Source organism: Talpa europaea (genome assembly GCF_964194135.1).
Source record: "Talpa europaea genome assembly, chromosome: 7".
Lineage (NCBI taxonomy): Eukaryota > Metazoa > Chordata > Mammalia > Eulipotyphla > Talpidae > Talpa > Talpa europaea.
In genome coordinates, this window is record NC_140074.1 from 3,543,218 (window position 1) to 3,604,012 (window position 60,795).

Genomic DNA, 60,795 nt, shown 5'->3' on the forward strand with positions numbered 1-60,795 from the left:
GGGGCCGCGGCAGGATTTGCTCTAAGGCCTTTCGTGCCAGAGCTGGGTGGTTGGGCTGTGGTGCTGGGGCGGGGGGCGGGTGTAGGCCTGCAGGTCGGGTCTGGTTCCGGATCCTGGACCCCTAACCCGGGCCTCCCCACCTTGCCGCTGCTTCCTGCTCTGGTGTGCGTGCGTGCGTGAGGCCTTCTTGCATCCTCCCTCCAGACCCCGCCTGAGCCGGCCCCTGGGCCCAGGGCCGTTTGCTTGGCCCTGGAGGGTCGGCACCATCTTTGCGCCTCCCTGCTCAGTGCTGCCTCTGCCCAGGGGGGCCAGGCTGACCTCCAGCTTCCTCTCGCAGGTGGGGGTGGGCCGCCAAGTCCCCTCCCACAGTGGGCTCTGAAGCGCCCCCTGGGTAGGCAGGCGGCGCTTCCTTCTAACCGCAGCTGCTTCTAATGTCAAAGCTGTTAACCTGCACCTCTTGCTCGGGCAGGAGCCTTTGGCCTAGAGCAGTAACGAGTTTCGTTTCTAACCACAGTTACTCTGGGCGCGTCACCCCCACTCACTGCTCCGAACTGTTTCTTCGTCAAGCTCGGGAGAGCTTCTGGTCACCCCTCCCCAAACACCCAGATCCTGAGCAGTACTTGGCTGGATAGGGAGGGGACCCCACGACACCCCTCCACGCGGCAAGCGACAAACGACAAACCTGGCGTCGTCGGTGCCTGCGTCCCGGTGCAGAAGTCGCGTCCAGGCGAAGGAACGACGGGCCGGGCCCTGGGCACTGGGAAGCAGCACCCAGCAGGCCGCCTGCAGTGCGGACAGCTCCCCGGGCCTCAAGGCGCGGCCCCAGACCAGCCGCAGGCTTGACCCCGGAAACCTTAGAAATGCTGACCCTTGGCCCCGCCCAGACCTCACCGCCCAGAGACCCAGGAGGGCGCTGGCAGGCCCGGGTTCAGCCAGCCTCCAGGCCGCTCCACACGGCAATTGGCTCGGCTGTCTAGCCCAATCCTTGCCACACCTTCCCACCCCTTAAAGACCCCCAAGGGACCCCGGAGATGGGCGGGGCAGGGGTGGCGATGCCCGGTGGCACAGGGTGAGGCGCCCCCTCCGAGAGCTGGCCTCCCAGACACACTCCTTGGAATGTTCTAGCTTAGTCACTGCTCCCAGGTTCTCACCTGGCACCTCCTTTCTCTCTGGGGAACCCAGCAGACAACACCCAAAGCAGGAGAGAGGGCGTCACAGGAGGAAGAAAAAACCTAAAATGGAAGGAAAACGAAGGAGACAAAGCAACAGGTCCACACGGGGAGACAGACAAGTCAGGAAGCGATTTTAATCGGGTGACACAGACGACATACAGGAGGGGCAGGGGCCGGGCATGCGACGGGGGCCCCCCACACCGGCGGCAGGGTCTGCCGCTGCCGAGACGCACACCAGCCCACGAGACAGGACGCACCCCAAGAGGCCCGCAGGGGCAGGAAAGGCAGATCAGGCGCCTCCCCAGCAGACACTGCCTTCTTTTTCCTTTTGGGTTAAGAGTTGCCCTAATTTCTTCCCAAAGCTGCGCGTGCCGCGTGGGGGCGTCACATGCAGACGGCCGTGCGGGTCCCTCACTCTGCTGTTACGCCCTTGCCTGCTCCCCAAGACGCCCTGGAGGGGGCAGGCTGAGCGAACCTGGCTCCCGCCTGCCCGGAGGAGAAACTGAGTCCCAACACACAGAAGTGACCCGCCCCGAGCCGGGGAGAAGCTGGCCAGTCAGATGGGCCCGGGGTCTCCCTGGCGTTAGAGGGCCCAGGAGAGCGGGCACGGGCAGGCAGGGGTGGGGGGGTGGGCGGTGGGGACCTACTTGTACCCCCGGGAGTGGACAGTCTGAGCCTAGATCCAAGACAGAAGATGGGACCAGCTGTTTATTCAACAAAAGCCTTTTATTCATTCAAAAATCAACCATTGGGTTTATTCCGCAGATATTAAAAAAGGGGTGAGGGGCAAGACTTCCTATCACAGTGCCCTTATGCTAATTAACTTGCTAGCCCTGGGGGAGACCTAGAAGAGGGGCACCCGGGAGACATACTGACATTAATGTGGGGCAGAGGCCTGGGTGAAATCGGGGCGCCCTCCTCCGGGGCCCACCTGCACCCCGCTTCCCCCAAGTGCACTGTGACCTCTTCCACCCCAGAATGCCTTTGCAGCTCACCACCACCAGGGGGCGCGCTGTGCTGCCGTGGCGCCCAGGCTCTCCGCTGGGAACCAGGTAGCTTTCCACTTGGGGCAGTGAGGCGCTCTCCAGGGAGAGGCTGCTCCCCTAGGGGCCTGGGCACCCAACCTCCTCCCGCCCCCCAGAGAAGAGAGGATGTCCCTGCAAGCCCAGACGCGTGTATAATATAAGAAGTTGGCTGTCAAACCGCAAAGCCTTCCAGGAGAAGAGGTCACGCCTGCGTCACTCTGAATGGTGTCTGGTTAAATACTGGAGACTCCTGACATTCTCCTAGGTCCCGTCAACACAGAGTGGAGAGCACGGGAAGAGGCCAGCGCCACTGCAGATGGCCCGAAGCTGGACCTCCTCCTGGGCCCAGGCAGCGAGAATGTGCAGAGGGGCTAAGGCCTGGCTTCTGGGGGGTCTGCAAGCCCTCAAGAGAGCCGATCTGATCGGCAGGGTTCCAGGGGGCACAGGGCTGGGGAGCAAGGCCCACGCCGCTCAGACCCCGAGGCTGCGCAGCAAGAGACCCAGGGACAGCAGGAGACAGAGCTGCCCCTGCCCGGCAACCTCGGGCACACGCAGCCAGTGTCCAGCACCCTGCCAGGAAGAAGGGCCCCTGCTGGCAGCCTTGGGTGACCCAGGCACTGGTCAAAGGTGTGTCTGAGGCTTGGGCCAGTGTGTCAGCTGCTAAGGCCAAAGGCCACAGCCCTGGATCCAAACCGAAAGGCGGAAGGGCAAGGAGGCAGGGGGAAGGCGCTGCACACAGACCTCCGCAGGCGTTGGAATGGCTGCGCCCGCATGCTTAGCCCTGGGCACTCCTCAGCCGCAAGTCCCCTCCCTGTCCCCGCAGGCCTGTGTGGCTCCAAGTCCCCAGAAGTAAAATCTGCACAGGCAGAGGCTAGAGAAGTGACTGGGGAGGCCCCACCTGCTCCCCGCTACCCAAAGTGGTCAAGTTCATCTCCCTCCTGGGGGTCCTGGGTCAGGGCCAGGCGGAGGAGCCACAGGATCTGGTGGGCAGCAGCCTGAGCAGGAAGCTGTCAGAGCCCACCCTTCTGAGTCACCTATGAAAATGGGCCTGCTCCCCGTCCACAGAATCCGGCGGGTGGAGGGGGGGCTTGCAGCAGAGGCAGAGCGCAGCCAAAGTCTCTGCAGTGCAAGAAGAGGGAGCCGGATGGGGGTGGCCGAGCACTGCAGCCCGCAGGAATGACACGAGCCCTGGGGCAGAGCTGCTCTCTGGCGGAAGGTCTGTGGGGTGGGGGCTCGTTAACAGGCACCCCTGCCTCCTGGGGAAGTGCAAAGTGGAGGTCAAGGGCAATACAAGCGGGACCCAGGGCCAGCTCTCCTCTCCTAGGGACCAGGGGGAGATGCCAGGCTGCTGAATTTACAAAGAGAAAGCAGGGATTCTAGACACAGGTGTGACCCTGGACAACCTGGGGGGCTGCTCCCCATCACAGAAGCCTTCCCAAGGGTGGACTAGTGCTGGGCCAAAAAGACAGTCCAGGAGGGACCAGGGGGCACCGCAGGGAGGGCCAAGGTGTCATCTACATACCACCAGCTGGGGTTCAGTGTCCCTGAAGGCCCGTGCGGGGGAAGAGGGGTGACTTGGGCCCCTTGGCAGTGAGGGTCTGGCAGACTTGGTCACAGAAGCACAAGCTGCAGCAGACCCAGCATGTTAGAGGCCTTCTGATACAGCCAGCGGGTCCCGGCCCAGCCTCAAGGGTAGCTGGGCCTGGAAGGCAGGGGGTGCCCACACCCCAAAGCAAAGCCTGGGCCTTCCTGGTGGAGGTTCTGTCTCAGGCAGGCAGAGCTAGAAGCCTGGGGGTGGGGACTGCCCCAGAAGCTGCCTCTACCAGCAGCTAAGACAGAGATGGGGCAGAAGGTGGCTGTGTTGTCCACGGGACGGGCGGACAGAAGGCAGGAGTGCAGAGGGCAGGAGACCCAGCGGCTGTTTTCAAAACCCACCCAGGAGAGAAGTGGCCTGGCCCTCTGCTCACGTGCTTGCAGAGACACCCCTTCCCTTGCCCTTTGCTGCTGTAACCAGCCCCCCGTCCTGGCTCCTGGTCACAGGACAAGCCTCTGCAAACTTCATGCTGTGGAAAACACCAAAGCCAGCGCCGAGGGACAGAAAGAGGTGCCCTGTCTGTCCTCGGGGAAGATGCTGTGGGCGCGGGGGCGGGCACAGGGCGGGAGCAGAGAGAAGGGGTTCAAGGTGGAGGCATTCGGGCTGGAGGGAACAGTGCATCAGCCATTTAAGAAACCCACCTTCCCCTCTCCGACATCAAGCATGGCATCTGGAAAGAAAACAAAAAACACAAAAAAAGAAGTTTTTTGGCTTCTTGGCCACTGCAGGCCACCATCCTCCCAAGCGCGGGCAGGTGGGTGAAGGCGTGCACATGTAAACGGTGGGCCCCGCATCCCTGGGAGCTGAGGACACACGAGGCAGCAGCAATAGTTAACAACCAATAAATAAGATATCAATTACATATGTATAAAAAAAAACCTCACTTTCCCCACAAAAAGCACAATACTGTTATCACAAAAAAAAATCATCCATCAGAATTAATCATCCTAGCCAGGCAGGTGGTTTTGCTGCTAAGACGACGAATAGTGTTGATCATTATTTGGGGCTCCCCGGACACCCCAGCCCACCCGCACCTGAGGCCGTGACTTCCCGTGGCCTCTCTGGCTACCGAAGGATGAGGCAGAGTTCTCGGGACCCGGACCCGAGGCCTTCTCCCCATCTGTCAGTCCATATCTTTAGGACAGAAGGTAGTTGGTTTTTTTTTTCCATTTACAATGTCTGTTTGAAATAAAAAAACAAAAGCACGCGCGCGAGAGCGGGAGGAACGCCTGCCGGGGCAGCAAGTCCTTGGCTGTGCAGGGCTGGAGCCGCTCCCTTCCCAGTGGCGCTTTCCGCGCAAGCAGAGGTGGTTGGCGATTGGAGCCGGTGGCTTCAGGCGGCAGGGGGTGCAGGGCAGGGGCGAGGAGGGCCAGACCGCACAGCTGGAGGGCTGCCCGGCGGGGTGTGGAGGGTGAGGGAGGCCGTGGACACAGGAGGGCGGTGTCCCTTGAGGAGGTGGTCTCAAGGCAGGGAGGAGGTGAGAGGTTCCCAGGTATCTGGAAGACACAGGGATGGGCCGGTTAGGAGCTGGCGGGGCACAGGGCCAGGGGGCTCTGTGAGCAGAACTCCTGGACAGGCACTCAGACTCTCATGCACCCACTTAGCACTTTAGTATTTAATTTTAAGGGAGACTTGCTACTCGGAAAATAAGAAGGGAGGGGGCAACTTTGGTGTCCAGGATTGGGGGACTGGTTGAATAAATTAGGATGGATTCAGAGGATTAAAAAGCTGGAGGCCATCAAAAGCAATGCAAGGAATGGCCCATAAGCACGCGGGCCCAGGCTCCACAGCACCAGCCGCTAGGGAAATGCACATCAGGCCCACGATGCATGTTGGATCCACGCGTCACACCTGCTCGGATGGCCACAGTAAATATCCGGAAGATAGTAAGTGTTGGTGAGGGGATGGAGAACCTGGAGCCCTTTCCACAGCCCACAAGAAGGTCAAAGGGGGGCCTCCCCTGGTGGTGTAGCGGTTGAGCGCTGGACTATGAGGCTGCCCGCAGCCTCTGCAGCGCTGGTTTGATCCTTGGCCGCCGGCAGGGGTCCCACATGGTGCCGGCAGACCTCTCCTGCCAAGCCCGCTGCTCCCCTCAGCAGTGTATTCTGTCAGTCTGCCTGCTCTGCTCCCCGCTCTGGCTCTGGTGGGTTCTCTCACCCTCCCACGCTTCTGACTTTACCCAGTGCTTGTATGAATAAATTAATAAATCTTTAAAAAAAAAAAGGTCAAAGGGTACAGCTGCCGTGGAAAACAGGTAGCTCCTCAAAAAGTCACACGTACAGTTACGCCATGACCCAGCAAGACTCCCTCAGCGACGTTCAGGGCCATGAGGGACCTCTGTGCCAGGTGGTCCCAACAAGTTGTGGCACGGAGCCCAGGAGAGGTGGGGGGGGGTGTAGCACCTGGTAATTACACTCAGTGACCATCACACAGCGAGGAAATGACCTGACAGTTCTCAGATTGGATCCTGTCATCACTGCTTCAGTGTATTTTGATTAATGGGTGTATAAAGGGATCAGATGTCTTGAATTTGCTTCACAATAACTTGGTGAGGTGGCTGTGGGGGAGGGAACAGATGGTACAAGATCGGCTGTGAATTGCTGGCTCTGAACCTGGGAAAGGGGCCTGGAGCTAATACTAGTCTCTCTACCAGAGCCTGTGAATAGGAAGATTTCCTTTTTACAACCCGCTCCAAAATTTCCAGCAACCTAAGTGTCTCCTGGTTAAGTTCTGGCCCAGCCCTATGACGGAATACTATGCAGTTGATAAAAAGGATGGCCTCAAACAACATTTACCGCTCAATCTCAGTTCCCCGAATGATTCCATGAATTACAGAACGGTAGTTTACCTAAGATAAATAATGCATCAGGAATCTGAAAAGGCAAGCACATCACAAAGATGATGGAATAGAAACTGGATGTGGACACTATCAAGTGCCTGCCAGGAAAAGTCTGGGGAAAGGAAGGCGATGGTCAGAAGAGCTACGGAAAGATGGATCTGGTCACTCTGAAAAGCTGATCAGGAAATAAGGCCACACTTTCCCAGCTGCCGTGGGGCTGGTGAGGGGGCTCTACGTGCCCGCACGGGTCGTTTTTAGTAACGTCAGTGTGGACGCAACGGGATATGAACATTAGAACAGCAAAACACATGAAAAGCCTCTTTTCTGAGTATCGAATCTCCAAAAGAAAAAAAAAAAAAATCAACATTTCCTGTAAGTTGTTCATTAGGAAAAACACAACAGGAAACAACATATGCTCACAAACTCATACAGCAGAGGAAATAGATACATACAGATTAATAGAAAATGGTGAGAGGAAAACAAATAGGGTGATTCAAGATTTTTCCCGTGCTTAAAAGAGAGTAATTACACCACGTGACTTTTTCTTGTGAGGGTGCACCCGAATCTGGGTTTGCCCCAATTTTCCCCACGACCCGGAGGAGACAAAGCTGCATGCCACGTGACAGCTGCCACTGAGGCCATGGGAAATAATCCACAAAAGGGGCTGAGAAATCAGACCATGGACCAGCATGCACACAATGTCCACAGTGATTACGCTTGGGTTATAGATAAGGTTGTTGTTTTTGTTTTTGTTTTTTTTAAAGATTTATTTATTTATTTATACAAGCACTGGGTACAGTCAGAAGCGAGGGATGGCAAGAGAATTCACCAGAGCCAGAGTGGGGAACAGAACAGGCAGACTGACGAAGTACACTGCTGAGGGGAGCAGAGGGCGCAGCAGGAGAGGTCTGTGCGCCATGTGGGCCCCTCGCCGGCGGCCGGGGATGGAACCGGCACTGCAGAGGCTGCGGGCAGCTTCTCAGCCCAGTGCTCAACCGCTGCGCCACCGGGGGAAGCCCAAGGTTGTTATTTTTTTTAAATAAATGTTTTATGAGGTTTTCCTTCTCAACATATTTTCTCTGTCTCTTCCATGAAAAAGGATTTCCTGTGCAAAATAACAATAAGAGAAGGGCCTCCCTGGTGGCACAGGGGTTAAAGTCTCAATGCTATCAAGCTATCACCAGCCACTGCGGCCTGAGTTCAATCCCCAGCCAGGGAGCTGCCCACATGGCATAGCAGGCCTCTCCTGTCTCCTGGCTACTCCCCTCAGCAGTGTATTTCAGTAGATCTGCCTGTTCTGCTCCCCACTCTGTCTCTGGTGAATACTCTCCCCCACTTCCCACACCCAGCTCTTATATGCATAAATAAAAGAAAAATAAAAAAAAAAAGAAATGCAAGCTGAAATGACAACACGTGGTCATTACACATCTGCCAAGGCCACTCTGCCGATGCCGACGCCAACAAGGACACGGGCGTCCTCCCATGCACACTCGGGGAGCCTGGAATGGTGTGGCCCTTGGAAGGGCTGATCAATACTATCTACGAAAGGTGAACAGAAGCAGGACTCACATGGCCACAGGGCAGGCCTCCTGTCCACCAGGACGCACGCAGGGCGTTTACGGCTACAAGGGTCCTCGGGGCCTCACGCCCATCCCTCCCAGCCCGCGCAGGGGACACAAGAGGGAAGAGGCAGAAGAAAGAGGACAGTGGAGAAGGCAAAAAGGAAGACAGCTCCCTGCTGGCCAGAGGGGCCGCTGCCAGCTGCTCTCCGTAGTGGGGCAGAAAGACCCCGCGTTTGAGCTGCTGCTAAGAGCACCAGGCCTCAGGCCTCCCACGGCCATTCAGAGAAGGAAGGAGAAGGCCCCTCCCGGCCCCTCTCCTCAGTCCAGGGAAGCGTCTATTCAAATTTCAGGCTGAACCTGAGGGATATAAAAATGACAAAAACTGAGGGGCTCTGGCTGTTGAGAAGGTCGCCCTTCCCAGCTCTGCCAGCACCGGGCAGACCTCAGATCCCCCTGGGAAAGTCTGAGCCTTAGGCCAAGCCTAGGTGTCCTGGGGCTGATTTCCCCGGCCCGTCCCCCAGCCCGCGTGCCCTGACACCCCAGCACAGGCCAACGTGCCCACACGCCCCCGGCCCGCCCCCCGCCCGCGTGCCCCACTCACCGGGCGCGGCCGGGACTATACCAGCCCGTCATAGAGGGACAACGCCTGCACGATGGAGGGGTCCGCCTTGGAGCCTTCCTGGAACTCCTGCAGCGTGAGCTTCCCGTCGGCGTTCTGCAAGCAGAGACGGGCGGCTGAGGCGGAGGCACAGCCGGTCCCCTGGGCTGGGGATCTCGGGCTTCTCCAAGGCCCAGGGCTGGTCCCAAGGGTGCTTCCTTGATTGTCAGGGGAGGGGACGCAGCTGGCAGGAAAGCTGCTTGGGGCAGAGCCGGACACTCTGGGCTGGGTGACCTTGGGCATGTGACCCACCTCCCTATGCCAGGTCCCTCCTCTGGGGACTGGGGGTTGCTGCCTGGCTTCCCCGGGGCACCAGGCTGCGCACCCCTGAGCGCAAGCTGCGGAGAGAGCTCTGCAGCGTGCCATCCATGGGCCACCGCTGTCACCACTAATTCCCCTAAGTGTGCTAATCCCAAGGGCTACGGCCCGACAGCCTGGCTCACGCTTGGAAGGCATTAGCTGTTCCTGGAGCAGGTCTACCCGGGAGGCCGAAGGAGGCGGGTGCAGCTCAAACAGAGGGACTTGGGCCAGGCCCTGTGGGTTGGGGGGCGAGGGGGGTGGAGTTGGGCAGAATCCCAGCCCTGGGGGTATCATTTCTCAAGGAGGCTGAGAAAGGAAAAGGCCTCAGGGACCACCCATGGGGGGCCTCGCACAGCTGCCCTAAGAGGGTGCAGCTGTCACCTCACTTTACCAGGGAGGAAACTGCAGCCCAGTCAGCTACACGGGGTTCCAGGGGGCGAGGGGAACCAGAAGCTACACCCAGACTGGTCCCGGAGGAGCCTTTGTTTCCAAAATAAGGGAGGTAGAAGCTGAGGTGCGGGGGATTGAGGAGGGTGGCCTTGGCAGCGCTGAATCGATTCAATAACCGAGCGTCACCCCGGGAGGAGGCTGTAGGCTTTGCCTCCCGCTCTCGACACATCTTTTGATTGTTACCAGGAGACCAGCAGCCGGGCCTCCCTGACATGCGCTCAGCTCTCTTTGTAATTAACCAAGCACAGGCTTCAAGTTCAAAGCTTTCAGAGCAGCTGCTCATCCCGACAGAATGTAAGATCAGCCTCGGTCACGGCGACACGCAAGCCACACAGCTTCCCCCACCTCCCAGCGCAGCCCATTTTAAACAAAGTTACTTGCATTATAAAAAAATAAATAATTGGGGTGAAAAGAGCGGGTTCTGGGCCTGGGGTCGGTGCATGGAATTCAGCGGGCCTGGGAACTCGGATGGGGAAAACGAGGTCTTTCTTTTCGCCGACTTCTAATTGGAACTGAGCTTTTCTATCCCTGGTGAACCGAGGTGGAGGCGCCTAACGGAACCAGCAGCACCTGTGACTGTGTCAAGCGCGCACAGTTGTCATGACAACCTCCCGGGCCCGCTGTGGGCATCACCCCACTCGGCCCCACTTCCAGCCACGGCTCTCAGACCCACTGCCACGTCCACAGTTCATGTCACAAAGCAGACCCCAGCCCCACTGGGTGCCTGGGCGTGGGGTGACATCCATCTGGGAACCTGCACCCCTAAATCACAGTCAGTGTTGTGAACCAATGTGACCTCAATTTTAAAAACAAGGTGTTGGAAAACTCAGATAAAACTGTGATGTCTACGAGGATGGCTGCCGCGGGGCACGTCACACCAGGCCCACTGGGGCGCCCCCACCCCTCACCGCCCCGGTCCCAGGTCCAGCCTCGCCCCTGCCGCACCTTGTCCATCATGGCGAAGATCCTGTCCACCCGCTTCTCAGGGGTGTTCTCCTCCTCGGGGAGCTCCACGGTGTTCCCCTGCCGGGGACAGGCAGGTGGGGCCAGGCTGCGGCACGCTGGTCCAGGGGTTCGTGGGCTGAATTTTGCTCCCCCGGCCGATGCTGATTCAGATGTGGCCCACCTCTCCCTCCCACGCCCCACAACACCAGCTTGGCCACTCGGCTCTGGAACACCCCACCCGGCCCCAGCCCCAGGTGACCCAAGCAGTCGCCCGGACAGGACAGCGGCCACGCACGGTGCTCCCTCCGGGCCAGGCCCGCCATCTACCGGGTCTGCCCCAGGCCTCACCACCATCTGGTAAATGGCGTCCACAATGTCCAGCATCTCGTTCCTGGTGATGTAGCCGTCGTTGTCCAGGTCATAGAGCTTGAAGGCCCCTGCGGTCAAGCAGCCGGGGCGAGTGACCCTGAGCCCAGGGCAGAAGCCCCCCACTCCCCTCCCCCCTGCACCTCCGCACGCCCCCGGTGACCCACAGCCCCGTTCCTCATGCAGCCAGGAGTAGCTCCATCAGGGACACACACACTTGCAACAGGGTCAGAAGCAAAGACACTCAGAGGAGGGGCGCTGGGTCTGTACCGGAGGCCTGGGGGCTGGAGGCCAGCGGGGACGGGCTGGGCCAGGAGGTGTCCCCTCGCTCCCCACCAGCCAGCCTCCGCCCCTGCCCCTGCACCACGCTGGGTCCCACTATGGTCAACTCAGACAATAAAAGAACATGCTCAGGGAGAAGGAAAGAAAGCTTTTATCTGAATAAAACCCTCCTTCAGTTTGAAAAAGAAAAAAGAAAATGCAGGGCAGGGCTCCCTTGGGGAGCTGGGGCCCCCCATTACCATCTCCCCTGCGGGCTCCCTTTCTCACCCTGTCCCGTGACCCCCACATGATGCGCGGGCTCCCCTCTGACTCTCTCCTGCCCCCTGGGGCCTCACGTGCTGCTCCCCAGCCTGGACACGCTTCCCTCCCGCCTCCCCGCCCGGCCCAGCCCAGCTCTCTCCTACCGGGGTCAGCCTCTCTCCTGCCGCTCACACCAGCCTCTTCCTGCCTGCCTGGGCTGCGTTGGGGGGCATCTTTTGAATAATGTCCCCCCCAAGGGCAGACAGCCAGGAGAGCCAGGGCCTGTCCATCTGAGTCACTGTGGACGCAGCCTCCGGCCCGGCACTGATGACAGGTGGGTGAGCGAGCGAGTGAGTAATGGACCAGTCACCCAACCAGTGGGCGCCAGTAGTGGCCCGGGGTTGGATGTAAGTCTCTTAGCCCATTCACACTGCCCACATGCCCAGCCCTGCGCCTGCTTGAAAACCACCTCTGCTCCTGCCCCTGTCCACCCACCTAAGTGGCCTGGCTCCTCCCGCTCAGCCGCCTCCGTGCTCCCGGGGCTGGACGGCTGTGTCCCTCTCAGCCCGCACAGAAAGCCTGGCCCAGCTGTGTGGCCACAGGAGCTCACCAGGCAGCACCTGCCCCAGCAGCTCCGGCTGACACCTGCCAGGTGACACCTGCCTGGCGGGGCCGGGGCTGCCTCCCTTCAGCCTGACGCTGCCCAGCACCCCAAGGCACCCATGGGGGACTCACACCGCAGCTTCTCATCCAGGGTCCCCCTCGAGGTGACCGACAGCGCCTGGATGAACTCGGAGAACTCGATCCGCCCGTCCTGACAGGAGACAGAGGCAGGGAGGCGGGGTCAGCGCCGGGCCACCTGTGCAGACTGGACCTCGGCAGTGGGGGCAGCGGCACCCGTGGCCACACACCACCGAAGGGCACTCAGGGGTGAGGGCGGGAGCAAAGGACGGTGGGGAGAGGTGCCAGGAGGGGGCAGGTCAGGCAGGAGAGACAGGGAGGCAGGTGAGGCCAAGGGAGACTCAGACTCCACACCCGTGAAAGGACAGATGACACCGCCGCCGAGCTCCCATCCGGGCAGGAAAGAGCCCCAGAGACCCTTCCTTCCTCCCTGACCTGGAGCCACAGGCGCAGGCTTGTGAGGAGGGCAGGGGCTCTAAAGACGGTCTCAAATTTCCTCATTAGTTTTGCAAATAAGGAAACAGGCCTGAGAGGCCTTGGCTCTTTCCGCCCACAGGGCCGGTCAGCCTGGGGTCCTGGGGGCAAAGCCAGTGGACAGCCTGGGACGTGGCGCCAAGGTCAATAAGCCCTGAACGGTGCACCACCAAGTGCTGGGGCAGCCGTGGACAGGGCCACCTGGACAGGCCTCAGAAGCCTGATGCTCACTGTTAGAAGCCAGGCTCAAAGGACTGAACCCCCCGAAACTCAGTTTCCCCATGTGCAAGACGGGGCTTGGAAGGACACACCCGCAGGGACTTGCACGGCCTCATTGAAAACAGTCCTGTAGAGGGGGCGCTTGGTGAGCAGCCAGGGACAATCCTGACGTCGCCCCCCGGGGGTACCTGTGTTCTGTGCTTACAGGAAAAGGCCACAGCGTGTGTGTGCACACGTGTGCGTGTGCGTGTGTGCAGGCATGCATCTCTGCTGGCCAGGTGTGAGTCTAGGACTGGATACACGTGTGTGACTGTGGCGATGTGCATGTGTGTTTCAGAAGGTACATGTCACACGCACGCCTGTGAGTGTGCGAGCGCGTGCACGCGTGTGCGTGCTCCCTCCCACCAGGGAACAGCAGCAGGAGGGAGTGGGTGTGGAGACGCTCGGGTGCCCGCGGGAGCTGAGCGCACAGCTGCCGGGGTGGGGGTGGGGTACGCCAGCGAGCCCCCACCGCCCCCCGCTCACCTTGTTTTCATCAAAGACGTTGAAAACAAAGGTGGCAAATTTGGTGGGGTCTCCAAACGGGAAGAACTGCTTGTAGATCTTCTGGAAGCCGGCTGCGTCCAGCTGCCCACTGGGGCAATCCTTGATGAAGCCTTTGTACCTGACGGGAATGGACCGGGCGATGAGGATTCAGGAGGCGCCACAGCAGCCACCTGTCAGGGGACCCTGCTCGCTGCCCCCGAATCCTGGAGGCCTGACCCGAGAGTGCCTCACGGGGTCACAGCGTAGACCTGGAATCACAGGCCTGGACCCATGTCAACTCGCCCCCACCAGCTGCGTGACCTCAGACAGGTGACCTTGGACAGGTGACGGCCCCTCCAAACCTCATCTGCATAAGGAGGATAAGCGTCGCCATGGGAACCAATCCAGAGCCCGCGCCTGGGGCCTTGGTGATCAGTCTGTGCTCCACATGGGGGTCGAAAACTGATGGGAACAGCCTGCCTGAAGCGGGACTTCTGCACGAGACACCCCGCCTCCCCATCTCCACTCAGCCCCCTGCACTACGTTGCCAAGCGGGCTGGGGGTGCTGGTGGCAACGGTGGGCAGAGCCACCATATGGGGCTGGCAGCTGGCTCCTCCCACAGGCCCGCACCCACCCCCATCTGCACCCCCAGCCCCGGTTCCCAGGGAGGTGTGTGCAGACCTGGAGCGGTACAAGATGGGGTGGGGGACCTTGGCTGCACCTCACCTGCACTCCCCGTGCCCGGCCAGGGCCCTGCAGATGCCTGGGGGCTGGTGGCAACGCAGCCTCGCAGTTCAAATCCCAGTCCGTGCCTGTGCGCTGGGCAACCCCAGACAAGCACCCTCATCTCTCCAATCCAGCCTCGTCCTCTCTAAAAGGGGAGCACTCCCCACCCCCCGAGTCAGAGTCGGGGGAGATGCTGGCGCCACACACTCGGCACGGGCTGGCTGAGAAGCCACGAGAACACGAGCTGCCCGGCAGGCTGAGGTGTGCGGCACCATCCCTGTGCCCAGTGAGGGGGTCTCAAGCACCCCTTTCCCTTCCCCCAATATGCCTCTCGGTTCCCTCGGGTGTGTAAGTGGTACGGACCAGCCCAAGGTTCCAACCCCGGGCAGTGTGGACACCGGGCTGCGTGACTCTCCACGGGGCCCTGTTCCGTCTAGGCTCGGGTAGCAGCACCGAGCTGAGCCTTCGTGGACGGGCCCTGCCCCGGCTGCGACAGCCTCGGGTTAGGGCACCCGTGACCCCGGCTGCCCCTCTGCGGCCCTCCTCAGCGCCTCCTCGCTGGGTGCTGGGGGCACGCGTCCTCACAGCAGGGCCAGGGCGCTCAGCCCAGGAGCAGGAGCACTTGGGTGCGTGAGCTCAGGCCCCGGGCCAGCGTGGTCCTGGGCCAGAGGGGCGTGGGGCTGGCTGCAGGGCTCAGTGGCTGTGGGGAGGCCCGTCCCGCAGTCCCCGCCCTGGACGCTGCCAGAGGAGCCTCAGGCCCACGCCCCTGCCCACTCATTTCTCCACTGTGGGTTCTCAAAGATCGCAAACAATAAGAAGGAGTAAACAAAAGGCCTCCGGTGGGGTGCGGTGGAGAGCTGCCAGCCCTGAGCACAGCCATGTGGGCCCCAGCGTGGGCCCTGCAGCCTTGGGGGGGCGCGTGGGAAGGCACAGCGGGAACCTTCAGGGGGGCCTGCCCAGTTACCCCCTAGAGCCTGTCACTATGGGATCTCAGCCTCCTCCTGCCGACCCCCCACCCCACTGCCAATAGCCCACGCCCAGCCACACATTCTAGAACCTGCCAGGCCTCTGCCAGTGAGGTACCTGGCTGATCCATTCATTACTAGGCACCCCAATGGCACGTCCTCCAGAAAGCTGCTCCAGGCCCACCCTTCCCCCGGGCCCTGTGACTTCTGTACACACTTGCCCCCACGTCCCCAGCACAGCACGGACTGTGGAGAGAAAGTCCAATGTCTGGCCTCCTCTCCCGGGCCCCAAGGACCCTGGCTAGGGCCCGAGGCTCCCCATGGGTAGCTGGGGAACCACGGATGGGTCCCACCTGCCTGGGGCACTGATGGGGGGTGGGGCCTAGAGAGGGAGAGACTGGCCAAGGTCACCCAGTCAGCTCCAAGCAGAGACAGGGCTCAGCCCCAGCGCTCCTGCCTCCCAGGTCCCCGCCGCGGCCCCTCCAGCAAGCCGCCCTGCCTCCGCCCCCACAGACACGCATGGTAACACGGCGGCCACCCGAACACTGCATCACCCCATGGGCCATCAGGAGGGGGCCACCCTGCCTCCGTGAAGCAGAGAGGGCGAGGTCTGAACGGCCCCAGACACCCCAGTGGTCCCCAGACCCCCAGCTCGCTGCTGTCCAGGGTCAGGACTTCATGTGCGGTCAGTCCTGCGGGGTGGCCCGTGTCCCCACAGCTGGCTGAGCGGGGACACCTGCACAGACACCCCCAGGCACACGCCCTGCCCCCATCCTCATGGCGAAGTTCACACCAGGAGGAGTGAGACACGGACCCCCCGCCACCCCACCTCGCCCTGGCGGGGCCTCTCCCAGCCCCTCCTTCTCACCTCCAGACTTGCCGTCTCCAGGAAGCAGCCTGGCGCTATGCCCGCGATGTGGGCATTGTGCCCCAGTCCTGTGCCCAGTGAGGGGGTCTCAAGCACCCCTTTCCCTTCCCCCCATATGCCCCTCGGTTCCCTCGGGTGTGGTAAGTGGCACAGACCAGCGCAGGGTTCCAACCCCGGGCAGTGTGGACACCGGGCTGGGGGACTCTCCACGGGGCCCTGTTCCGCATACGCTCGGTGAGCAGCACCCCAGGCTCCACTTGCTAGATGCCTGTGGCTCCGTGTCCCCCAAATACGGCCAAATATTTGCCCCAGCTGCGCCAGCCTCGGGGACACCTGTGTCCCCCAGGAGACTCTGGGCACCGTGAGCCCTCAGTCTCCGCTGCCCTCAGCGCCCAGCACTGGGCTGGCGCACAGTAGGTACTCAGCAGAGACTGAACAAATGTTGCGCGTACGTGCGTGAGGGACGCCCACTCGCCAAGCAGCTGCAATATGCAAAATCCCACTCGGCTTCCACCCTCCGAGGGCCCAGAGCCAGCCCAGCGCTGCCCTCGGTGCCCCAGAGGGCCGGCCCGGAGGGTTTTCCAGAACGCAGTGCTACGGGTTCCCACGGAACCAACCCTGGGACCCAGCGTGAAGCGGGCCCTGCGTCGTCTCCACCGACTCCCTCGGTGCCAAGGGTTAAGGGCCGCCGCGGCTTCTTCTGCAGCATGAAAGGTGGAAAATAAATAGACGGAGAAATAATAAAGCATAACCCCAGCTGCAATCACACACGCAGCTGGGCCGCGGCAGCCTTGGCATCATCGCCCCATTATCTTTTCAAACAACTCCCTCCGCGTGGCAGTCCCCTCCCAGAGCTCCCCGAGACCTGACTTCAGAGCATCCTGGAGGAGGGTCCCAGCACGTCGGAGAGGACAAAGCCAAGTCCTGTTCCCTCCGCGCTTCCCCCACCGCCACGGCCTTCAGCTTTGTGGGGTTTCCTGGACCAGGAGCCCGCAGGCCTGAGCTGGGGCCTCGGAGACACGGCGGCCCCGAGCCTCAACCTCGTCACCTGTAAGATGGGGCCGCTCTGTGTGGGCCTCACAACTGCCGGCCCGCGGGGTGGGGCGGGGCGAGGCCGCCTCCTGACCAGCCCGGTCCTCACCCGGCAGCAGCGGCGGGGAGGGCCCCGGGTTGACAGCGGCCCCGGCAAGGCGCCTGCACAGCCCCTGTGACACCACGATTTTGTGCCAACACTGCTGGGTTATTTGGTTACAGCAAAGGAAGAAAAGCATTTCAGAAAACTTGGAGAAACAGAGACTGGAAGGGGAAAAAAACCCCGCTACCCACAATGCCACACACCAGCCCCAGCTCTGTCTGGCCCCCCCCACCCCCACCCCCGCTTTGTTTATGTCCTGGGAGGGGGCTGAGCTCCCTGGGGGTCAGGTCCCCTTTGTTCTCATGCCTTCAGGGGCTGGGACCTGCTGTGGCTCATGAACCAGCCCCACTGTGGGCACCAGCCTTCCCTTGCAGTGCAGAACTGAGCCCGTCAAGAGCCAGGGCCCGGGCCACTGCACACCCACACCGGCCCCCCCCTCTCCGAGCCTCCAGGCTCCCCACTCTGCCAAATACAGACAAGCACCCGCAGCCCAGGGCCAGCTGCAGCTCAGGCCGTGCTGCGGGCATCCAGCGTGGAGCCTGGCACGGGGGGACGCCCAGTTGGTGCTGGCTGGGGTATCACATCCTGGGCCAGCGCCTCTGTTCCTGACAACTGGGCCTGGGCTCTCTGGACCTGGGCCCTGATCCACACCAAGGCCTGAGTTCTAATCCTGGCTCTGCCACTCGCTGTGCAGCCTGGGGTAAATCACAGACTCACACCCAAACCCGGGCCTTGCTTCCCCTGTGTGCAGCAGCCACGGGACGCCAGCACAAAACAAGACAGCCTGATGATGCTGGAGAAAGGGGCAACGCCCCTCCAGGGCCGGCACTGGACGCCGACACCTGGGCAGAGGGAACGGCAAGGCAGGAAGGTGCCTGGCACCGTGAGGGACACCACGAGGCTGGTGCCAGTGAGCTGGGGAGAAATCAGGTCAGAGACGCGGGGACCCGAGGGAGGAGCTTTACCCAGCACAGTAGGGAGCACGAGGAAGCAAGGAGAGAGGGGGAGGGGGAGGGAACTCAGGAGGGAGCTGGATGCACCCAGGCACGTGGCAGGTGACAGGAAAACTGTCCCCTGTGGCCCTCTGCTCTCAGCATGTCCCTCCCTCTGCTTCCCCGCTCCAGCCCCGGAGAGTTTCATTCTGAAGAGTTTGCAGCCCTGAAGGCTGGGCTCAGAAGCGCCTGGAGGCTGGGCTAGGAGGCCCCATTTCTCCCAAGGGCGGGCGGGCAGGCATCCGCGCATTCCCCCACTGCCCGTGTGCTGAGGGATGCTCGGAAAATGGCACTGGGAGGCTGTGGTGAGGAAGCGTCTCTGAAAGTGGGCAGGGCATCTGGGGGCAGGTGTCATCCCAGGCAAAGGGCCAGGGTGGGGGGATGGAGAGAAGAGTGGTCAGGACTGGCCCGGCAGCTGGGGGTTAGGCCAGGCTTTAGTATGCCAGCAGCAATGGCACCAGCTGCCCAGAGCGTGGGAGCGGAGGGAGAGGCAAATCTGGAGCCCTATATCTGTGATCCATCACCCATGTCTGCCATGGCACCTGGTCCAGCTTTGCCCTGGGGGCAACAGCCATTCTAGACCCAGGTAGGCTGGAGGGAGGCACTGAGTGAATGACCCCACTACCCCACGAACACAACCCAAAATGAGCCAAAAAACATCTCTTTGGGGTCTACAGCACTTCTCACCAAGAAAAGATCACTTCTAGGCTTTATAAGCTCCCTGGAGGGAGTCCCCCCCAGCAGGAGGCCAGGGTCTGGGTTTTACTGAGGGGGCCTCAACAACGTCTCTGTGCCCTGGCCCCTTTCTGGCACCCCACGGCTCCCAGCCTGTGCCCAGGCCTCAGCCCTGCCTCTGTCCTTGCCATTCCCCGAGCTGAGGACACGTCCCAGCTGAGTCCCTGCCCAGTCCTAGCTCAGCAGTGAGCGTGATGAGCGAATGAAAGTCTCCGCCCATCTGGGCCTCAGTTTCCCCATCCACCTAGTAAGGGGTGGCCCTCAGGCACAGGGCCGTGCTGACGAGAGCATGGGTGTGATTGTCAAGCATCGGCAGAGAGAGCCTCCCCGACACTGTTTCAAATGCTGTATGTGGCTCTTTTTTTTTTTTTTTTTTTTTTAAGCTCATGCAGCCTTCACAGTATTCCCATAAAGTGTGACTGTCACCCTCCCTCACGTTCTAGGTGGGGAAACAGGCAGCAGAAGCCCAGTGGTCAGCCAATCGTGGGGACTCAGGGCTCAAGCCCACCCGGCCTCCTGCCTCTCCAGGAGAAGGGCCGGTGTGAGCAGGGAGGGTCTGGGGCTCAGGGGCCTGGTCTAGCAGATGTCACAAGGGGCCTCCCTCTGAGCATGCCCAGGGAGGGTCTGCAGCAGTGAGGGACACACTTCCGCCTCTGCCTGCCCGGCACAGACCAGGGGACGGCTCTGCTCCCTTTCCCTTCTGCAGCCTCCAGGCCCCAGCCCCGGGGGAGGTGCCACCATCAGGAGCAGCCACAGTCATGGCCAGAGTGGGGGATGTGCTCTCCCCAGTGACTCTAGCCACTGGGCCCCCACCCTCCTTAGGAGACACTGGGCTGCCTTCCAGCCCAGAAACTCCTATGTGTCCAGAACATTCACCTACCGGATTAGCAGATGCAAGAGCTCAGCTGCCAGGGTCTCGCTGGCAGGTCACCCCGAGCCTGCTGCCTTCCCGCTACGGACCAGGGTGCCCCAAGCTTGTCTGTATTTATTCATACATACAAGAACCAGGGTACAGGCCAGAGGTGCAGGAGGGTGAGAGGATTCACCAGAGACAGAGTGGGGAACAGAACAGGTAGACTGACCAAAATACACTGCTGAGGGGAGCAGCGGGCGAGACAGGAGAGGTCTGCTGCACCATGTGGGTATCTCCGCGGCCGGCCGGGATCGAACCCGCGCTGCAGAGGCTGCAGACAGCCTCATAGCGCTGCACTCAACCCCCTGCACCACCAGGGGAGGCCCATCATGGGACTTTTGTTCGACAAAGACCCTTCTAGCTGCTGCGCAAGACAAAGAAAGATTATGTACAGGTGGGGAATCCAGGATGGCTTCATGGAGGAGGTGACTTAGGTGAGCCTTTGGGAGGCTAGAGCTCAGATAGCCCGGAAAGGCAAAGCAGGTATTTCAGGGGGCAGGAGCAGGTAGACAGGGCCCAGGAAGGAAGACTTTGGTGTTCTAGGAGGGAGAGCACAGGAATGAAGACCTAGAAGCAGGAATGTTTCTGGAACACTCACCTGGGGAGGTGAAATGGAAAATGAGGTCGGCAGGCCAGGCCCACATTGGTCCTAGGATGTGGGGGAGGAGGAAGTGGTGGCAACCGCTCCCTCTACAGATGCTCCGCTTGCCTGGTGCAGCCTGGGCTGCCCATTAGCTGGGTGTCCAGCAAGGGGCCAGCAGAGCTGAAGGGCAACCGCAGCTCTTGCCCCCTGCAGCCTGGGGACTCTGCCCCTGCCTCCCTCGGAGTTCCCTTAGCCTCCTGGCCTAGGTCCTTGCTGGGCTCCCACGCCTGACTGTGTGATGAGGACACATAGTAAGGCCTCAGTTCTCCGTCTGGACAGTAGACAGAAGACCCCAGGCAACAGCTGTCACCACTGGGTCACTATCTTTACAGGAAAGGTCTTCCCGATGTGTCCTCAATCCTGTATACGTGTGGGGAAACTGAGGCTCCAGGGTTATGTCACCTGAGGTCACTCAGATGGAAAGGCAAGACCAGGCCTCTAGACTCCATTTCTAAGCCGCCAACTTTTACTAGAAGTTCTCCAAGCTCGCCTCCTTGCACACGTACCCCCGTCTCCACTCTGCCTGTCCTCCCTGTGTGAACCTCTGCTGTGCTCCACATTCCACACAGGCAGACAATATGCCACTCTCCGTGCCCCAGCCCAGGGCAGGCATCACTAATCCATTACCAACCTCACTAACCCCCACTGCTCCTTGCCATGCAGCCTCAGAATCCTTCCTAACACAGCACTCCAGGCAGTGCCACCATGAACTGATATGAGCTGCATCCGAGAGGAAACTATTTGCCATCTTTGAGCTAATCTAATGGCTCATCTAGCAGGAGGAGCAGCTGCGCCCCAAGGAGGAGAAGAAACTTCTCAAGGTCACTGGATGACTGAATGACAAAGCCGGGCCGGGGACACAGTCTCCCGACTAGTTTCTGATCCCAAACCCTCCCTCTGGTGGGCAGGGCCTGGAATGTGCCACACAGGGCCAGGGGGCACCAACCCCACAACAACACCCCACCCCCAGCCAGTACAGAATCTACAGCAATCCCTCCCTTGACTGATGGGTCTGAACAAAGGCTGCAGCGTTGGGGGTGGGGGGGTGGGGGGGTTTGAGGCTGGGCCTCTCTCACAGGCCTGCCCAGGGCCCCATCCCACCAGCACAAAAGCAACACCCTAGCCCTACCCCCAAAACAATGTGGGGAAAAGCAGTTACTCACCACTGCTGCACCTCCTTCTCGGTAACTGCAAGAGAAAACAGAAAAGAGGCCTTTTAGCTCAGGGAGGTGTCCCAGGGAACAGGCAGACCCGGGGCCCCCTCCTGCTCACCCCACCCCACCCTACGCACCGGCTTGCCCATGTCGGGCACCAGCTGATGCTGAACAAGAAAATGCCCCAGGGAACAGCCCCCAGCCAGCTCTGTGCCCGGCACCCTGCAGGGGACAGCAGATCCATCCCCTGCCCACAGCCACCATGGCTGCTTCGAGGACTGCCAGGACCACCTCATATGTGCGGGGGGGTGGAGGGGCCGGGAGAGCATGGTCAGGGAGGGTGTGAGTTTCTTGGGGATTCAGCCACCCCATGCCCTGCAGGGTCCCCGCTGGGGAGGGAAGCAGCTCTCCTCAGCCCTCGCAGCACCCAGCACTCCATTCCTCCAGCCACTCGCAGTGGACCTCCCAGCTAGACAGGCCAGGCCAGACGGAGCTGCCAACCAAGAGCAAAGGAAGCCACGCAAAGCGGCCTAGTGGCCAGCCAGGCCCAGCAGCCCTTCCCCGCTGGCCGTGAAGCCAACCAAGACAGCGGCACTTCTGAAAAGCACCGAAAAGGCTCAAGTTGGAACCAAACCAATGTTCTCTCTAAAACCACTGAGCGAGAAGCTGTGTGGGCCACCTCCAAGGCCACACTCGCTCCCTGCAAGGTGACCCCGGGAAAGTGCCCGGCTTCCCAGCCCTCAGCCTCCAGGTTCCTCAGCAGGGAGGAGGGAGTCAGCCCTGCAGCTCGAGTGGACCCGGGAACCTGAGCCCCACGGGTGTGAGACATGGGGTGCCGGCACGGGGTGGGGGTGCATGGACAGGAGGTGGGTGCTAGGTGGAGGTCGGGTGCGGAAAGGAATCAGATCCCTGGGGTGTGGGAAGAGAGGCCCTGAATCTTTGTGCCTCATCAGACTTGAGGAAACCACGTCTCAAAGACTGGTCAAAGCCAGCTGTAACAGCCACCCCGCACCGGTGCCCTTGGGGTACCCCGATCTGCACCCCGTGCTCTGGCCCAGCTGATGCGGCTCTGAGCGAAGACAGTGTTATTCTGTCCTGGCTCTGTGTGGGGAAACTGAGGCACACAGGGCCAGGACAAGCAGTAGGGTGAGGTCGGAACTCTTCTGGGGCTCAGCAGCCCGACCCACAGCCTCGAACCCGGTGGTCAGACGCCTGGGCCGGGAGGGCCCTCCCACAACCTCAGGTCAGATGGTGAGGGACAGCCCTGCCGAGCAGGCCGCTCGCCAGAGCGCCAGGCCTTGGTGGGCGGGAGAGACCAGGGACCCAAACAGCCTGGCCTGCTGGAGAAAAACACAATTTCCAAGAACCTGGCAGAGGGCAGGGGTGGGAAGGAGTCAGGCCAGGGGGGCCGAGGCACGGGACAGCGTCATAGATCAGGCGAAACTCGGGGTTTGCCGGGGCTCAGCCAGCGCCCCAGCTTACTAGCCGCGTGTCCCTGCGGAGGGCGCTGCCCCTGAGTCTGCTTCCTCGTCTGCAAAATGGGCTTGTCCTGAAGACCGAGGTGCTCGGTGCTAAACACCTGACCGAGAATCCGCAGGCAGGTGTGGTCCCCCAAATCCATGAGAAGACTGAGATTCAGACAGGTTGCTGACCTGGCCTGAAACGGCAGGACCAGGGGGCCAGGCTGTGCCTCCAGAGCCCAGGATGGACGCCCTGTTGGGTGCCCCCCCCACCCCGAGTCAGCCAGTGAGCTGCACGACCTCGTGTGACCTTGGCATTGTGTGGCATATGCAGGAACTGGCCGGCAGGTCCACTGGGGGCCTTGGGGTTGCAGGGGTTCAGAGAGTCAGAGGCTTCCATGGAACCCTGGCCTCCTCTGACCCCCACACAATCCCCAGGGCTTCTCTGGCCCTGGCCTTCCGTTGTCTCCTCACCGCCTGAGCCCCCAGGACGCAGCAGCCATGGGCTGGAGGGAGGGTGAGTTCCCCCTCCCCACTAGCATGGTCCTGGGTGATCATTCTAGTGGGTTAAGCAGCCCCCCACCCTGCCCGGCCCCCCAGGATGTGCGCTGGGTGGGAGACAAGCCCTCCCCAACGCTTCAAGCAGCTCATTAACCTTTAGGAAGCCTATGAGGCCGTCGGGGTCCCTGGCACCGTGCCGGGCAAGCAGCACCTCACCGCTCACTGCCTGGTCTCGGAGGATCTCGGAGGGGGGTGACAGCAGACAGCTCCCCGGGGGGCGGGTCACCTGCCTCCAGCCCCTCCCCCAGGGCCAGGCAGGCCGGCGTCGGAATTCCTGTCCCGCTTACCAGCAAGCACCCCAACCTAGAGGGGGGGAGGTGAGCAGAGGCAGGAACCCCAAGGCCACAGGCGGAAGGAGGTCTCTGCCCCCCCGGGGCAGCTCCGAGACCCGCATCCCCAGCATCCTGCCCGTTTCTAGAAGCTCAGCCATCCCACACCGCCTCGGAGAGCCTTCCCGCGCCACCTGTCCCGTGAGCACTCGGCCGCTTCTCTCAGTCAGCTCGCTTCCCACCCCCCGGTCCACCCTCGCGTCAGTCCAGACCATCGCGTCCCTCAACTAGCAGGGGCGTGGCGAGTCCCATCTTCCCCACCCACAACACAACCGCTAAAGAGGATTGTCCTCCGTCAAACTGGCGCCCCCAGGTGTCCACTCCGCCCCCACCCCCGCCACGGGCCCCTGACTGGATGCAGCGAGGACGAGCAGGCCACGGAGTGCTCCTGCCCGGAAGAGCTAACCCGAGCGTGATCCTGAAGCAGATGAAACTGCAACGTGGGGCCTTCCACAGACCCACCGGCGCTTCGGTCAGCCCGCGCCAGGAAAGGTAAAGCGAGGCCGGGAATTGTTCTAGAAAGAGACTCGAGAGACAAAGGCCGCCAGTGTGCCCTGGTCTGACTTTCAGCCCAGCTACGAGGTGCCGGGGAGCCGCTCCGGGGGCTGGCTGGGCACCAAAGGCCCTGATGGACTCGCTGGCACGGAGGTTATGTGGGACAGTGTCCTTCTTTATAAAGAGGTGCCCTGAAATTTTTAGGGGGGAGGTTCACCCCTAATGCCTGCAGCTTCTTGGAGAGGCTCACAAAGACACGCGCACATGCTTAGGAAGAGCGAGGACGACAAAGAGCAAACACGACAAAGCGCGGCCGGCTGGCCAGTCGAGGAGAAGACGCCCCGGGGTGCGCTGCGCGGGTGTTTCAGTGTTTCTCTGGATTTTTCCAAATAAAAACCTGGGGAGGGGGGAGGTTTGTACTCATGAGTCCTCAAGCTGCGCGCCCCTGCCGCGAGTGCCAGCAGGACTGGGGGCCAGCCCAGGTCTTGGCTGGAAGGGAAGAGGGACTGGGGTGCAATTATGGGGTCCCTCTGCACTGACCTCTGCCCAGATACTGGGGTGACATTCCCAGGATTGGGCTCCAGGCTGGGTCCCACCTCCCCTTCTCCCAGAGCCTCCACCCAAGCGCTAAATTAACAATCGTCCAACCACGCCGCTGTCACGCGTGGTGGGTCCACTCTGGGCGCTCTGGGCCAGAGGGTCGGGGCTCAGGACCCAGCAGGAAGGAGGGCCATCCTCAGTGCAACCAGCTCCTTCCTGGCTACACCCCAACCTCGTGACCCTCCCGCCCCTCTAACAGGTCAGCCTCCTGGCTGATGTTACTGTTTCCTGGCCTGTCGTTACTGTTCCATCTGCCCAGAACACCCACACTCACCTTCCACCCGGGACCCCACACACATCAGATCCTGGGAGGGACCCTGCCTCGCCCCCTAGCAGCTCTGCTCCCGCGTGGCTTCACACAGAGTCTGTCACCCACAAGCTCAACAGCAGGTCGGGGCGCTGCCTGCGGCCAGGGGAGCAGACCCAGGGTTGAGAGCACAGTCCAGAGAAAGTGCTCTGTCTGTGTGACCTTGGCGATGACACTCCGCTGGGCTCTGGCTGGCTCGTCTGTAAAATGGGACAGGTGCCAGCCCGGCTGGCGGGAGGACGTGGCCAAGGCGTGGTGTGACGTCTGGCTCCCACAAATGCTCAACAGAAGCGACTTCTTTTCTCGCCCTCCTGTCTGGATGCTGAGTTCTCAGAGGCCAACATGCTTCTCCCAGCACCAGCCTTGCAGCCCAGCCCCAGATCCTGCTCCCTGGAGGCGGAGAACAAGCCCTGGCTGGGTCCTCTGTGTCCCCAGCAGCACACCCTAAGGCTCGTTTCTCACCCTACAGGTGGCTCTAGACGATTTGCAAACAAGCTGCCTTTCTCTAGCAGGCTCCAGATGGCGGAGGTGGGGGGCGGGGGGGGGGGGCAGGCTCACCCCCAAACTAGAATTAGAACCAGATTGGGGCTTTATGTGGTCAGAATGGTGGGGAGATCCCGGTGGGCACCCTGTCTCGGCTACTTGTAGGCTGGGTTACTCCACACAGGTTACTTTACCTCTCTGAGCCTAGAGCTCAAATTCCTACCTGGCAGGGCTGTCAGGAGGGTTCTTGAGAGGCAGAGAGAACATTCCTGCCTTAGAGCAGGCTCAGAGCCAGGAGGAGAGCGAGGCGCCCGCTCCATGCCCCACCCTTGGCCTCAGGAGCCTGGCTAGGGAGATGGGCCTGGCACGCCCTGCGGTGGAAGCAGGAAGCCCATCGAGTCCCCCACACTGCACCCCAAAGCACTAGAATGCCCCAAGGCCGCCCCTGCTCCTCCTCCCTCCACGCAGCTCTCAGCTGCCAGCAGGGAACAGGAGAGCCGGTCCCTGGAGCCCAGAATAAATGTTGAGTCTGATTTTGATTTCCCTAAAGCAAAATACCTCTTCCTGACTGACGCTCAGCTCAGACACGGCGGGGCCCGAGCTGTGGGCAGACTAGGAGCGCCAGGTCTCCCGCCTCCCTCCGGCCCCCCAACCCTCTTCCATCTCGGGGGACAGAGAGCGTGGCCTCAGTCTCCCCAGCCACGAGGCCTCGCAGGCCGTGGTTTGCTGAACACAAAGAGAAAGCGGGGCTGTGGGGATCTGGCCACCGAACCCCATTAGTCCTCACCCCTTCGACCCCTGTCCGCTTCCAGCACAGCAGTGCCCCAGGCAGGCCTCTCCGCCATCTGGGGTCCTCCTAGTCCCCTCTTCACTGCTGGGGGTTGAGGGGGCGTGTGCACCTGCACCCTCACTCCCAGCCCCTCCCCCTCTGCTCCTCTCAGGTCACCCCAGGGGGGTCCCGCAGCTCCTCGGTCCAAAGGGATGCCCTCGCGAGACCAGACCTCCCTCTCCTGGCCCCGTCCTGGGAACACCCCTCTTCCCGCCCTCCCCAGCAGTCCCCAGCTCAGCGGCTGCAAACCAGCCCGGCTGCCTGGAAAACATGAGAACGAGCCCCTGTCCAGGGCCGGCCAACGACGGTCCCCACCCCGTCCTGCAGAGCCTCCCCCACCCCTGCAGCCTCCCTCCCCTCCACTCCCCAGCAGCTGCCAACATTCCTAATTTGGTCAAGTCTCTCCCCAGTCAGAGCCCTCCTCCTGGCCCTCAGGTCCAAGTTCAAAGGTCAGCATAAGCCCCGCCTTTCCGCCATGACCCCTGCCCGCCTCATAGCTCCAACACCAAGAGCTGGGTTCCAGCCTGCAGCACCCAAAGCCTTCCCGCACTGTCTCCCCAAAATGGAAGGTGCTCTTTCCCCTCCCCGGGCAGCAACAGCGGAGCTGGGGGAGGACCCGGACCCCTCTGAGAGCGGGGTCACCCTCTCCCCGGGGACGCCCCTCACCAGGAGGGTCAGGACCCTGCGAGGCGGTGGCAGAGCAAGCTGATCTCGGATTCCAGGGTTCTACTGCTCCCTTGCTGTGCAACTTGTCACGTTCCCTGTCTGAGCCTCAGTTTCGCCATCTGTGAAAGGGGCAGGGGCTCCTGCTCACGGCAGACCTTGTCTGGTTGTGACAACTGTGAAGTGCCGTGCACGGGAGGAGCCAGGGCCTGTAGGTCCGGCCACAGCCCCAGGCTCGGTGGCAGATGCCTGGCTCCCAGGAGCCACACGCCTGCTCCCCCAGCACAAGTCACTGCTCCGGGCGTCACAGCCTGGAAACACTTCCAGCAGGCCCCTGGAAGTGCACGGGGCTCTGTGGCCCCCACGGCCTCCGCACCCCATGAAGAGACCCGCAGGTGACAAGTCACTGAGAAGTCAGAGCAGAGCGTCCCCCATGGCGGAGCCCCCAGGCTCCACAACCTCCACGCACCGGGTGCCCTTGGACGGACCAGCCATGGGGCTGCCCCGCAGATCACATGCAGCCCAGCAACAAGGACCCCAGCTGGGCTATCACTCCAGGCCTCTGCAGGGCGGGAGCGAGGCAGGCGGGATGCCCTCGCGAGACCAGACCTGCCCCCGCCCCGCCCCGCGCTGGCCCGCCTCCCGCCCGGCTCCCGCGCCCTCTGGCCCAGCCCTGACCAGGGCCCGGACCCTGCCAGCCCTCAGGGGCCCCTCCATTCTGGGGGTGGCAGCGGCCAGCCTGCTCAACGCTCTCCTACCCACACTGCCTGAGACGCCAGGCCCACTGCAGCCACAGGCACGCTGGACTGGGCCTCCCGCGCAGGCTCCCCGGGGACCCAAGGGATCAGGCTGCTGCCACAGGGCTCCCAAGGGCGCGGCCCAAGCCTCCGGCCTCCCAGGGTTCCCGCTCACGGTCAAGAGCAGGCATGGGGTCGGGCACTGCGACGGGGTGGCCCTGCTGGCCGGGCTCTGGTTTCCTCCCGGGTCCCGGGCCTCGTCTCCTCCCCTGACACACCCGCCCCCAGACCCCTACAGCCCCCGTGGAGCCCCTCCCCTCGGCACTCAGAGGGCCGGGCCGCAGGGGGCAGCTGAGCAGTCTTGGGGCTACGGCTTCTGCAGAGAGGCCCACCTGGGGCATGGAGGGGTCTTCAGCGCACCCACAGGCCTGACTCTGGAACGCAGAGGGCATGGCAGCTGGTTCCAGGCCGCAGAGGCCAGTCTTAGGCCAAGGCTGGCCCCCTGAGCCCCTGGCTAATGGGTCCTGTTCTTTGCTACCCTGAGCGCAGGCCCAGCCGAACTGCTGTGGCCTCAGAAGTCAGGTTCTCGCCCACCGAAAGCCTCTGTGCAAACGTGTCCACCACCTTCTCAGTCGATGCCCTGAGCTGTGGTCTCCCCTCCATCACGGGGCTGCTATGGCAGCCAATGAATGGACGGGCCAGCATCTGGAGGGCGCTGGACGTGGCAGCAACGCCGTCACCAGGATCACATGATATTAGAACAAAACGACGGGGTCTCTGCACCACTGGCAGGGCTGCAGCGGGGTCTAGGCCAAGATGGGAACCCCTCTGGGGTGCCTTCGAGCCATTCACATCCCACTAACCCCTTGGCGCCTCAGGTTCCTCCCGAGCCCCAAACGCCCCACTGACTGACTCATGTGCTGCGCCAGCCCGCTTCGCTGATGGAGAAACTGCGGCTGATGAAGCAACCAGAGAGGCAAAGGCACCGGGTCGAGGTTGCACAGCAGAGGTGGGGAGTGGAGACTGAAGCTCAGTCCACCTGGCTCTGAAGTCAGACTCAAGGCTTTAGCCTGGACACGGTCATCCCCAGCAGGGGGCTCCCCACCACGTCCCCCCAGCCACAACACTCGCTGAGCCCCTGCTGGGTGCCAGGCACGGGGGTGCGTGAGGCGGGAGGAGTGAGCACAGCGGGTACAGCAGCCCCTGCCCATTGCAGCTCCTCTGGGTGGCATCTTCCCTGAAGAGCCGGGTTCCAGGTGCCATATTTCTCCTGGGCTCCAGGTCCCTTCTCCCTTTCAGATCTAACAAATAAAGCCTGAATCAGGCCTCCCTGGTGGCCTAGGGGTAAAGTCTCAGCACTACCACCTCGATGGCCCACCACGATGGCCTGAGTTCCAGCCCCAGCTCCCTAGGGAGGTGACTCACATGGCGCAGCAGACCCTCCTGTCTCCCTGCGGCTCCCCGCAGCAGTGCATGTCAGTGGATCTGCCTGTTCTGCTCCCCACTCTGTCTCTGGGGAGTCCTCTCATCCCCTGCATCTCTGGCCTGCACCCCAGTTCTTCCAAATAAATAAATCTTTAAAAAAAAACACACAAAAAAACAGCAAATAAAGCCTGAATCGTCGTAACTGATTCCCCTCTCCAAGCCTCACGCTTCCACCTGACAAATGAGCTGAGAATGTTCCCTCGGGCCAGCTCACAGGCCGGCAGGTGATGGTCCTGGAGCAGGGGACCTTCTCAGGTCCGGGGCACCCAAAGGGGAGAGGCCTGTGTCCCCTGGGACCAGAGGGCAGAGTCCCAAGCAGGCACCAGAGACAAGGGCCCACTCAAATCTTTGTTCTGGTTCAAATATTCCTGCATTCCGTCGCGTCTGGGCCGCAGCAATTCCTCGAGCGAGGGTCTGGCACCCCCACTGCACAGCTCGGGAGGCCCAGGCGCGGGAGGGGGAGCCACCTGCCAGGAGCACAGAGCCTCTGCGGCCGAGCCGGGCTTACAACCAGGCCTGCGTGACCCCAGGACTTGGAGAAGGGGGTTAGAAAGCATCCCATGAGTGCGCGCGGGAGGTGACCTCTTTTCCATCGGGCCCGACACCTGAACCGGGGCATGTGGCCCTTCACAATGGCACAGAGTCTGGCTCCTCTGACTCCCCCACTAGGGCCCCGGGGCTGGAAGCCGGAGGCTCACGGCCTGGCTCCACCCGCGGCCCTACCACACCCAGCTGTGCGACACCGGGCCAGTTGGCCCACCTCTCCGAGCCCGGCGTCCCCGCAGAAGACTGAGCTTGGCAAGAGCTACCCCGTGAACAGAGTAGACGGGAGGACCTGGGTGAGCAGCAAACAAGGCAGCCCCGTGCGCCCTCCTGGAAGCCACGGGACGTGGTGGTTCCCAGTGGAAAGCAGAGGCGCTCGCTTTGATTTTCTCTTTTTTTTTTTAAGATTTATTATTATTTTTTATTTATTTATACAAGCACTGGGTACAGTCAGAAGCGCGGGAGGGTGAGAGAATTCACCAGAGCCAAAGCGGGGAGCAGAGCAGGCAGAAGGACCGAAGGACACTGCTGAGGGGAGCAGCGGGCGGCAGGAGAGGTCTGCGCGCCATGCGGGACCCTCCTCCGGTGGCTGGGGAGCAGCCGGGGATCGAACCGGCGCTGCAGAGGCTGCGGGCAGCTTCGCAACCCAGCGCTCAACCGCTGCACCACCGGGGAGGCCCTCGCTTTGATTTTCTGAAACACAAAATTATCTCTGGTGGATAAATGGATTACCCTGCGGTGGCTACACCAGAATTCATCCTCCCTCTCTCTCTCTCTCTCTCTCTCTCTCTCTCTCTCTCTTTCTCTCTCTGTCTCTCTCTGTCACACACACACACACACACACACACACACACACACACACACACACACACACGGCAAGACCCCTGCATGAAGTCGTCACTACTGCCGGGCTGAGTCTTCCAGAAGGACGGGTCCTGGAGGAAAGAGCCACGACCTCCACCTCCCCGGAGTCTGGGGGTGCGGGTGCTCTCGGGACTGCGGCTGGAGTAACTCCCGCACGTTCAGAGCAGGCCAAGGGCTCAGGAACCCAAGACCCCGCCGGGCCCGACAATGGGCGGACTGGGGCACAGGTCGGCCCTACAGGGTCTCTGGTTTGAGTCCTTCTCTAGCCCTGCGTGACCCCAGGAAACTGAGCCCGCCCTCTGGGCCTCGGGCTCCTCATCTGTGAGTGGACGGCGGTGGTGACACCACCTTCCCTACCAGGTACTGCTTCACCCCTCCACCCCCAGGCTCCCCAACAACCGACTCTAAGACTCTGAGACTCCGATGGGCCAGGCCCTGGGCTGGACCCTGGGAGCCAGCAGTGACCCAGACTCACGTCCTGTCCCCGCGTGTGGGTCCCCTGTGTAACAGGGGAGACGGACCTAACAAATGACCACGCAGCTGCCATGACGCCGTGGTCAGGAGGGCAGTGAGGGCGGGGAATAGTGTAAGGCAGGTGCCCGGCCTGGTCGGGGCTCAGGCGCACTCCTTGGCGGAAGGGAGCTCAGGCTGACGTGCAGGGATGAGCAGGCCCAGCAGGTCAGGAGGGCTTCCTGGAGGAGGCATCAGGCAGAGAGCTCAGAGAAGACTCAGCACAAGGGGAGGTCAGGGGACCAGAGGAAGGACAAAGCACTGGCCAGAGGAAGGGCCTCGGAGTCAACGACTGCTACTGCTGCGATGAAGGTCGCGGCACCCAAAGACAAGGCGGGGTGGGCGCCCGGCTGGGACAGTGTAGCAAGGAGCTGTGGGACAGTCTTCTCCTCCTACCCACACTGTCCAAGGGCCCGTGGCCCCCAGAGCCCTGATCGGTCCCCAGTGCTGGGAGGGGTAGGACACGCTGGGCTGGTCTCTGTCGGGCTCAGACCTGAGAGCCACATCAGCCGCAGCCTTAATGTGAAGATGACCAGAGCAGGCAGTGTCAGAAGGAGGGTGAGCCCGGCTCACCCTGGATGGTGGAAGTCCAGACAGTGGGAGCAGACGGAGCTGGCGCTGACCGGGACGCAGACCAGGCAGGGGCCAAACCCGGAGTGGGAACCAGAAGCCCCATCTCCACGGCCAGCGCCCTCCCCTCGCCCCAAGCCCACATCTCCTGCCCCCTCCTGAGAGTCACCTGCCAGCCCCCAGGGCCGGGTCGCACCCTAGCAGAGCCGGCGGAAAGGCTGCAGCGGGGCCCAGAGGGCTGCTCTCCTGGAGCTGGGCCAGCAGCGGGAGCCCCAGGCCCCGGGGCCGCCTCCCTGCAGGTTCTGGCCCCGGCCCCAGCCCCGAGTCTGCTCCTTTAAGAACTGTGGGCGAAGGCCGGCCCTGACCTGCCTTCCCGGCGCGGGGGAGGCACATCACAGTCCTGGGTGACTCATCGCAGCCCGTGTGGTCCTGGGCAGCAGGAGGACCGGGCAGTGGGACTCAGAGCGGCAAGGTGGCCCGGGCACAGAGCGGCCCAGCCACACGCCCACCGGCCTGGCCGCACCACAGGCTGGATGCTGACCTTGACCACAACACCTGCCCGCGCTCCCGCAGCCAAGGTGGGAGCCCATCTCCCCAGTGCCCGGTGGCTCCTCTGGTTCCCAAGACTGGCTCCAGAGGGGGCCCTGGCCTGTGAGGAGGCTGCCACTCCGGGGGGCCAGCCCTTCTACCGCCACACTCAGCCACTCCATACGTTCCAAGTCCCCCGAGTTGTGCCACCTGACGCCTCCGGACCCAGAACACCACGCTCCTTCTGCCAAAAACACTCCCAACACCCCCTGTAAGCTACTCCCCCACCCCCAACCAAAAACTCTGCCCTTCTCAACTCCTACTCCTCTCTCAGACAAGGCTACCAAATTCAGCAAATAAAACTACAGGCCCAGTTCAATTCCAACCACAGGTAAACAGCAGGCAATCATTTAGTATGCCTGGCAGCCCTACCCTTGGAACGCAACTGAAAACGCCTCCTCCCGGAAGCCCTCCAAGATGCACTCCCGGAACACTGTGCCAAACCCTGTCTGGATGTTTGTCCTGGCCCGATATCCTCCAACTGTGAAAGCCAGGAGGAGCAGAGATCCATCTGTCCACTGCCTGTGTCCCAGCACCCACGGGCCTGGCACGAGCAGCCGTCTCACGAATGCTTTCTGCTCCAGGGAGTGCGGGCCTGGCCTGACACAGGCGCCCAGCCTCCAGCTCTGCTCGTGCCAGAAGGCCCCTCACAGCCTCCGAAGCCACAGAGCCAAGCGTGGGGACGTGAATCGGGCGAGGACAGCGAGCAAGCTTCTCGCTGCTATTTTGATGGCTGCTGCTAGTATTAAGATCATGTTCCACGCGGCCCAGCCAGGGCTCCTGCAGGCATCCTGGGACAGTAACCACCTAATGTGGCCCTGTGGGCCACCGGGCCAGAGGGGAAGCGGCCCACAGGCAGGTGGGGCGCCCAGCGGCTGGCTGTGCGCTCGCTCCTGTCTGCCCAGCACACGCACTGGGAGCTTTGAACAGAAGGGAAGCGTTTGCTTTCCCCCACAGCGCCAAAAATAGCCCCATCTCCCGCCTTTGAACAGCGATCTTTTGGTTCCTACAGAGGCAGGATCAGGAGGGGCTGGGAGGAGGGGCCGGGTTGGCGGGCGGCTTGGAGAGGAGAGGGGCCCGGTGTCCATGCTGACCTGCTGAGGCCCAGCACCCCTCAGGGAGCCCCCCACTAGACAACACAACCCCATCACTCAGCCCGGGTGGTCAGGGCCAGGGTGGGGGTCGACCCTCAGAGATGGGCGAGGGAGCTGGACTCACTGGCCAGCGGTGCAATCATGTGTTTGTGTTCTCACCCGTTCTTTTTTTTAAAGGTTTATTTTATTTATTTATTTACGCATACAAGAACTGGGGTGTAGGACAGAGGTGTGGGGTGAGAGGATGCACCAGAGACAGAGTGGGGAGCCGAAGAGGCAGATCTACTGAAATACACCGCTGAGGGGAGCAGCGGGGAGACAGGAGAGGTCTGCTGTGCCATGTGGGTAGCTCCCTGGCCAGGGATCGAACTCAGGCCGCAGTGGCTGGCGATAGCTTGACAGCGCTGAGACTTAACCCCTGCGCCACCAGGGAGGCCCGCGTTCTCACCCATTCTAACCATGGGCTGGGTGCTGCCCTAGAAGCTGAGGTGACAGTGCTGGCCTCCCGGTGAGACCAGGGGTCCCTTGGGCACCCACAGCTGCAAAAGGGTAGGTTCAACGCGCCCTGGCCCCCGGTCATGAAGGTCACAGTTGGGCCGCATCCCATGGGAGGGACCCCTGGGCGCTGGTACAAGCTGAGTGGGGCCAGGGTGGTCCTGCCAGGGTCAGAGGCACGAGGCAAGGGAGGCAGAGGAAAAGCTCTGACCCCTGAGTGGCCCCGGCTCAGGGCGTGACCGTGTGCTCCACCCGCGAGAGGTCCTCTGTGGCGCTGCCCCATTTTATGTGTGGGGCCCCTGGGACCCCACGGAGGGGTTCAAACAGCCTCTACACCAGCCTTCCCCACTCAGTCCAGCCACGACCCGGGCGGGGTGTCCACGTGCCCCTGTCACAGACGTAAGGGGGGTCAACAGAGGGGTCTGGCCCCGGTCCCAGAGCAGAGGGGGCGTGCACCAGGCCCGCGGGCCCCTGAGCAGGAGACCCTGACGCCACGGTGCCCACAATGACAACAGGGCTCTGCCCTGTCGCTGCCCCCAGGCAGCGGGGAGAAAGCAGAGGCCCGGCGCGCGCTGGCCAGGGCTGGGGAGCGGGGCGCACGGCGTGAACCCGGCGCGTCTGCCTCCCAACGCAGGCCCCTGTATGGCTCCCACAGCAGCTTCCTAGTTTCCAAAAAGAAAGAGGCCACTTTGTCCCCAGAAGGCCAGAGCAGTGGGGGAGCCGGGGAAGCTGGAGCGCGGGGCTCGGCGCCTGCCTCCTTGCTGCAAACCCGAGAGCCTGGAATAAAAAACAGCGGCTGCTATTTCTGCCTTGGGTTAAACATTCCTCAAAGCCACATTCCTCCCACCCTCCTCCTCCTCCCCTGCAGGGATTCCAGAGCGCAGTGGCCAGGACCAACCGCCAGCTTCCCGGGGGGGCCCCCTCCAGAGGGGGAGTGCCCCGCCAGGAGCTGCCCGCACCGCCCCACTCCCAGGCCGGCTCACCTGGTGGGAGCACCGCCTCCCGCAGGGCACCAGGGCACCCGGGGCTGAGGAAAGACGACACCCGTCTCAGGGAGCGCAGGAGGAGGGAACGGCGGGGCGGCCACGGTCACAGCAGGTGGGGCTGCGCCCAGGAGCCGGGACTCTGACCCCCAGCGACCCCTGCCCCTCAGAGCACCCTGCCCAGCGGGGGGCCAGACAGAGCCACTCAAGGACACGCAGCAGGAGGTCCAAAGGCCAACTCCATGCACCCAGGCCGGGCGGCACGAACCCAAGCCCACCAGGCCGGCTCCGGGTCTCCAGGCCCCTCCATCACTGCCCCTGAGCCCGCATGGTAGCTGCGAGGACGCAGACGCGCTGGGCTGGGCAGGGCAGTGCACCAGGGTGCTCTCGGTTGCCCAGCCTCATCCTCTGGTGGGCACCGCCGACTCCCAGCCCCCCCACAGGGTCCCCAGGAGACGCCTGCACTGCACAGGGGTGCATGGCGCCTGCGCGCAGGGGTGAGGAGGACTCTGTCAGGTCAGCACTGGGGACCCGGTTAGCACCCGGTTCTCTGCTGGGAGGGACAGAGCTGAGAAAGCTGGGCCTGGGCGGCCACCCAGGGCATAGCCCCACCAAGGTTCCAGGGCCACCTCCACAGCCTCCGCCCTGCCTCCCGAGGGAGAGGATGGCCCCCCAGGACCCCCCAGGACACGGAACATCGTGAGCCCCTGGGGTTCCGGAGTTCACAACTGGAAGGCCCCAACCCACTGCACCATCCAGCCTCACGGCCAGCCCAGGAACCCAGGATGCCTGGCCAGTGTCAGACGCTCTGGCCGCCCCCGCGAGGGAGCACCAGGTGGGCGTGCAGGAGGGCAGTGGCCATGGCAAGACAGAGCCGAGCCTGAGCCTGGCTTGGCGCTGACCACCTGGGAGGTCTCAGGCACGCGCCCGAGGCTGCCCGGGGTTTCTCTGGTCATCTGTAAAACAGGCACGGCAGGCTCACCCCTGGGATGGTGGTGCGTCCTCAAGGGGGACCTCTGGCCCCGGTAAGAAGGAGCCATCGTGGTTGTCACCCTTCCCGGTGACACCCGCACCCCCGCTGCCCAGGGCAGATGGGCCCGGGGCCCGCTGGGGCAGGCAGGAGGCCTGAGACGTGGCAGCTGTGTCTCAGGCGCAGGTGGCTGAGCGATCCGCTTCTGAGATTCCCAGCCTGTCTGTGCCTCCCACCCAGGGGTCCCTTCCCCGTGCACAGCTGCACTTACAACCTGCAGGCACAGCAACACACGGGCGTGTGCACAGACGTGTGGCTCACCCACCCCTGCCACGCACCGCAGCCGTGGCCCTCACGCCCAGCACCTGCCACCTGGAAGGGGCTGGCACAGGGGCCCTGCACCCACCCCCCGCCCACCCCCCTGGCACCCCCACGCTTCCCGCACCCACTCACCCGCTCCCTCTGAGCCCCGTGTCCCCAACTATAAACAAGGACCACAGGGCCCAGGAGGACTGCCAAGGTCAGCGTCTAGTGCTCCCTGCGGCCGGCTGGAGGGAGATTGCACTGACCAGCCCTGCGGAAGTCTCCCATCTAGCGATCCGCCCACTGACCAGAAAGGGAAACTGAGTCACCCGAGGGCCTGCAGGCTCTAACACCCCCATCCAGCAGCAAAGGCTCTGGGACCGAGGCCAGGAGGGTGTCTCTCAGGCCCTCCAATGCTGCATCCACCCAGGACTCTATAATCCGGAATCCCCAGAGGCCCACCCTCCCCAACTCGGTGAGCCAGGAACCCAAGCAGGGTGACCCCAAATGATTCCACTACACACGGCTCAGGGCGTCCCCATGGGCCTCTCTCCCGATTTAGCCCAGGGTCAGCAGAGGGGCCAGTCGCTGCTGTCCACCACCATCTCCCACACGAGGCACCCAGAGCTCAGAGGGCGAGGAGCTCACCAGGTCACAGGCCACAAGCTGGCCCCGAGCCATGGACACTGCTGGAAATCCCAGCCCAAGTTCAAGTGACCCAGGAACCTGGCATGTTCATTTATGGCTCTCTCCAGCCTGGTAGGGAGCCCACACCTACGTGCTAAGCACTTCGTTTTGTATCAACAGCCAGAAAGACCCCACTTTTAAAGTACACAGGTTTCCCGCTTACGGGGGAGTTAGAGGACAGGCTGAACCCCAGCAGAAGAAACTTACACTCCCCTCTTGAGTCAAGGGCCAACCGCAAGGGCCGGGTAGGTGACACCCCAACAGCACCCAGCAGCCGTCCATCCTGCCGGGACACACTGGGACTTGATTTGTTCCTTTGGAAGAGGAGGGCGTTGGACTACACGATGCCTCCTCTCGCTCAGCGATCCTGGGATTCTACTTAATGGTAATCAAAGAAATGAATATTGAATCAGGAAGCTACTCTATTCCTTCCCCACGAAACTGACAAAAATTTAGAAAAACAATACTCGGTGCTGGCAAGAATGCAAGTCAGGGCCTCCCTGATGGTGCAAGGGGTTAAGACACAACCAATGAAGCTGTCCGCAGCCACTGTGGCACAAGTTCGATGCCCGGCCAGGGAGCTACCCACATGGCACGGCAGACCTCTCCTGTCTCCCTGCTGCTCCCCTCAGCAGTGGATTTCAGTCAGTCTGCCTGTTCTGTTCCCCGCTCTGTCTCTGGTGAATCCTCTCACCCCCCACACCTCTGGCCTGTACCCCAGATCTTGTATGCATAAATAAATAAATGTTTAAAAAAAAGAATGCAAGTCAGCGGGCACTCACACGTCCCCTTCTGCTGAAAATGTAAATTGGAACATACTTTCTGGAGAGCAACTCGACAATTTTTCCATCAAAAGCCTTTTAAGATGTTCTCAGTCTTTGATTCCATAACCTCATTTCAGGAAATTTATCCTCAAGAAGAGATAGGCAAAGATTTAGCACAAAGATATTTGTCACGATATCGTTTATTTTAGCAAAAAAACCAAAGCAGCCTAAGTGGCCAATGGGGGGGGATCCCATAATTAATCGCTGCACCCATCGGCTGCGCTATAAAACGTTGTGTTTTAGAAGCACAGTTAAGGGCATGGACATTCACAGCAGGTTTTAAAACGTCAAGAAAAATATATCATCTGAAATTTACAAGGTAATGAAACTTGGTACCAAATCCCGCTGAGTCTCCCCCCAAATGTCTGCCTAGACTCCATCTCTCACACCCTCCCGCAGTCACCCCAGTTCATCACCATGATCGCCACCCCCTCCCGTCGACTCTGAACTACAGACAAGAAGTCGCCAAATCCAAATCTCACACCCCTCTTTCCACAGCACCCCCACCTCCAAAAAAGTCTAAATCCCGAGCCACGGCCGTGGGGGCCCTTGCAGGGAGGTGACGTGGGCCCAGGCGGCCAGCCAGCTGCATCACCATGGTCTTCTCCAGGGGGACTCAGGCCTGGTCTGGGGAGCAGAGGCAGCTGGGTTCAGGCCCAAGGCCACCGCCAGGAGGAAGGGGTGGGGGCGCGGGTGGCAGGAGCTGGTCACATTTAAGCTGGAGCTGGAGGAGGCAGAAGGAGCCAGAACACACAAGGAGGGGACTCTGACGCCCGCTGGCTCTGGGACACCCAAGGGCCAGCTGCCGCCCGCTGGGTTTAGACAGCCCCCAGAACCAGGCGCCCTGCTAAACCCTCCACCTGCCCCGACCCCGCACTAACTCTGGGGTCCCTGTGAGGCCCACTCTCCAAAGGAGGAGAGTGAAGCTCCGTGAGACAGGGCTTGCCACCCCCAGGAGAGAAGGGGAGAGACAGAGCCAGAAGCCCAGCACCGCTGGACCCCGAGCCCTGGTTCCCTCCCCGAGGCTCTGCTGCCGAAGAGCCCAGCTCCCTTTCTGCTCTGGACCCCAGGGCACTGAGCCGGCGGCACCCACGCTGGCAGGTGGCAAGGGTCAGAGGAACAGACGGGTGCTGAGAGGGCAAGGGACTAGCCCAAGGCCACAAAGCCCAAGGAGGGGGCCTCACCGGTGGTGCAGGGGTGAAGTCTCAGCACTATGAGGCTGTCCGCAGCCACTGCAGCCTGAGCTCCATCCCCAGCCAGGGAGCTGCCCACAGGGCGCAGCAGACCTCTCCTGGCTCCCCGCTGCTCCCCCAGCAGTGGATTTCAGTGTATTCACCTGTTCTGCTCCCCACTCTGTCTCTGGTGGATCCTCTCACCCCCGCATCTCTGGCCTGCACCCAGCTCTTGTATGCATAAATAAATAAAAATAAATCTTTTTTATATGTTTAATATATTTTATTTTATATAATTCTTACATCATTTTTCATTTTTGCACAGCGCATGCATTTGCACTTTGGTTACATTCCCCATACTATTGCACCCCCCTTATTTTGACCGTAATCCCTCCTCTCCCCCCGCCCCCGGAGTGTCTCTGGCTATAGTTGCTAATCAAAAATAAATCTTTAAAAAAAAAACAAAAACAGGGCCCGAGGAGGCCCCGGCCCCGAGGAGGCCCCGGCCCCGGCTCGCCTTCCGACAGCAGCCCTGCTGCTTCTCGCCCCAGGGGCCCCCAAGAGTCGGGGTCCAACCTGCTTCCTCTTGCTGCGGCTACGTCCAGTGGGTCAGACAGCAGCCTCCTCGGCCTCACCCTGCGCACGGGACACGGGGGTTGCGGAAGCCACCTCCCTCCCGGGCCCTCCCCGCCAGGTGGCTGAGCCCTGGCCTGGCCGTGGGGCCCTCTGTGCCCCAAGACCCTCATTTGTCCCAAGATGGGTACCAGACACTGCCTCCCCCAAGGAGACATCTTGCCTCGCTCTGGTGGAGCAGAGACTCTTCATCCTACGGGGAGGAACAAAGCCAGAGGGGCCCGGGCACCCAGCGGTGACACCCAGCATCTCTCAACCCGACTCCTGCCCTGACTGGAGACCCCTTCTCGGCCCTGGGTGGCAGAGGTGTTAGCTGTGGCCACCCAAAGGCCCCTCCCCTGCACAAGCTCCCACAAGCCGGCCCGTCCTGGGCATCCGGAAAAGGCCAAAGAGACTCAAGGTTGGCAGGAAGGTCAAGGCAGAGTCTGCACTGACCAAGAACTGCAGGAGATGGTGACCGCCTCCGAGTCTGGACAGGGGCCCCCGGGGAGTGCTGCGAGCACCACGGGGAGAGGGCAAGGAGGCGCGTGGGGGGCTCGCCTCTTGGGCTGGCTGGCCTGGACCCAGGAGCCCTGATGCAACCGTGGCTCAGACAGCCTGGCTGGCCTCCACTGAGGCCAGGAATGAGCACAGCTCTGTGCCCAGCACGAAAGGCAGAAGGAACACTCACCGGATGGTGGGGGGGGCGGGGGGCGGGGAGCTGAAAAATGAACAAGTCGGGGGCAAGCATAAGAGCCTGCTGAGGGGAGCAGGCAAGCCAACCAAAGCACCCATGGGTACCCGGAGCAAAGACCCAGGAAGTAGGAAAGTGGCCCTGGGAGAGAGGAAATTTGCCCACAAGATATGAGTTAAGCGCTGCTCCAGGTGAGCAGGGCCGTGCAGTCAACAGGATGAGCAGGACGGCTGTCCCCCAGCCTCGCCTGCCCCCCAGCCTCGCCTGCCCCCCAGCCTCGCCTGCCTCCCAGCCTCGCCTCCCTGACCAGCGCCCGCCACGCTGATCACCGGGAATCACCCTCCAGGAACCAGGTGCCAGGGACACCCATTTTGCAGATGAGGAAACGGAGGTCCAGTGAGGCCACGCGTGTCAGGCACACAAGGATGATGACAGCAGCCTCGTCCACACGGAGGAAGGCAGTGGGCCAGCTGCTGGCACCCCTCTGGGGGCCGGGCTGGGCGGGAGCCTCCACCTCTGGGGGGGGCCCTGCTGGATGAGAACAGAGTGGGAAGGGAGAGGCTTGGGGGGCCTCTGACGATTTACAAGTCTTATCTGCAGAGGAGGAAAAGCATCTGCTGTGTGGTGTTAAACAGCGACCGAGGGGTGTGGGCAGGCTGGTCCAGATGTGCTTGGTGAGGGCCACACAGCTGGAGGGGTGGACCTGATGCTTCCTCGCACAGACCACCAGGGCGGTCTCCCCAGGAGTTGGGATCGCTGCTGAGCACAGTGGACCCCACGGAGGCAGGCGAGAGCACCTGGGCTTCCCTCTGGGCATGGAGGCTGAGGACACCTGGTGATGCTTACACATGCCAGCACCCCGAGACCCAGGTGTCGGGTCCCTGGGAACCAAGATCTGTGTGACAGACACATGTCAAGGACACAAATACCCAGGCCCAGTTCAGACCTTACAAATCAGAAATCTAGGAGGGCCAGGCTCAGGCGCCTGGGCTTTCAACACGCCCTTCCAGAGTCCTGACACGGGGTGTCCTCCTGGGGACAGCCCGTCCACCCCATGCACAGAATCCCCTGAACAGAGCACACCCCCTCCCACCAGAAGGAAGCTCACTTGGAACCCTAAAACAAGCTCTGGTTTTCTCGGCTCTCCCCGCCGCTTCGTTCAGCAAATATCGGTGCACCCCCTTGGCACCAACGCAAAGAACCGGACAGGCGCCAGCAGGGGGGCCGACATCAGCCAGTGAGCCCTGGCACCCCCTCCGCCGCTGCCCCAGCCCACCCCACAGAGCATGGCACAGCGGAAAAGTACCATTAACACTCCCTGATGAAACTGTTCCACGTCTCCAAAGGCCTTTAAAAATAGCCCAGGCCGCCCGGCAGCACGGGGGGGAGCGCCCCAAGCCGGTTTGACTCAACTTCTCCCAAATTTGACAGACCTGCCTGGAGACGGGGACCCCAGGGCCCCTCGCATCCAGAATCCTCCATCCCGGGCTTAGAGGAGAAAACAGAAAAGGACGCAAAGAAAAGCCCTTCTGATGCCCCGGGGAGCCCCAAGGTCTCTCAAGGGGCCTCGCTTTGGCGCCACACAGATCCGAATTCAAGTCCTGGCATCGCCGATGACCAGCTGTGGCCCTGGGCACGCCGCCCACTGGGACAGCCTCCTGGGCCTTCGCTCCCTCTTCTGTAAACGGGGGTGGTGGCAGCGCCCACCCTGCCCAGGGTTGTGGCAAGGACACAAAGAGCTGGCCCGCGCTGCCCTCGGTGAGCAGGCAAGCTGGCCACGCTGGGCTCACGGCGCACTGAACCGCCCCCTGAGCCGGACAGCTGGGCAGCCCATGGCCACCGCTCGGTGAAGCTCCCAGCAGCTTGGCCGTGAGTGGCCTGCCTGCCTCCAGCCGTGCGCCACACCTGGATGGACTCGGAAGGAAGGCCCAGCAGCGCTCCCGAGACTGGCAAACTGGAAGGGCTGCCCACCGGCCCTGAAGCATGGATAAGCAGCAAGGACAGGCCCGTGGGTGCTCACAGCCTCGCCCCTCGAGGACCAGCCATGCATGGGGACGCGGCTCCGTGCTGCAGCCTCCCCTGGATGGGGGCCAGGGCCTCTCGGTGCTGAGCGCCCACTCAGGGAAGCCCCTTTTGTTTCAAGCACGTGGGGGCGAGGGGCACGGAGCCCAAGCGTGGGCCTGGACAGACCTGCAATGTGCCCGGAGGGCCGATGGGGGGAGGTTGTGCAATGCACCAGAAGCCGCCTCCCAGGCCTCCAGCGCGGCCGGCTGGCATCAAGCTGCTGCCTCCAGGGAGGATGCCAGAGGCAGGACCCTCCAGCCGCCCACGGCGGGGTTCTGAACCCCAGCCCGAGTCCTTCCAGACAGCGAGGCCAACCTCCCCCCAGGCACAAGCACGGAGCTGCCGTGGTCAGGACCCGGGGCCGTTAACCCCCTGCGTGCCAGGGCATCTCCCCGGAGGCTGCCGGGAAGGCTGAGGGCTGGTGCGGGGAGCCCAGAGAGGCCAGGGGCGGGGGGTTGTGAAGTTGGCCAAGTGGAGAGAGGCGCCCTGGCCCGGGTCAGGACAACTCCGCAGCCGTCAGACCCTCTTTTAGGGGTGCCCCACACAAACGTCTAAACGATGAGGCGCAGCCGATCTCCCCCGGCTGGAGAAACCCGGCGCTCAACTTGGCCGAAGGATGGGAGGGGGCGGGGAGATGGGCGGGGGCCTCAGCCCGGGAACCCTACAGCCCGCGGGGCGCCCGGGACCCTCCGCGGCGCGAGCCCGGCTCACACGGGCCCCCCCACCCCGCGCGGCGGGCCCGGAGGGGCGACCGGCGACCTCGCGGGCGGCGCAGCGCGGTGCATGAATCACCCGCCGGCCGGGCCCCTCGCCGGCGCCCCCAGCCCGGGCCGCGCCCTCGCGCCCGCACACCCGGCCCCTCCGAGGGCCCGCAGGGGGGCGCGGGCCGGGGCGTCCCTCCCGGCCGGGGCTCGGCGGCTGACAGGCGCGCACGCCCGGGGGACCGGGGCGCCGGGAACAAAAGGCCCAGGTATGGGGCCGGGGCGCCGCCCGGAGCGCCGAGGGGCGCGGGCGGAGGCCGGGGGGGGGGGCGCGGGCCGGGGGGCGCGCGGGGACCGGGGGGCGGGGGGCGGGGGGCGGGGCGGGGGGCGCACTCACAGTAGGTTTTCCTGGTCAGCTCCTCCACAACTTCGGGCTTCAACTTGCTGTTGGATTTCCCCATCCTCGGCGCCGCGGCCCCCGCCCCCCGGGCCGGACCCCGTCGGGGCGCCCAGCGGGAGCGGCTGGGCCGGGCCGGGCCGGGCCGGGGCGCGCGGCGGGCCGGCGGGCCGGGCTGGGCCGGGCCGGGGCCGCGCCTTTGTCTGCGCCGTGCCCGCGCGGCCCGGGCGCGGGGCTCCGGGGGGGCTCCGGGGGGCTCCGGGGGGCTCCGGCGGGGCGCGGGGCGCGGGGCTCGGCTCGCAGGCCCGGCCGTCGGGCCGCCGCCCTCTCCCGGCGCCGGGCGCGGAGCTGCGCAGGGCCGGGCGCCGCGGGCCGCGGTGGAGCCGCGGTCGTCCCTGGTTACTGGGCTGCGCGGCACATGCTCGCGGCTGCGCCCCGCTCGCCGCCGCCCCAGCGCGGCCGCCCCCGCCCCCCGCCCCCCGCCCGCGCCGCGCGCCAGGGGTGGACCCGGAGCCGCCACTCAGCGCCCGGCGCCGCCCCCGCCCGCCGCGCCCCGCCCGCCGCGCCCGCCGCGCCGCGGCCCCGCGAGCCCGGAGCCGGCGCGCGCCCCGGCGGGGGGGGGGCCCCGCCGGCCCCCGGGACCGAGCCCCGCGGCTCCCGCCCTCGCGCGTGGAGCGGGCGGGGGGGCGCGCGGAAGCGCCGACGCGGGCGAGGCCGGGCCCGCCCGAGACTCATTCATCCGGCCCGGGTCTGTGGGGCGCCGGGCACGCGCGGGGCGGGGCGGGGGGGGCGCGGGGGGCTGCCTTGCGGGAAGGCACAGGTTGGGCTGGGGACACCCACCTGCGGTGCGGGGAAGGTGACCTCCAGCCCGCGCGGAGGGAGGGGCCGGGAGGGGATGGAGGCCCAGAAGCCTGGGGGAAGCAGAGGCCAAAGGCCCCGACTCCTTCCCCGGCGGGGCTCCCCAGGGCTGCGCGTCGAGGCCACAGAGGACGGGGTTCGGCACGGGTCTGGCCTCTCCCGGGGAGCTGCTGGGCCTCTGCTTTTTAAGAGAGCGGGGGGGGGGGGGGGGGTGGGGGGGTGGGGGGGTTGGTGACAGGGTCCACCAGCTCCGCACCTGCCTTTGGGCGTCTCTGGTCCTGGAGCTCCAGGTCTGAGCTCAGCTCGGACAAAGGGGGGCAAAGAAGAGGGGCTGCCCACCAGGCCTCCCACCTGCCCCTGGATGGGGGCCTGACCCCGGAGGGAGGAAGGGGCTGAGCCGCACCCCCAGGGTCAGAGACTGGCTCTCCGGCTTTGCCCCCAAACCCCGGCCACCTTCAGAGGAGGGTACAGTGGCACAGCAGGGAGGGCACAGGCTCAGGGGCCAGAGCCACATCCAGAGGGGGCGGATTCGGTTGACCCGGGAGTGGGACCCCCACCTGGGGGCTGACTCGGATGCCCATTGGAGCCCACAGTGAGGGTGCAGAGCTGGCCAGACCAGCCCGAGTGCCAGCCTGGGAGGAGAGGCCATCAGGACAGGGGCTGAGGGATGGCACTGCCCGCTGTCCGAGTCCCAAGTGCTGGGCACTGGGGGCGCCACCAGGCCAATAGGGTCCATTTTCTCGGGGAGCTGATAGGATCCCCCTCCCCTCTGTGCCCACCCCACAGTGGCCCCCAGATCACATGGGTGACAAATGCCATGCAGGAGACGGAGGGGACTTTGGGGACACATACACAGAAACCTGTTGGGGGGGCAGTCAGGGAGGTTCCTGGGGTCTTCCCAGGGTCATTCAGCAAAGATTTCCTGAGCACCTACTATGTGCAGGCCGCAGAGAAAGTGGCACAGAGCTTGCGGTTCAGTGAAGGGAGAGCGGTGTATAACATATCAGCTGCAAAAATATCCAAGTGGGGGAGGGAAGAGCAGGGGGGAAGGGAGGGGGTTTGTAAAGTTGGGGGGCCTCGGGGACAAGTTGCTATTCAAGGACCTGAAGGAGGAGCAGCACTGCCCAGCCACCCATGGGTGGCCCGGAAAGGGGGCAGCACAGGGGGATTTAGAAGGCCATTAGGGCCTCCCTGGTGGCACAAGGGGTTAAGATGCAACCTGTGAAGCTGTCCGCAGCCCCTGCAGCACGAGTTCGATCCCCGGCCAGCCAGGGAGCAACCCACATGGCACAGCAGAACTGACTCGCCCGCTGCTCCCCTCAGCAGTGTGCTTCGGTCAATCTGCCTGTTCTGCTCCCCACTCTGTCTCTGGTGAATCCTCTCACCCCCTACATCTCTGGCCTGCACCCCAGCTCTTGTATGCATAAATAAATCTTTAAAAAAAAAAAAAAAAGACCAGGTAGAGTGGAGAGATGACGGCAGATGTGGGCGCTGTTGGTATTTAGCTGGGCCCTGGGTTGCCGCCTGAAGCCCTGTCCCCAGGCAGGTGTCAATGGAACTGGGAACCTCTCTCAAGCTCCCAGACCACCACCTGGTCTCCCCAGAGCCTGCCTAGACCCAGGGTGTCTGCCCCTGCGGGGCCTTCTCCTTGCCTCAGCCAGGTCAGAAGCCATGGAGGCCTGTGTGCCCCGCAGGGCCGTGCTCCGCCTCATCTCCCAGCTCCTGGAGAGCCATTTCTCCTGCCTCCCGACTGCAGCACCCAGACCTGGTGTCAGGCGGAGACCCTCGCCCACACCCGCCGTGGAGCACTTGGCTTGCGCCAGCCCGAGGGGAGCTGGGCAGTGAGCATGGACACACACCAGGTCTCGAAGTTTCCTGTGTAATAAAAAGGAGACGTAGCTCGTTAATATTTTTAGCTAGATAATATATTGCTCTGATAATATTTGGGCTATCATGGGTTAAATTTATTATTAAAATTGATTCCCCGTTTACATTTTTGTAAATGCCGACTGGAACAATTTTAATTGCTTATTTTTGCTTGTCTATGGGACAGAGCGGTCATGGAGGACCCTCAAATCATGGAAACGTCACCCCCCCCCCAAGCCTTCCCACCGCCCTGAGGGCTGGGGGTCGCTCAGGTCACCCACCGGGCTGGTGGGGACACAGCTGGAGGTGGAGGGTGCCCAGAGGAGAGTCAGCTGCTGGGAGCCGGGTGGGGGTGTGAAATCTGATCCAGGGGAGAGGGAGCAGGAAGGAGGAGGGGTCCCCCAGCCCCCAGCATGGAGCAGGACTCCCTGAGACCCAGGCCCTACCAAGTGTGGCTTTAGGCAAATCACTTCCCCTCCCATAAGCCACCTTCCCGTGGGGGGAGGGCATATAAGGGCCAGAATGTTTGGCAAGAGCACACGCCAAGGAGCTACAATCTTGAACCTTCGAAGAGGTTTCTAAGGTAACAAGGAAAAGCGGAGTCCCCAGCAGAAAGTCGGGAGAGGACGCAGACCAGGGGGACAGGAAGGCTGCCGTGTGGGTGAGCCCAAAACATAAGACAGGCCAGGAAGAAGAAATCTGGGCCCACAACCACGCCCAGCATCGCCAAGGGCACGGCACGGGGTCCCGCCGGGGGTGGGCGCGAGGTGGCGCGGCCGTTCTGGAATCAGCCACAAGCTGGGAGTCGGCGATTTCACTTCCAGGGAGCGATCCCAGCAGCAGTGAGAGACGTGTGCACATGTTCCGCCTGGAAGATGCTTCTGCAGCAGCATTGAGAATGACAGCAAAAGGGAAGTGGCTTTTGCAGCCCAAAGGGGGTGCGGCCCCCCTGGTCTAGGTCCCCCAAGTGGGGCGCAGCCCCCGGGGCGGGAACCACAGAGAGCAGACCCCGGCGGGCGCCCGCTGCGAGAGAATCGTCATTTTAACTCAGTCGTATTTACTTCTCCAAATGATAGAAACGTGGTGAAAGGTAAATAACCCCGAATCCCCTGAGGGAGAGCCAGGGTTTGGGGGTATCTGTCTGGAGGGAGAAGGAATTCCCTGGTCGAGGGCCCTTAGGAGCCATCGCCTGTTGCAACCGCCATCCCGGCGAGTCCAGGGCACACAGCATCGCCAAGGCTCTGATAAGTCCTGCGGACAAGCAAGCTGCTCCAGTACCCCGCCCTCTCTGCCCACTGAGCACGTCCCCTGCCTGCAGCCAGCACTTGAGGAAGGAACAAGTGACCGTCGCTCCGCCAGCCCCTGGGAGAGGCCGCACAGGCCGGGGGAGGCGCGTTTTCCAGACACCCGCGGGAACTTCAGGCTGTAGGGCTGGGCTCAGCGTCCGCGATGAGACCCCGGGTCTTTCCCACCCACCTGCCCACCAGGGAGCAGCCTGCCCGGTTCGCTGAAGTAATTGCCAGCCACCCGGGCCAGCAGGGTTTGGCGAGGCCGGGCTGCGGGGGGCAAAGAGCCGCCAGCCTGTCCACACAGCACCCCCGCCACAGCCGCCCTCCCGGCCCTCCAGACAGCCTTGCTGGCTGGGGGCCCCTGGACGTGGCCAGTCGCACCTTGTCCAGAGAAGCGGGTGGATCAGCCCTGGAGCCGACTGCATGCACAGGCCGTGTGGCCCGGGGCTGTCCCTTCAACTCCGGAACGCTGGTCCCTCATCGGGAGAGCGGGCTGCCGGGAAACGCCGCCTCCTCCAGCGGGGCCTGGAGAAGGGAGTCCTCAGGCCCCGCGGCCCGCGAGGAATCAGCCTCCTCCCTGAGAACATGGCTGAGCTCACGGACGGCCCGTCAAGGACTTGCTGTCATTAGACATGGTTTGCTTCAAGTCTCTGTGTCCAAGAATCTCTGTGGCGTTACACGAGGACTTTGTTGTAACGATCACGCGTTTGTTTTAATAATGAGTATTGACAAAGGACACCCAGGGATAGATAAAGTGTCTGTGGAGACCTCTCCTGTCTGCCCGCTGCTCCCCTCAGCAGTGTGTTTCAGTCAGTCTGCCTGTTCTGCTCCCCACTCTGTCTCTGGTGGATCTTCTCACCCCCCGCACCTCTGGCCTGTACCCCAGCTCCTGTATGCACAAATAAATAAATCCTTAAAAAAAAAAAAGTGTCTATGGAAAGGCCCCTAAGCCGAGTCTGGATGCTGGTGCTGGCGGAGACCTGGGTCTGGGCCTCCCCGAGCCTTGGTTTCCTCATCTGTAAGTCAGGACAGAGGTCCCTGGGCCTGCGGCCTCAGTGTGGGGCATTGAGGGAGAGGCTGCTGTCGCCGAGAGAGCCGGGCAAGCGCCTTTGCAGATGTGAAGCAGGTGCCCAGCCAGGGCCTGGGACAGAGCCACCTCCTCAGGGGGCCCGGGCAGCAGTGGGGCTCAGCGCAGCTCCTGGCCCCCGGCCACAGGACAGTCCTCAGGCAGTGTTCCGTCCTCAGGATCTCTCCCGGCAGGGTGAACTTGGGGTGCACCCTCATCTTCAGGGGAAGGCTTCCGTGCGGCCTCAAGTGAGGCTCTTCTCACAAGTGGGCAGCTGGCCTCGGCCTCCTTCTGTCCCCGCTCGCCTGAGCAGGTGGACACTGAGCTCACGGTGCTGCTTTCCTCTGTGGCAAGAGTGGAAGCCCCTGGGCCAGCTGCAGCCAGAGGGGGACTGGTTAGGCCAGGAGCCCATGGGCACCGACGGGAGGACGCCCGGGGAGGGGCCAAGCCCTCTGGCTCCAGGGCCGCCCGAAGCCGGTGGCAGCTCACCCAGGAAGGGCAGGACCCAGCAACCTCCGGGAGAGGGTGGGCTCTACCTGCATCAACAGGGGGTGCCGGCCGCTTCCTTCCCCTTTGCAGCCTCTTCCTCAACACCCAGTCCTGGCGAGATTGTCTTGGGCCACGCGGGGCCGGGGCCACACTGTCTGGGGTGGGCAGGTGCTGGCAAGCCCTCCACGGCTGCTTCCCACGGGGGATGGGGAATCCCCCCAAGGAAATGGAATTCTGTGGTTGTTCCCAGAAGAGTGGGAACTGGGTGTTTGGGGGCGGAGGGTGGATAACCAGGAACCGGGAGCCACGCTGGGCGGTCTCTACGACCCAGACAGGCCTGCGCTCCCGCCCACTCACCAGCCGCAGACTGACCGCTGGGTTCCAAAGTCCAGTTGTGGGGGGACATCTGATTGGTCACGAGTCAGGTGTTTGCCCTGGTCCAATCAGCCTTGGCTGACAAGGGGGGCCTCGTAGCTATGGTGACGGAGGTGTACCCTCAGGGAAGGGGAGCTGGATGGACACCCCAAATACCCTCCAACACAGAATTCAAGAGTCCTCAGAGCCGGAGCCACTCCTTTGACACCCCCTGAGTCCAATGTGCGCCCCTTCCAGGGGAGGGGGCTGGGTCCTGAGGCTCCAGTGGGGGCCCAGTTGGCACCTCCAGAAGCCGGTGGGCCCTCCTGGGGTCAGTCTCAGACATGCTTACAGCAGGGGGGGAAGCAGCTTTTCTGGAGCCTGGAGCCCGGAGCCCATCACCACCCTGGGACCAGAGAGCTGCCCACCGCCCTTGGCTCAGGGCCAAGAAGCCGAGTCAGACGTGGGCCCCATCCCAGCCAGAACCAGAGCCAGAGCCGGAGCCAGAGCCGCAGGCAGGTCCCAAGGACAGCTGCTGGGAGAGCCCAACAGCCCCGGGCCTGGCCCAGCCAGCACATGCCCTGGTCCCCACAAGCCAGTTATCGCTGCCCAAGCAGGGCCCCGGGACAGAGGGCACATGTGTCCGGGCTGCGGCCTGCCTAGCCCCCCCCAGGACAGAACTGGGGCAACCTTACGAGGGGTAGGTGGTGACTCAGTCTCTCCATCCCGCACCCCCACAAGTCCCCCCCTCGAGGGCAGCCAGGCAGGGCCCAGGCCCACACGTGAAGGACCTTCTGTCCCTAAGCCTCAATTTCCCTGTCTGTGCAGTGAGGGCCCATGTGCCCCCGCCGCCAGGGCAGTGCCAGCCTGCGACATCAGAGCGACCAAGGGAAGACGCAGGCGCCTTGCTCCCCGGAGTCCTGCCCTTCTGCTTTCAGGCTTGCATGTAGGTCCGCGGTGGCCGTGGCGGCGACTGCCCACCACATCCTCGCTCTGCTTCCCGGGCGTCGGCTTCTGAGCCCGCGCGGGCGCCTGTGGCTGAGGCAGCAAGATCCAGAGAGGGTGAGGAGCTGGGCCCGGGTCACACAGCTGTGGAGGCACCAGAGCCAGGTCTGTGTGCCCGGCTGCGAGCTCACCAGGCGGCACAAAAGCAGCTGGATTCTCCGTCCAGAGATGCGGACCCTGCAGAAACCCCCTCGCTCTCACCGCCCAGCAGTGCTGGCGGAGGGCAGGGGTCCAGGTGGCTTCAGGCGACCAAGGGCTTGTGTCTGTAGGATAAGTGAGCCCTCCCCCCACACACACTCGGCCTCCCCACACAGCTCCGGGGGGCTAGGAGGACCCCTGGCCCCACCCCCACCTTCTGCACATGGGGCCTGGCCACCCCCTTCCTGGGGTCCAGCAACCACTGAGCGGCCTGAGCGGCAGTGCCCGGCTGCCCGCCGCGGCCACGTGGCCAGGATCCCAGCAGGCCCGGGGGAGCGATCCGCCTTGTTAATAACGCGTCTGAATCACCAGCGCGGGAGGCGCAGGAGGCGCTGCTGGGAGTGCGTGTGGGGGGCGGGGGCCTGGAGAGGCTCATTACACGGAGGCAAAACATGGCTCAGATCAGTGGGGCACCCGCTGATGGGTCTCGCGCGGCCTGGGTGGAGAAAAGGCAGGAGAGGCTGCCGCGGCCCGCCGAGGAGCAGGGAGGACCCGGGAGCCTGGGCGCTCCTGCTGCGGCGAGGGAGCTTTCTCTCAAGATGCAACATCAGCTCGTCTTTCTCTCAAGATGCAACATCAGCTCGTCCCGGGCTCAGCCCCGGAAGGGGGGGCGCTTCCAGGAACCTGAGAAGGGGTGCAGGAGAAGGCCGCCCCGTCCCGGCCCTCACCTTGGAGGGCTGTCGTGGAACAAGGGGAGGGGAGGGGCTCCTGCAGGTGAGGTCTGGGGCCGGGGCTGTCTGGAGCAGGCTGAAGTCCCACCTGATGCCAATGATAAATGAGGCCACCAGCAGCTTCTCAGAACTCCCCTCCGCCCCCGCCACGCCCCTGCCCTGCTTTCACGACACAGTTCCCAGCCTCGAACCTGCCTGCCCTCTGGGAGGTGCACTTCGGCGGCTTTTACAGAGACTTGCAGAGCCACCGCCGCAGCTCCAGGGCATTTTCTTCACCTCCCCAAAACCCCAAGCCCGTAGGCAGCTCCCCTCCCAAGCACCCTGGCCCAGGCCGGCCGGCCGGGACGACTTCCTGTGCCCGCGAGGCGCCTCCACTGCACATGGGGACACGGGGCTGTCCCCCACTTTCCGGCACGAGGAGGGGCGCTGACACGGGCATGGGCATGCACGTTTCCTGTGCACACTCACTCCCGCCCCTCCTGGCTGTGCCTTAGGACGGGACGGCCAGGCCCGTGTTAAGTGGACGCTGTATCTCTGGGGGTGCTGCCCGAGGTCCGGGAGCACGCGTGATTTACACCCTCGGCGTCAGAGCCACCCCCCACCCCCCGCAGCCTCATGCCCTCGTCGGCGCTTGTGACGGCGCCTGTGCTGTGATACCCAGGCCTGGCACGAGGGAGCGCGTCATGCCGCCGACTCACGTCCAGTGATGCTGCCCCCGGCACCACCCGCTGCCCCCGGCCACTTCTCTGTGGACGTGCCTGTCCGGAGGCCACGACCATTCAATGTGGGGGCAAGTCCAGCAGGGCCCGGAAAACAGGCTCCACATGCAGAAGGACACGGTTGGGCCCTCCCCTTACACTCGACACGAAAGTTAACTCAAAATGTTCAAGGACTCATTAGAACTTGTTTTTTTTTTTAAGATTTATCTTTTTAGGCATACAAGAACTGGGGTACAGGCCAGAGGTGTGGGGGAGGGGGTGAGAGGGTTCACCAGAGACTGAGGGGGGGGCAGAACAGGCGGATCTACTGAAACACACTGCTGAGGGGAGCAGCAGGGAGACAGGAGAGGTCTGCTGCGCCATGTGGGTAGCTCCCTGGCTGGGGAATCGAACTCCTGCGGCAGAGGCTGTGGTTAGCTTCATTGTGCTGAGACTGAACCCCTTGTGCCACCTGGGAGGCGCCCCCTTAGAACTTAAACTATGAAAATCACAGAAGAAAACAGAGAAGAAAGCTTCACATCATTGGGGCCGGCAGCCTTCCAGGCAGGATCCCAGAAGCACAGAGAGCAGAAGAAAAAGCCAGGTGACTTCACCACATCTAACATCTTTGGGGCATCAAAGGAGACGAGCAGAGTGCAAAGGAAAGGCCGCAGAGGGAGAAAATCAACCCTCTTTCTGAGGACGGGTTAATATCCAGAATGTGGACAGAATGTCTAAAACTCAACCCAAAAAACCCAACTGCAGACGGGCGGGGTACCGTGGGGGTGCGAGGCTAAGCACGACAAGCCAGGCACAAAAAGACAAATCCTGTGACCCCACCTCTCCGAAGCCCCTGGGGCGTCACATCACAGACAGAAAGCAGAATGTGGGTGCCAGCAGCGGGGGAGCGGGAAACAAGGAGGTGGTAGCAACACGGGTCAGTTTTTTTTTTTAATATTTTATTTTATATAATTCTTACATCGTTTTTCATTTTTGCACAATGTATGCATTTTCATTTTGTCATATTCCCCGTACAACTGCACCCCCCCTTATTTTCACCCTAATCCTTCCTCTCCCCCCACCCCCGTAGTGTCTCTGGTTTATAGTTGCTTGTTGATTTTGATTTTTACTTTGTATTGATTAGTCTTTTTCCTGGTCCCTTATTTAAGTTTTCTAGATTCCTGCTATGAGCGAGACCATCCGGTATTTTTCTTTTTCTTTCTGGCTTATTTCGCTGAGCATGATCCCTTCCAGCGCCATCCATGTTGCTGCAAACTGCATGGGTTTATCTTTTTTGAATGCTGAGTAATATTCCATGGTGTATATGGACCCCATCTTCTTGATCCAGTCATCTATTTTTGGGCATTTGGGCTGTTTCCATAGCTTAGCTATTGTAAATAGTGCTGCTATAAACATAGGGGTGCAGGTGTCCACAGGCCAGGTTTGCAAGATGAAAATGAAGCTTTCACGTGCAACAAGGAAATACCCTTCACACTGCTGAACTGCATGCTTAAAAATGGTGAAGATGGGGCCTCTCTGGTGGCGAAGGGGTTAAAGTCTCAGCAAGACCAAGCTATCACCAGCCACTGTAGCCTGAGTTCGATCCCCAACCAGGGAGCTACCCCCATGGCGCAGCAGACTTCTCCTGTCTCCCCGCTGCTCCCCTCAGCAGTGGATTTCAGTCGATCTGCTTGTTCTGTTCCCCACTCAGTCTCTGGTGGACCATCTCATCCCCTGCGCTCGTGCCTGCACCCCGGTTCTTGTATGCATAAATAAAAAATAAATCTTTTAAAAAAACCCAAAATGGTGGAGATGACAAAGTTCAGGCTGTGTGTATTTCACCGTCATTAAAACTAAACTACACTAAACCCGGGCCAAGGATTTGAATAGACATTTCTCCGGAAAATGTCTGCAAGTTGCCAGAAAGCCAGCAAAGATGCACGCCAGCGAACCAGCTGGTGATGCCCTGAAACTTAGGGAAGCAAAGCAAGACCACAAGAGACCGCAGACCACAGCGGGATGGTTACAGTAAAAATAAAGTATCAAGTGTTGGTAAAGGAGACTGAGACAGATGGAGGCTGTGCAGAGCTGGCAGGAGGTGGTATGAATTCCTCAAGCAATTCAGAAATCACCAAAGGATACAGCGATCCCACCTCTGGGTTATTAGCACCTCAAGGTGGAAAGCGGAGACTAGAGCGGACACTTGGACACCCATGTTCACAGCACCCAAAAGGTGGGAGCGGCCCGTGTTCATTGATGAGCGATAGAATAATTGGGAGGTGTGTGTGTGTGTGTGTGTGTGTGTGTGTGTGTGTGTGTGAGAGAGAGATTATTTCCCTTAAAATGGAATCAAGTTTTGATACATGCAGCAGCGTGAAATTGAAATTATAATGCCACCGAAATGCTTATTTGATTTTAAAGTGGGTTGCCTTTGATTGAGTAGGAAGAGTTGGCAAACCAGGGCCTTATCAGATACATGATCTGGAAATATTTGCACCTTTTTGAACGATGTTTCTGGAAGCATGTAAGTTTTGTGATCAAGAGCAGTGTATGTTTTTCTCCTGTTGCCCATGCTGTGGGCCAACACCAGGTCGTGCAGGGCGGCCCACTGTAGTTTCAGGGGTGTGAGCCACTTTGGATTTTGGTTTGCAGCGTGAGGAGGTGGGGCTGCAGGTTTATTTTCTGCATGTTTGGTTGTCCCAGCGTCACCGGTGGCACCTTTGCCGAAAGTCACTTGACCATAAATGTCCAGGTTTAATTTTGGACTCTCAATTCTACCTCAATGATCTATAAATACATCTATCCTTATGCCAGGACACACACTCACACGCTTCCTAACGACAGCTTTGGACTCCGTTGGAAACTGAGAAGGGTTAAGTCCATTAACTTTGCAATGCACAATGCAAATTGTTCTTTTTCAGGACGGTTTTAGCGATTCTGGATCCCTCGCATTTGCACATGGAATTTAGGATCAGCTTGTGGATTTCTGCAAAGCCACCTGAGATTGCGATAGCAGTTGCACTGAACTTAGCAATCCATTTGGGAAGTACGGTCTCCTCAGAACATTGTCTTCTGATAAACGGAATGGCTTTCCATTTATCTAGATCTTTAATTTCTTTCAATATTTTAAGTTGCAGAGTTTAGCACCTAGCAAGTTTATTCCTCAGTATTCCTTTTGATGCCAATGTGTTTTGTTTTCACTTTTGCATTGTTCATTGCAAGTGTATAGAGATGATATTTATATATGGATTTTGCATCTTCCTCGCTTTTGTAGCTCTAACACAGCAGGCAGAGACTGTACAGGTCACTCTGGCTGAAGCAATGGCCAAGGCTGGAGACAAGACCCGCTGTAAGGCAGTGGCTGTGATCCAGAGGTGAGGGTGAGGGTGGCTGGCCATGGCCATGGCGGTGGGCCTAGCAGGTGGACTTGAACCACAGGGCCGGGATGGGGCGGGGGAAGGCAGGGACCTGTCAAGGAGAAGACCCCGATTTGGGGTCAGGACCCTCCAGGCACTGACCAGGGTTAGGGAGGGGGCGAGGCAACTTCACTTTGAAGATGTGGCTTTGACTTGGAAGAGACACGTTGGGGAGACATGTCCAGGTGAGACTGGACAGAGCCCCAAGGAGCCCAACACTGAAGGGACGGACACAGGAGGCTGACGGAGCAGCTGGGAAGAAGGCACATGCAGAGGGGTGGGTACCACGCCATGGGAGCCAAGGGTATACTTTTTAAGAGAGGGGGGCCCCCCTGTGTCCCAGGCTACTAATGTCTAGGTCATAATGTTAGGGGGGAAAGGCTGTCCTAAAGCTAATTCCACACAGGCTTTGTGGACTCCACCCCCACCCCAGGCCAAAGCCAAAGACACTGGGAACTCCACATCCCATCACCACCCAAGGGAAGGTGGCTGGGACCTGAGGGTGGGGTTCAGCAGCCAGGTTGGTCTAAAGCCAGACACGTGGGCTTTGGAGGGGTCCCCCATTTTGGCTCCCCGCCAGCTCCCAGCGTCGGGCCAGCTCTGAGAGGGCCTTTGGGTTTCCAGGTCGGCGGCTCGGGGAGGACGCATGAAAGACTTTATTTCCCTATTTTCTCCCTGAGTTGTCCATTTACCGTATTTCCTTTTCCCTTGTCAATAAACCTCTTATGAACCTTCTGTGCGTGTCTGCAGTGGAGTATTCCTAAGTCCCTTGTCAGCGCGCAGGGGAGGACCCACAGCCAGGCAACCCGCTCAATATCGGGGCTGCTCTATAACAGTAAGAGGTTACAGTGACGTTGCCCGGACACCAGACTGCAGAGTTGGGGGTCCTGGGAGGGAGGAAGCAGGCCCGAGGCCTGGTGTGTCCGCAGCGCTGGGGAAGCTTTTTCACCTTTTCAATGGAAAACACTTGAATGGTGTTTAATAATGAGCCAGTTCAAGTGGATAGGGTGGGAGGGAAAGAAGTGGCTGGGGTCCTCTCCCTGCAGCGCACCCCAACACCACTGTCCCATCGTGCAGTGGAGCCTGACAGATGCCTGGGTTGCTCCTGGGGCCTTGCACATCCTTGTGTGAAGAACCCCACCTCTCAGTGGGGCTCCGACCCAGGTGGGCCTGCGCGGGCTGATGAGGACCCGCCCCCCTCACCTCCTACAGACCTACTATAATGAGCAGGTGGCTCATTTTTTAAAAAAATTATTTATTTATGTATACAAGAACAGGGGTATTGGCCAGAGGTGCCGGGGCAGGGGGGGGGGGGGAGCAGCGGGAAGACAGCAGAGATCTGCCACGCCCTGAGGATCCATCTCCTCAGGCTCAGGCCGCAGTGGTAAAGCTGAGACTTTAACCCCTGCACAACCAGGGAGGCCCCAGGTGGTTCATTTTTATGGAGGCCAGCATTCCCTTGCAAATGGGGAGCAAGGAACAGCTCTTAAGCAGGTCCCCCGACCCCCAAATTTGAGTTTCCAAACTGCTGTGTCAGCACAGGGGGGATAGAGGAATTCTCTGGAAGGCCCCACAGTGCCTGCAAGGGGGTTGGGGCTGCACCTTGCCTGAGAGAGCGTGGAACCAACCTGCAGACCCACAGCTTCCTGGAGGGCGGCACCTGGCACCGGAGGTGGTGGGCTGTTTTCAGCAGGTGTATTTGGGTGGGTCAAGCTCCAGCTTCCCCCGCACTGCTGCTTCTTTAGGACAGAGAAACAGGATGGGGCTGCGGTCAGAACCAGAGGCCCGACTGACCACCTCTCAGGCCAGCCCCGTGGGCGCTGAAGCTCAGTGCGACCAGCCGACACCTGTTTCTACCTGGGAAAGCTCTAGACTGTTGGGGGAGGGGGAGCCTGTTGATCAAGGGGTGAACTCAGCGGGGCCCACAGTCCTGGTGACCCCTGGCTGCGGGTCTGGGAGCCCTGAGCTGAAGGGCGAGCGGGAGCGAGTGATGTCGTGTGAGGTGGCCCTGCCCCAGCAGCAGCAGCCCCAGGAGCTTGTCAGCAGTGACTGCTCGTCCCCAGACACCGGGGGCCTCCGGGGCCCTCTGAGGCGGCACACTCAAGAGCTGCTGCTTTGGGCGGTGGCCCAAGGTCCTTTCTCAGCTGCCGCCGAGCCCTCAGCTTCGTTCTCGTCACCCCGCAAGGCGTGGTCAGGCAACTGGTGGCTCCGCATTGGCAGTCACTAGCTGGGTAACGGGACTGGGGGAGGGTTTGCAATCATCTTGGGCCCTAATTTTTGAGGCTGTCAAGCCAAGGCTTCCTGGGATGGACACCAGCAGCAGTGCCACGTGGGGGAAGCCAGGCGCAGAGGGGCCTGTGTGGGAGGCTCTGCGGAACTCCGACCAGGCAACAGCTGGAGGTGTGGACCAGAGGGCAGGGCCTGCGTGGCCTCGGAAGGGCACCAGGGCAGCCTGAAGGGCTTCATGGGAACTCACCAAACTGCACCCTGAAAAAGCTCCATCTCGGGCCTCCCCGGTGGCGCAGCGGTTGAGCGCTGGGTTGCGAAACTGCCCGCAGCCTCTGCAGCGCCGGTTCGATCCCCGGCTGCTCCCCGGCCACCGGAGGAGGGTCCCACATGGCGCGCAGACCTCTCCTGCCGCCCGCTGCTCCCCTCAGCAGTGTCCTTCGGTCCTTCTGCCTGCTCTGCTCCCCGCTCTGGCTCTGGTGAATTCTCTCACCCTCCCGCGCTGCTGACTGTACCCAGTGCATGTATAAATCAATCAATCTTGAATAAATAAATAAATAAATCTTTAAAAAAAAAAAAAAAAAGGCTCCATCTCAAAGTATAACAAAGCCACGCCTGAAAGACCAGGCCTGGGCCACGTGGCCTCCACAGGGGCCTGGAGTCTACTCCTCAGGTGCACCGGGGGTCCCCCCCAACCCAGCTGGGCGGGGCACACAGCCCATCGCCGCGTGGCCGGTGCTGGCTCGGCTGCCATCTCCCTGGAGGGCAGCGCCGCTGGGAGCCGACTCAGAGGCGCTCCCTCGGAGGGGGACACGGGTGAACGGCCTTGGAAAGGTGCAGCCTCGGGGGCTGGAGTCCCTGTTTGAGCCTCAGCAACTGCCTCGCATCTGCTGTGGTGCGGGAGCCGCTCTAGAAGGCGTGGGAGCAAGTGGGAGGCAGTTCACTAATTGAATGACCAAAAACCACAAGGAAAAGACGACGGCAAGCAGGAGACCCGGCACGGGCCCGGCCCAGGACCACACGCACAGGCTTCCAGACAGTCTTTATTTTACAGTTTGCGCCGCAGAAGCGCGTCCCCCACCCCCATATCACCCTGCGCGGACCCCACTGGCAACGAGGGTACAGGACACTCTCCGTGAGTGTTGAGACAAATCCGGACAACTCTCTCTGCACCCACCTCACTTGGAAAGCAAGTATTTACAGACCTGCACCCTCGTCCCCAAAGGAAACTTATTTCTGGATCAAATGTGCCTGACTCCTTTTGAGGTCAAATCCCATTTCTGATCTGCAAAAGCTGCTTAAGGCGTCAAGAAACCCATTCTGAGGACAGGATTTGGGGAGCCTTTCGTAAAAGCATCTTGAGCGGGAAGAGGGCTGGCTCTCTGCCCGCCTGACTTGGCGGCCCAAACCTGCCTGCACACTAGCTACCGTCCCGGGAGGGGGCTACTCCCGTTTCACGTGACCTCAGACTCGGTGCAGGCGCCTCTGTCCCCAGCCTGGCCACGGCCTTCCAGCCGTCAGACTCCAGACCCACTGCTCACCCCCACCTGCTCATCTCCATGCCCGCAGAGAGCCTTCTTCCCCGGCCTCTGGGGCCGTGCGGGCCCGCAGTGAGTCATGGGATCACTCCTGTGCCCAGCAGAAACCAAGGGAGGGTCCTCTAGATACTTCCTGCCAAAATACAGGGTCGTCTCTCTAGATACTTCCTGCCAAAATCACGCTAGGGAAACTGGATTAAGAGCAGATCTTCTAGACCATTTAGAATATTCCAGATAACTACCTTTTGACATACCAAGAGGAATCAAATGAACTTCTTTAGTGCAGAAGCCATGAATTTACTGGCCCACAAAGGGGGAAAAAAAGCAGGGCCCCGGACATCCCACACTCAGCAGATCCTGAATTTGTCCAAAGATCCGGGTAGGTCAGAAGGCAGGGTGGCGCGTGGGGGTGTGGAGGGCCGGGATCTGCCTCCTGGGGTATCAGCTGCCTGGAGGCAGGGCTGTCCTGGGCGTGCAGCCTGGCAGTCATCAGACTGTCTAAGGGTCTAAGAGTCTCAGAAGGAAATGCCACAGGCTGGGGGAGGTGGTGATTAAACCAGCTTCTTTACACTCTGCCTGGTCCGTGAGAACCAGAGCCTTAGCGTAGGCGCCTCACTACCGCCGGGAGGAAGCCACTCACCGCCAGAGCAACAAGCACCAGCACCCGACTGTGCACCGGGGCAGATTCTCCTCAGCTTGGCACACACGCTCCGGGCGGCTGGAGCAAGAGCTGCAGTGCACCACAGCCTCGCGCTGCCCCCCAGATGCGGCCCCGTGAGATCACGGGTGTGGGCTGCGGGGGAGGGCAGGCTGTGGACAGATCAGAATGTGGGAACGGACAGCTTGCCCCACAGGCACCGGAAGTGAGCTCAGGATGAGGCCGAGAAGCCTGGGCCGCTGGACACGGCTTGGGGGAGGCCTGGGAAGTTTACTCTAAAGTGGTTTCTTGGAAGAAACTCGGGCGCTGGCCTGAGAAAGCAGCTTTCACACTAGCAGCGTCTCTCTCCCAGAAGGGGTCACACTCAGCGGGACACAGCTCCCACTCTGAACACTGGGCAGCACCGAGGGACCTAGAAGTGGGCCGACGGAGTCTTTGGCCACTGTTTGGAAGAGCCAGGATGAAAAGATCAACAGCTGTTCTTGTCCCAGAAGTCATTTTCTAGCAAAACACACACATGGTGGGCTCCTCGGAGAAAGCAAAGGCACCTGAACCAGCAGGAAGGGGCACCTAAGGGGGAGCCGGAGCGCAGCTATAACCACTGCCGGCCACTGGAGGCCAGCACCCCACCCTCAGCCCCAGCTCTGGAGGCCGCATTCAGGGAGTCCTGGGTTGGGGTGATGCATCGCACCCAGGGGCTTGTTAGCTCTGGGGCCACTTGGCCATGGACCCCAACAAGTCATGGTCATTCACCAGCACAGCGACGGGCTGGCCATAGCGAGGCGGTGGTGCAGAAAGTGGAGACACAGACAGAATGGGCTGGAGAGCTTCGAGGATTTTTAAAAGCCCAAATGGCACTTGCTTTCTCAGTCTTGGGCTGGGGCTTAACGTTTCTCCATCATCGGCCAGACTGCAGCCCCCGCCAGACAGCCTCGTTAGGACAGCCTGGCTTTTAGCTCTAATCCCTGCTCCCGAAGGC

At 61.7% G+C, this 60,795-nt stretch overlaps 1 protein-coding gene across 1 annotated transcript; it reads right to left on the bottom strand.

Annotated features, from left to right (window-relative positions):
• Positions 1 to 8,808: 8,808 nt before the first annotated feature.
• On the bottom strand, positions 8,809 to 43,548 carry NCS1 (neuronal calcium sensor 1; the record flags this gene model as incomplete). Its single annotated transcript, XM_084236753.1, has 7 exons — positions 8,809 to 8,907; positions 10,546 to 10,623; positions 10,894 to 10,982; positions 12,169 to 12,247; positions 13,333 to 13,471; positions 21,474 to 21,498; positions 43,485 to 43,548. The coding sequence occupies 7 exons, from the start codon at positions 43,546 to 43,548 to the stop codon at positions 8,809 to 8,811; spliced, it is 573 nt and encodes a 190-aa protein (XP_084092879.1).
• Between the last annotated feature and the right edge of the window lie 17,247 nt (positions 43,549 to 60,795).